General features: G+C 28.6%; 1 protein-coding gene across 1 annotated transcript; it reads right to left on the reverse strand.

The window, feature by feature from the left end:
* Positions 1-11,953: 11,953 nt before the first annotated feature.
* Positions 11,954-60,489, reverse strand: Usp1 (ubiquitin specific protease 1). Its single transcript, XM_075375526.1, has 10 exons — positions 60,370-60,489; positions 40,161-40,307; positions 27,929-28,173; positions 25,718-25,926; positions 24,022-24,305; positions 22,786-23,043; positions 18,933-19,113; positions 18,688-18,786; positions 15,671-15,871; positions 11,954-14,174 (listed from the first exon to the last, which is right to left on the reverse strand). The coding sequence occupies exons 2-10, from the start codon at positions 40,297-40,299 to the stop codon at positions 13,898-13,900; spliced, it is 1,893 nt and encodes a 630-aa protein (XP_075231641.1). The 5' UTR covers positions 40,300-40,307; positions 60,370-60,489; the 3' UTR covers positions 11,954-13,897.
* Positions 60,490-63,463: the final 2,974 nt, after the last annotated feature.

Consider the following 63,463-nt stretch of genomic DNA (forward strand, 5'->3'; position numbering starts at 1 on the left):
GCATAGTCATTGTACTGTTTGTATATATGGACGGTTATGTGCATTTTATCTGTTTAGTTTAATACGGTGATTTATTTTAATTACTGCATTAAAATGACTACAAAAGGACTGCATCTACAAGGGGCTGAAAAAATTGGAAATCAGGCGGCAGGAAGAAAATTTGACGTAGATGAAAGCTGCATTCGAGACTGGCGTAAGAAGAAACAACTTCTGGTGAAAGACAATGGTAATAAAAGGGCTTTTCGTAACTTAAAACCAAAATACACAGACATAGAAAAAAAATTGTATGACTGTTATGGGAAAAAGGAAATGCGGTTATGCTGTTACAACAGAAATGTGTCAATCATATGCTCGTGAAATCGCTAAATCATTGAATAAAGTTGATTTTAAAGCAAGCCGTGGATGGATAACACGATTTTTTGCACTAAGTGATTTGTCAATAAGACGAAAGACGACCATTTCTCAACAACTTCCAGACGCTTATGAACAAAAAATATTACATTTTCACAAATACATAAATCTTAGAAAAGATAAAGGCTATTTGCTTTCTCAAATAGGAAACGCTGATCAAACCTCCGTATATTTTGAAATGCCATTGACAATACCGTAAACAAAAAAGTGTTACGATTCGCACTGGTGGTAATGAAAAAAAAAGGTGTAGTGTTATGCTTTGCATTACTTCTTAGGATCAAAATTACCTCCGTACATTGTTTTTAAAAGAAAAACTCTTCTTACCGTACCGGTAAATGGAGTTGTTATCAGAGCACAGGAATCAGGTTGGATGGACGAAACCTTAATTTTAGATTGGATCAGGTGTGTATGGCAAAAGCGATCAGGAGATTTACTTAATAAAAAAAATACCGGTATGCTAGTAATAGATAGTTATCAGGGGCATATGACTGATAAAGTGAGACATTTTAAAAAAGGGTTTGACAGACCAAGTAATAATACCAGGCGGATTGACATCTCTACTGCAACCACTAGATGTTTGCATTAATAAACCGTTCAAATCTGCGTTAAAACTGTACAGTAAATGGATGGCTGATGAAAATTTCTTTCTCACGCCTACAGGAAGAATCAAACGCCCAAATTTGGATAAAAGATGCTTGGGAAGGTATTTCCACAAAATTAGTAGGGAAAAGTTTTAAAAAATGCGGAATATCTAATGAACTTGATGGTAGTGAAGACGATCACCTTTGGCAGAGCAACGTGGAGACTACCGATAACTCTTCTACAGCCATTGACAGTGATTAATTAAAAATAAAATCCCATATTAAAAAGTGTATTGAAATGATCCTTTTCAACATGATATTTTCTTTTTGTTTTACTGGCCTACTGATTATGAACTAAACTAGTACTTATGGTAATTAATTATTAATGTAATATTAATATTGTAATTTAAATGAACGAATTAGATTCTTTACTTTCTGAATATTTTCGTATTTTTTTTATCACATCTTGTTGCACTTGAATACTGGTATATACTCAATTTTTTCTTAGATTTTCGGTCTGGAAAATCGAGGTGCAGGGCTTATTCGGTGGTGGGGGGTCTTGAATAAATACGGTATACTTAACAAAAAATTAATAACTTTACCACAAACTTTTGTTTTGAACTGCATTTGTTCAAACCTTCAGTTTTACAATACATAACTCATTATTTAATTAATTTCAAAGCAACAATAGGCTCATGCTCAATTACTCTCTCTTTTTGATATGAATTCTGTAGCATGAGAATAATACAAGGATAAACTGGGATCTAAAGCAAGAATCTTCTGAATGAAAAGCAGAGATAATTATCACTCGGCAAAGTAATAGAACTTCTGCCATAATAATTTATAAGTGATAATAAAAAGCTTTAACTTTTATTATAAGAATAAACCTAATCTTTATGACATTTTACCTTTACACAGTGTCAGAAAAAAAGTTTAAGACCACCCTAACAAAACAACTAAAAAAAATTGAGTATTTTTAATTTTATATATAACAGATATTTTACAGATTAAAAATTCATCTTTCTGTAGTAAAAACTAAAAAAGTTAAATAGTTACATGTTTATTATTTTAGCCATTTGAAAAATAGTAATAATGCATATTTTATGACCAATAATAAAATTATATGTTCAAAAACATTAAAAGAAACCCAAAGCTGGATTTAGAAGTGCATTTTGATTGTTTTACCATGCCTTAATCCAAACCTCTTACAATACAGTAATAATTTACCTCAACAAAAACAGGTAGAATAAATCTTTTAACAATCATAAGAAAAATTTAAAAATACATAAAATATCTCGGTTCAATTTATAGAAAACTTTCACGTAAACATTTATAATAACTTTAAATTCAAGTTTTTAGCAAACATTTTTGGTTTCTAATAAACTTATTTTATGACCAACTTCTTAACAATAAGGGTGCGTAGTTGTCCTCGCACACATTCTCTATTCATAATTTGCCATACATTTATATACTCTATTTTGGATCATTCTCCTTGTTTTTTCAGTATATTCTAAATCCAATTATTAATTCAAAATCTGCATCTAGTTTTACACTTCCCACTAAATGTTTAATTAACATAGCTATTTGTGGTAAAATAATTCACAGTAAATCACACAATTTACCACAAAAATTTATATAACTATGTATAATAACGCTACAACCTGATGACATTAACATAAATTATATGAACTATTCTGTTTTAGTAATAAAATAAGAAGCATGACATCAATGCATCAACTTTGGTAAAAGAGTAAACTAAAAAAAGAGAATATTTTTATAATCAGTCATGAGGGAAGAATAAATTAACACTGAAAAAAAATATTCATGTTCTAATATGGATTTTTCAACAACTTTCATAATATAAAAATACTGTAAGATATCTTTTTATTATTATGATGTTCTAATAGTTTATATCAATTTAATTAAAAAGAAATCCCTTCTATATCGTAATTTATTTAAATATAATTCATTAAAAAAAAAAAATATTCAATTAACATTAACAAAAAAATTAACATTCGTACATATAATTCAGAATAAATTAAAAATTTTACAAACCAAATTAGCTGCAGATTAAATAATTCTAATCTTTATACACTTCTAATTTTTCAACTGGTGGGTGATAAAAATGTGATCATGCCTAAAATTCAATAAACATGATCTTCAAATATAAATATATAATATCTTTCAACATTCATGCCAAAAAAATAAATAAAAAAGGATCTGATTAAAATTTCAGGATTAGATAGACTATATAGTTAATAAAAATGTTATTTTAATATAATTGTTAATCTAATTTTTTAAATTGGCATCAAATCCTGAAACAGATTCTAAATGCAAGCTTGATTAAAACAAACTTAATTTTTATTCATAATTTTAATACTCAAAACAGTGTACTATTAAAGTAATACATCTATTGAAAACACTTTTCAACGGTCAAAAGGCAGATTAATGTGTGCCTCAATTACAAACTTCCTGATTTAAGATATGAACACAGTACACATAGGTCAACACAATGCTAGTAAGCCTGTGAAAATGAATTTATTAAGCTTTCTTTTTCCTTAAATTAAGAATTAGGCCTGACTTAATTCTATTTCTGAATATTCTTAAGTTTTTAAAATATCAGCAATAATTCATAAAATTAAAATTTGTAAGAAAAATAATTCTGTTAACATTAAAGTAAGGTTACCAGTAGAATTTTCAATTAAGAGTTAAAAAACAAACATACATCCATAATTCTACACATCTTAAAACAGGAAGATTATATATTTCCTTTAATGAACAAGAATTTACATTGGGGGCTTTCGAAGTAATTTTATAAAAATACATTATATAATGTTTGCGGTTAATATAAAAGTATAATAAAACTTCCTTTATTGTAAAGGTGGAACCTTTACAAGAACAAATCATTTTATGAGGGACTGTAACATAAATAGGAAAAGTTAGCAAGTTGCACAATCATCTGTTCATTGGGAGTTCATCTTTCAGAATAAATTTATTGTATAGTTAAAAAGATTCAATTAGATTATATTTATTTTTAAAAGCAATTAAGAAAATTTGGTAACTTAAAAACATATATCTCTTGTTTCCATCAACAGTGTAAACTGAGTGTTAGCATTAAGTAAAAAAGATTCGTTGAATGCCAAAAGTAGTCATAATTTTTTATTGTTAAGGCTATACATCTGTTCCATCAAGTTTGTTAATAATAAAAATCACTAATCACCTATATTTTATCTACTGATATTACTCAATGAATTTAACATATTTATCTACTCAAGCAATGAATGTAAAATATGTTTATTTAGGATTTAATATTTTTTTTTTACCATTATTCCTGAATGATTTAATATAACATACTTACTATGATATAAGATACTTTTGTTTAAGAGAATACTCCCAATACTTGGTCACTTTAATGCTGATGAAATATGAAGATTTTTTTAACAAGATTAGTCGTTTTTCTGATGTAATTAATAAACAAAACATTTGATATCTAATTGTAAACTGAACAACATTTTTATTAATACAAATAAATGTTTATACAATAATAAGTTACAGTGTTTCTAAAATTCTGGAGTTTGTATATTCTTCTGATAATCAGGATTTAGATAATTAAAATTTTAAAAAGGTATAAAAATATTTACTTTGAGGTGGGTTTTGATCATCATACTGAGTACACAAAGAAAAATCTTTTAATTATATCAGATCATTTAGCACATATTTTATTTTACATATGTCATATTAATACATGGAAGAATTTTGCAACTGTTTCTTGATTAAAAAACCAAACCATTTTATCTAACTCAGTCAAATTGTAATGAATTAATCAGATTATTATAAATAGTCAAATTATAATCCAATTCACAGAAAGTAAGCAGTATTGAACATAACATTCTAATAACAAACATGTAAACATTAATTATTGTATAGAAATAGATTTAATAATATCAATTATTACTGTTAACGATTGTAAAAGAATTGGTTTAATAATAATAATTCTTTTTTGTTAAAACTTTCATTACACTAAGCAATATTACAAAAACAAACTGTTAAGAGTCATGCTACATCATATTGTAGTAATAAAATTTTGAACATTTTGTTTATTACCTTCCCTTCATTGATAAAAATTAGATTTCAGAAATTATTAAATAACTATGTATGTATTTATGTATATGAATAATAATGTCTGTATTAGTGTAAAAAAACTAATTAATTATTAGTCCACATCTACACTGGCAAGCCATATGTATTATTTCAATTTAAACATTTTAAGTGTTTAAATTGAAAAAAATAGGCAATATTAGATAAAATTTTTACTTCTGCCCAAAGAGCACAAACTCCATTAAATATTCAATACTTCAAAACAATGTAAACTACGTCTATATATAATGTACTAGCATATCCCATCACAGCTTTGCCAGTAGTACTAGGAACGTTTGCCAAAAATCTCCAGCAAAGACAAAAGTTATGTCTACCATCAACTTATCATATGACCTTAGGTCTCTGAGAGTACGGTCAATTGCTTCAACATAGCTCGATGAATTGTGGTGCATTCATCCCATACAGTAAATTTTCTATCTTTGAAAATTTGACCAAGAGGACCATTTTTATATATAGAGCAAATTGACTCTTGTCCACATGACACATTTAATGACAATTTAAAATTTGAATGAGCAGTCTTACAACCACCAAGGAGCATTGCAGTGATGCCTGACTATGACTACGTTACACCGAGAGCCAAGCTATCTGTTGATCGAACACGCATAAGAAATAGATTAATAAAAGGGTTTTTCCCATTGCCTCCAAGAACATCTAAAAAACTTTTTTTCTGTTACTATGGGTATTGTAAGCAATGGAATTGTATGGCTGGTGACGATTTGGTACTAATTTAGAAAGGTTAATATTGTAGTACTCTTGAAGTTTATTGATACTAAAAGAATTTTGCAACATTCTGTCATAATAGGGGTTTTCATTATCTTGTTCATCAGAAATTGGTGTTGGTAAACTGAAATCACATAAATACTTTTCACCGAGACTTACAACCTTGTCTTTCATTTCAATAAGACCTCTATTGAAAAATATTTTGGAAGTGGCCTGCCAAAAGAAAGGAGCATGTGAATTTAGCAGCTAGCCACCTTGCAGTCCGAATGAGAAATGCAACATTGTAATGTATTATTTACTATTTACACGTTTTAATAAATAATTTTTCATCTTGATATAACCTATGACACTGGAATACATAATGAAACTACTATTAAAACTTGGTAGCGATTAATTTAGCGTTTCTTGAGATTTTTGCTAATATACAAAAACATTTCCTCTTTGTATAATAGAGATGTATGTTTATAATAGTTTTATTACACATTATGTTCTGTATTGTGTAATATTATTTAGAAAATATTTATTTGTTGAAATTTTATTTCTAATGTGCGGCTTACAAAACAGGTTTACCTATTAGCATAATGCATTGGCATTACAGGCCTACTAATCCAAGGTTATAGAAAATTTTAAAGTTTTAAATACAGCAATTTTTTTTTTAGTGAAAAATAGAACATGTTATTTTTCTATGAAGAATTGTAAACAATTACATACATTATAATGATCTAATATCAGCATTTAGTTTACATGTATCAGGAGATTCTAATAACTTAAAATCTTTATTAATAAATATCATAAAGAATATAAAAAAATATTTACTTATTCTATGTAAAATTTTTTCTATGTTCTATTTGGTTAAGTTTTTATAAGATAATATCAATTTTGATATTATATTAGTGTTAAAATCAGCAACTTGTAATATGGTACATTTTGGATAGGTATATTCTTTCTACACTATCTACTTTACTCTAATTTCTAAGTTTTCATAAAGGTTTTATAGAAATTACTGATCAATATTAACTGAAAATACTTTTTACCAGTTTTTTCCAACGTATTACTTAAGAAATGGTTTTACTATACTTCACTTTAAAAACAAAAATTAAAATTAACTATTTTTCTTATAGCTAGGTATCTGATCAATCACTTAAGAGGTCTTTTACCTGCCAATTGTCAACAAGAAAACTGGTATTCAATAGTATGTATACATGTTACATAATGTAAATTTTCTTTGAAAACTAATCTGAAATTCAAAAAAAATTATTTCAAAAGTATATACTAACATACTCATATAGTAACTGAATTATTACAAAAACCTTTAAATATTAATTTTTTTTTCTAAAACCGACATCACCTTCAGAAATCATATAACAAATGCAACAAAAAAAAAACAAATAAATAATATAAATTTAAACTTAACTTAAATAAAAATCAGTAAAATTATAATTTCTTTCTTAAAATTAGTTTTAAAAATATTTCCTGTAATATGCACATATGAAAAGTACATAATTTATGGTGATTATTGTTATTATTAAGACACATATTGTGTATAATAATTTGTGTTAAATTAAAAATTTATGTTAATCCACTATTTTGTAGATTGGAAAGAGTTCCTGTAAATTATACATTTTTTTAACTAACATGAATTTAAATTTAATTCTGCCATAAATGAAGTAAATGCCAAAGGTATTGAATTATGAATATGTATATCAAGGCTTGATATACATAATTCTTTTTTTAATTTTGTTTGTGCTTTGGCAAATAAAACGACAAAGATCCTTCATTTGGTAATAAAATTAAAGAAATAATGACATTATTTTATTATATTTTAATGAAGAAATCCAATTTTTTAAAAGAATAATAGTGTTTGTTATTCTATGAAAAAAGCAATAATTATTTAATCGTAAAATGAAATAAATCTATAAATAAAAAAAAATAAAAACTTATATAAAAGATATAAAGTAGTAATGACATTTAAGATTTTAAATTGTAAGAAGAACAATAATCATCTATCTATTCTTTATGACAGAATTTTTTCACGTCTTATATTATGATAAAATACATTATTTTCAAACTTATACTTTAATTTAATTTTTTTTAAATGTAATATAAACATAATAAATATTAATAATAAAATAAAACTTATAATACTGATCAAATCAAAATAAATAATAATGTTAAATTATTGTGTATTGCTCAGTGAATAAATATTACAAAGAATGTTATATATATATATATATATATATATGTATGTATATGCTTGCATGTAAGTCTTTTATTAACACTATGAATACTCATACAAATTCTATTATGAAGAATATTTAATTAAAGCATAAATCAGTTGGATACGAAGTAGAAACCCAATAATTCATACTTTTCAAGGTAAGATTACGAAAAATTAATTTTTTTTAATAATTAAGCAAATTATAAACTTTCATTTGAAATAAAAGAAACTAAAGTCAGGACTACAATTATTATAAAATAAAATGAAATATTCTTAAAAACGAAATTTAATTTATTATGAGAACTATTCTCAGTTAGAAGAACAGTTCATAACAAGAATTGTGGGCACACCATTATATCGCTTAAACACTTATTCTTAGGCACAACACATCCAAACATGTTTATTTTGATAGTATGAATTATCAAGGTTCTACTGTTTATTTTAATTTAATACATAATGTCATTAATTAATTAATTATTAAATAAATTTATCTTTATTTATGACAATAATTACAGTACAATTTCATTAATCTGAAATTATTAGGAAAAACACTTGATAAAGAAAAATAAGCCAAAGAGCGTAAAAATTATTAGTCCATATTACATTAATTATTTTAAATATGTTAATTCAAAATTTTAAAAGGAATATTTACTAAAGACATCACAAGAAACAGGAAAATTTAAAATGAAAATAAAAGTAATATTTACCAGTTAGTGAATATTAATATACTTAAATAGTTAGAAAAAAAAAAAAATAGATAGTAACTTAAAACAAGTTTCAATAAAAAAAGTTTGAATACAACAAAAATAAAGTACATACATTGATCACAATGATATTCCATTACATTTTTAGCATTGCAATTAGCAAGTAAATTCTGCTCTATAATTTTAAAATTCATTTTTTTACTGAAAACGTTTCCAGTTCCAGAAAACTGTAATTTTAATATAAAAAAAAATAATTTTTTTAAGTTGTTTTTATAGCCATCATCATCATTAATTTTACAACTTTAAAAAATTATATTTTTTTTATATTAAAATTACAGTTTTCTGGAACTGGAGACGTTTTCAGAAAAAAATGAATTTTAAAATTATAGAGCAGAATTTACTTGCTAATTACAATGCTAAAAATGTAATGGAATATCATTGTGATCAATGTATGTACTTTATTTTTGTTGTATTCAAATTTTTTTTATTTTTTAGTTTTATAGAAACTTGTTTTAAGTTACTATCTATTTTTTTTTTATTTTCTATCGATTTAAGTATATTAATATTCACTAACTGGTAAATATTACTTTTTATTCATCTTTGAATTATAATAATTATTAATATATATTATAATTATTCATTTTAAAAACCATTAACAGAACCTGAGAATGAAAACCTCAGGAGGATGCGAATGCAGTAGAAGGTTTTTAAAAAAATCCAAAAATATAAAATCATTATTAGTTCAAAACAATGAAAAAGAAACTATACTTGATGATGTACTTTGAATATTGCATAAAAAATACAGAATAAAATAAAGAAAAAAGTTTTCTATGCTAGATCTTGAATTAGACTGCTTAATTTACTGCTTAACTCACTCTAAAATTTTACCTTTAATGTGAAAGCTTAATTAAAAAATTACATCATCATAACTAGAATTCTTCTTTACATAAACGGTACATTCAATTGCAATATAATATTTTCAATTACAACAAATGTACATATCCAAGGTAAAATTAAAAATAAATTTCCTAGAGAAAGGGATGTAAACCAAATGATATAAATAAAACCAATGACTGGACACACTGTTTCTGGTTTGGTCACAAGAAAATGTTTATGATTTGCATGATACAAACTACAGAACTGGTGTAGAGGCTACGTATTTTATTATGGGTGTCACTAGATTTATGTTTATGATAAAATTTATAAGCTTTGATTATATTTGTTACAGGAATATTCAGGAAGAAAATTACTAACTAGTGATTAAATAAGTCTCAAAATGCGAAAAATCAGTTACAATTGTACATTTGATCAGTTAATATATTTTTGTAGTATGAGTATCACTGGTAGTGCATCACATGCTTGTGTACCTTGGCAATTTCCTTTATATTGTAATTACTCAGAGACTAGACTCTGGCAGCAATGTACTGTTCAGCTGTCTACTGTCCTGTCAGTGCAGTGCAATATTCTAATGACTTGGGGTAATGGTTCTCAAATCAAGTAATTTTTTCAATGTCATCTGATCTTAAATGGTATGTATACTGTTGTTTCCATAATGGGTATATGGAGATAATAGGTAGTGGTTCTCCTGTAGAGATTAGAATTGTTTAGTGATTTCCAAAAAGATAGGATTTTCTGATGGTATTTTGTACCATTATGAAATAGTCACAGTATAAAAAAAATAATGATGTATTTTATACACATCACCTATAAAATTAAACACTGGAAAGTTTTGCTTTTCCAAGTGATAAGCAGTTACATTTTCTAAATTTTTATTGAATATGCAAAAGTATTATTTTATTTTTGACTTATCTGATAACTTACTGGCATTATTCTGTAATTAAAACTATTAAAATTATAAGCGTCAAGCTTAATCATCTACAAAAAAAGTGGTTAGTTTTTAAATAATTATATCTTAATGCCCTAGATTTAAAAAATCTTATCTTAAATAAACAGTACATTAGTAAAACATATATATTGTGTGTGTGTATGTGTGTATATATATATATATATATTAATTTTTTTTTTTTTAAAGCAATTCTTTTAATAACCATACTCTTTTGTACTAAAACAATTAATTTATATTTAATAGATTAACCCTTAAGTACAGAACAATTGAAATAGGATGACTTACCTCACTTCACTACAACAGAAGTGCTTTTGCAAATTTGATTCGGAAAAAACACAAATTGATTCAGCTGCATACATTTTATATATATTTCAAAACCATCAAAAACTTGTAATCCATGACAACATATCGTCTATTCAATTATAATTTTATGTTAAAAATATTTTTAAACTAATTAATTTTTTTTTAATTTTTAAATTAAATTTAACTTATACTTTAAAACCACACAAAAATTTAAAACCTTTTATTTAAATTAAAAATTATAATCCCAACAAGAGAAAAACATAAAATACAAAAAATTTTTTAAATATAAAAAAGTTGTTTAAAATTACAAAGATCAATTAATTAAAATTAACTAAGTCCAAATTAAAATGTAAAAATGTAATTAAAACAAAGATAAAAATTACATAATTAAAGATTAAAACTTTCAATAAAACAAAAACTTAAGCAAAGCAAAATCATGTGTTAGCCATTTCACAGATTTCACTTTACTAGCTCTTTACTAATTTTCCTACTAACTTTACTAATTTTTATCTTTTTAATTGCATTTTTATATTTTAATTTTGACTTTGTTAATTTTAATTAATTGATCTTTGTAATTTAAAAATAATTTTTTTTATATTTTATGTTTTTATCTCTTGTTTGGATTATAATTACAAATTTTTAATTTAAATAAAAGGATTTAAATTTTTTTATTGTCTTCAAGTAAAAGTTAAATTTAATTTAAAAATTTAAAAAAAATTAATTAGTTTAAAAATATTTTATTAGCATAAAATTATAATTGAATGGGTGATATGTTGTCATGGATTACAAGTTTTTGATGGTTTATATATATAAATGTATGCAGCTGAAGATGCGAATCAAATTCGTGAAAGTACTTCCGTTATGTATTGAAATGAGGTAAGTCATCCTATTTCAATTGTTCTGTACTAAGGGTTGATCTATTAAATATAAATTAATATATATACATTAAATATAAATTAATATATATATATATATATATATACATATATATATATATATATACACACACACAGGGGACAAAAGCCAGTTTTCTTACAAAACGACTTATCAGTTAACTAAAAAACAATAAAAATATTTGCATAAAGATACAAAAAGTTTGTTATATCTTAATGAATCGCCTACTTTTAAAGAAACTTGCAAGATTATTTGGTCTTAACTCTGCTTAAATTTAAGTTATTTAACACTTCAAAAATAATATATCTCGTCACTGGTTGCACTGGTGAATAAAATTTTTCTGCTAAACATCATTTGGTAAAATATTTATAAAACCTGATTTCCAGAAAATGTTACTTCTGCATAATAATTTTTTGATACTTCAACATGTTTTCTTGGTTACTACTTTTTTTATTTTATGAGGACTTCAATCATGCATTGTATGAATACTCTTATTCCAGTTCTGTTTGTACAATTTTTAAACTACACTTAGCTACGTCAACTGTATTGACAAATTAGAAAAATTATTAAGCAAATGAAAATATATATATTTGTTTAAAATACAAAATAAAAAAAAAAAAAAATATATATATATATATACTGTTAATTTTTCTTAAAATTAACACTATTTTACTAACCTATTGATTAATTCACAATTCTGGCAAATTCAAAAATAATCAATGAGCCAATGCTTTTGCAGCTAAAAATGAATAGTTAAACAAATACAAAAATTATCATTTTGCAGTCTTATTTTTCAGTTAGTGTCTCCATCCCCAGTTGAGTTCAACTTCAAAAAAAATTACAGAACATGGTCCCAGTTAAACATCGGTTAATAAGCTTCTTTAAATAATTTCATGAATGCAAAGACAAAAAATAAAGTGTGACCTAAGTGAAACCAAGCATATAAACTGAATAAATTATACAACTGAAATGTTTCAGTAAAAACCGTACTGCTATATAATGAATTGAATAAATATATTTTACCAAAATCCAATTATATTGTGTTCACTGCTATGAGAATATTTCCCTTTTTTTAAATTACAATTATATGTTATTAGTTAGTTCTTTAAACTTTTTAATTTCTAAAGATTAAGTTTCTTTTTCATTTTTGTATGTGGCATAAATTGTTATACTTACCGCTAATAAATTCCAACATGATCCAGCAAGACAGTATCCAACAATTACACTTTTACTTCAATGGTTTACAGAACTGGTTTACTAAACATGGCTTCAGTCACTGGTGTTATACTTACTAAACCCACTTTAAATTTTAGGGTAATTACTCCTAGAGATGTTTTAAGTGTTGTGGAACACCAGATTGTACGGATTCCGCATCATTGTATGTAATAAAATCATCCTTTCATGTGTAAAATTATATTAAAACACTACATATTATAAATATTATTGTGAACTTTAATCTCTATAATTATTTCGAAGAGAAAAATACAAAATTAGAAAAATTATACTAAAAATAACATGATCGGTTAAATTTTTTGTTATGAATGAGAATGTAATTTTGGAATATATTAACTGTTCTTTTTTTTGTTTTTTGTCTAATTAAAATAAAACTTAGCATTTAAAATAATTTCAATGTCTTCCTAATAAAAAAATTTTTTTTTTAATAAAAACATTTTATATTTTTCAAAATTGTGGCTAGTTTCAGACTAATGAAGCTGTACTGCACTTCTTTAATCAAAACTTTCTTTTGAAACAAGACATTTGACATTATTTTTCTTAATACCTAAATTATTAACTATTTTCAACTGTTATCACACTAATTATATTTGTAAGATAAGTTTGTTAAGTAGAATATAATAAAAAAATAAATAACAAAAGAATTAAAATATAACAGGTAAATTCACAAAAAAGAGAAAAAAAGATATATATCTATATAAACAATGTAACAAAAAAGACAAAACAAAAATAACTATTATACAAAAGTGCATTGCTGTCCTTTGTTATTTTAATAATCTGTTGTAGATGTAAATTAAGAAAAAATTAATATATAAATATTTAAATTATTTTATTGAGGTGACCTAACATAAAACAAAAGATAAGGAGTAAGGGCTGAATTTTTTGAGTTTTTAACAGCAAGTATTTCTTCCAATTGTGACCTTGTGATGGTTCTGACTGTATCATCATCACACTCTAACCAATTTGATTCTGGCCCATAACAAGAAGCATCTTCATTACGTAGTTTAACACCACAACATTCAGCACTTCGACAAGACTGAACGAATGGTCTGCTGTCATTTAATACTCCAGTGCTTCCATTAGTTGATTTACTGCTTCTGAATAATCTTTGAAATATAAAAAAATCAAAAAACAAAATTAATCAAGGTTAACACTTTAAAGTTAAGTACAAGTGGGTCTAAAATTGAATTATATATACAATTCAAGATATCAAAATTAAATAAAATTAGATATCAAATTAGATAACAAAATTATCTTTTTTTCTCACAAGACAACAAATTTATAAATTAAACAAATTTTTTAATGTATTATTAAAAATAATATTTTATACATAAATGAGAAAAGTACTAAGAAAGTAAGTCATATTAAAATCTTGACCAGATGCCAATATACCTATAGGCCTCTCATTTGGCAAATTCTGTTCACTTAGTTATTGATTGTACCTTTATTAAATGTTACATTAAAAATTTTAAGTTCCATGTAAACCAAGGACAATGACAAAAATCCAAATTATTCACCACTTCATAAAATATTAACTTCTTTCCAGTCAGTATCATAGGTCAACTAATTAACCACTAGACCCACCACCAGGTTGGTCTGGTGGTGAACTTGTCATCACAAATCAGCAAATTTTGAAGTCAAGAGTTCTAAGGTTCAAAACCTAGTAAAGCCAGTTACTTTTATACAGATTTGAATACTAGATTATAGATTGGTGGTTGGGTTTCAATTAATCACAAATCTCAGGACTCGCTGACCTGAGACTGTACAAGACTACACTTTGTTTACATTCATTAATATCATCCTCTGAAGTAATATCTTATGGTGATTCCGGAAGCTAAAACGAAAAAGAAAGAAGTCAGGCAACTGATCAAAACTACAAATTGTTCTATCACTCTGCCATACCCTCTTCATAATTCTCTTCCTCCACTTCTACTTTAACATAAACTGTAACTTTCCCTAGATACAAACTAACCTGGAAAATCTTTTTCCAGGTTACCTTTTACCATTCACTTCCCAAATCTACATTTTTAATTTTGCTTTGTCTTCCCTCCATACTCTCAACACATCCAAATACGAACCTTGCTCTCCTGATCCCGTTTAACACATTTTTCAAACTGTAGGCTAACCCCGTTTAAAAATTTTTTCAAACTATAGGCTAACCATCAGATTACAACTGCTGAGATAATTTGTATAGTGTGTGGGGAAAATGCAAAGCCCGATTGGAATTTAAACCCAGGATCAATAAGATATTTCCGATTTTTTTACAATAAACTCACATAATAGTTAGTATACCTGGTCTTACATGCTCCTCTTGGTCTTTATGCACTCGACATTACGAGCAGTGCCATTTGTTAGCAGCAAAACGTAAAGATGTCAAAATAAAGCATTATCTGGCAAAAAAACCCAGAATTATCTTCAAGTTATTTGTTAGAAAAAGGAAAACTCTATTTTCAACATTGCATGAAACACTAACAATCAATTTTTTTACGAAAAAAAATAAACAAGTAATTCTAAGAACAATTCTTTCCAAATAAATTGATAATCAAATAAGTCACAAAAATAAATTTAACACAATTTAATTAATAAATATTCAATAACTTACTTAAATATGCTTCCACCTGTAATTTTTGCATCAGGATTGCTAACATGTTTACCACTAGCTCCACTAAGACTTGCTGTTTTCCTCTTGTCTCTAGTACAGTGTTCATAATCAGATGATGTATCACGACCTCTAACATAAGCTACATAATGACCTGATGCCATTGTTGCCCCTAAATGCATTATAACTCCAAACAATTCATACCTAGAAAATTAAAATAATTTCATAAAGTGTTAAGAAAAAAATGAATAATAATTACAATCTTTCACGACTTCTTCAGTGTCTCAGGAGTAAATATAACATTGTAATGAACATAAAAGACTTACAACCAACGTGAAAAATAGTAAACTCAGAGATTACTAGTTAAAAAATATTGTTCTTGGATGGTTAAGTATTAACTGTATTATTATTAGAAAGGTAATAATTATAGAAATAAATATGTAACCTAAAATTGACAATATTAGTCATATTTGGAATGTAAAATCAAAAATTACAACAAATTATTTTTAAGAGCGACAAATGATATGGTCAACAGCTACTAAAAAAACGTCAACTGGAAACAGTGAACTATATCCAATAATTTTACCTTTCTGTGAAGTAAAGGAACTGGATTCATTAAAAGTTTTTTCATTAGCAATTTTACTCCCAGACTGCTACATCCTGTGACATTTATACTGCAGAACCATCAATTGTTAGGGATACTGTTTACCTTGAGAATATCAAAATAAATCATTCTATTCCAAATTAATTTATACACAAGTTAAAATAAAAATAAATATTTTTCTGCAACATACAGAAAAATGAAGTAATAATAACAGGTTTCTATTACTAATAATAGAAATAGAGTAGAAATTTTTCTACTCAGTTAATGAAGGAAGTAAAAATAGGCACAAAATTATCAGATTAAAGAATTTTTGCTATTCATTTAAAACTTTCAGCCACACCTCAGCTGTGTATAAACAGATTTTAACAAATTACGAGACATTTATTTCACAATATAAGGCTTAACATTTTTTTTTTTTAATAAAACATGATTCGACAAACTAACATTTAATGATTAAACAATTTTAATGGCATCATTTTAGAATTTTAAACTTATTCTACAGATGTAGGGTACATGTGTAACACACAGTGCACAGCTGTATACATCTCCACAGGACACCTGTGCATATATATATATATATATATATATATATATATATATATGTATTGTGTGTGTGTAAATTTTATTTTTTCAAACATTTAAATCCACCAGATAACAGTTAAAAAAAGGTAACAACACTCGCCTATCTGTATTGTTTTCAGAGTTTTAATCCATCATCAGCAGACAAATTTTTTAAATTTCACAGTTATAAATTTAAAAAAAATCAAAAAAAAAAAAATCATTCATTACTATGTATCATATGTATTCATTACTAATATCATATGTAAAATTTCTTATATCTGCCATGGCAGATAATGAATCTTACCATGGAGCAAGATAGATACATCATTTTACCATGGTAGATACAAGAAGTTTTAACTATGACACTAGTATATATATATATATACACACAATTTTTTTTAAAAAATATTAACCATATTTTTAATTTGTAATTGTTATTCTTATGTTCTTACCTTTCATTTGAACTGTATCTGGAAGATTTAAACTTTTATTTTTAAAATAATACATATAAAATATCATCATATGTGCATATTAAAAGGTACATTTATAAAATCAGTTCTTACAAAAATAAATATATAAAATTAATAATAAAAAAAACTTACCATTTAATTTAACTGGTTTTTTTTTAGCGCATCAGCACTTCTAAAATAATATATCGGGTAGTATATTACCTTATCACTATATATAAAATCTGATAGTTATGATCAATTGAGTTAATTATTGGTGAGAGCTAGGCTGGTTATTATTAAAACAAATGTGTCAATTTAACTAATTCATATGTTCAAAATTTACCTGTTTCTTTATAATTTTATAAGTGTGTAGGTGTGTATTTAGATAATAAAAAGAACCCAGATTTAAAAAAGTATTTTTCTTGATGTTCAATTAATATATATTTCTAAAAATTTTGTATTCTCTTAAATGTTCTAATAATTCTTGTTTGAAGGACATTTTTATTATGTCATATGAACATATTATTAAATATTTTATATCTTCTTTCTTAAGTAAATAAGATCATAATTATACTGTTCTGGGATTCAAACATTTATTTATCTTTATTAACTTACTTCAAAAAAGTCAGTCTACAGAATACAAACAGTGAACAGAGATTTAATTTGGTTCCTTTAAAGCAATACTTGTCTTCATGCTGTTCATTTTAACAATGGCTATTCATAGTCAACTTAAGCAGGCCCTTCTTCATTGTTTCATATTACTTGCTATGGTGATTTATAATTTATTTTGATCAGTGAAGTAAAGGGGAGCACGAAATTAAACAATAGTGACAAGATTGAATCTGCACAGAGCCAATGTAAGAAGACTTGTTTGGCTTGGACTATGATTCCACAGAGACAGAATGAATACATCAGCTGCAATGAAAGAGGTTGGTTAACATTAAAAAGCAATAAGTAATATCTAACTGGCCTGTGGACGAATATGACTAGGCATATGTAACATGCAATATCACACACTAATTTACATTCTACTTTATGCTATGTTCAAAGCAGTTAGAAACATAAACATTATCTACAAAAAAAATTTTTTTCATTAAAAGTAGCAACAATCTGTTAAGACAAGTTATCCTTTAATTATCCGATCATTAAATTAAATTTCAGTACAATTAAATAAATATGGCTTATGCTAAATTCAAACTAAGTTAAAATATTCAATCTACTCTAAAACTAACCAGTGCCTGATTCTTGCACTAATGCACCAATAAACAATCAGACAATCTGCCTGTTTATTTGAATATAAATGGAGATTACATTGGAACTCCTCAAATTCTAACAAAATTAATGACTAATTTAAAATAAATAATCAATTATAATAATAGATTAAAGTAATAAAATTAATCACTTACCTATGTGGACTATGATTTTCAGACTGTATACATTCTTCACAAAAACATGAAAGTGTCAATGGAGTTGGCATATGATCTATCACTTTGGAAACAACAGAACTGAAATCAAATAACAATACACAGAATAATAACCTAAAATTACTCATTTTTCAATTTATTTTATTTATTTCTTTACACAGTTTTACTAAGACATTTACAAAAATATATATATATATATATTTTAAGTAAGAATGAATAATACCAACCCGTAACTGGAAGAAAACCTTTTGAGTTGCAATGTAAGCAACCTTGGTAAAGATTCATAACGTACTGAACGTTTTGCTTCATTATATCTTAGGCACTGTTCGCACCAATATTTATTAGTTTCATGTAGGTACTCCTCCGTAACAACAGCTTCTCTATACACTCGGCTTACATCTTGTTCTCCTGTAAATTCATTAAAAAAACCATCAAAACTACAACCACAATACACCTAACAATACATTTTACAAACAATATTCCATCTCTTCTACTTTGTTAATAAATCCATAGCTAAGGACATACAGATAAAAATATTATTTAATCCAAAAATATTTCTATTTACCAACCTAATTATGGAGTACAATTCACAAGAAATTTTACTTACATATTTTTTTTTTTTTTTTTTTAACAAAAGATACATTAGAAACTAATTATTTTAGGGAAAAACGAATTTAAAAAGTTAATATTACAACTAAATATTTTTATACTTTTTTGCACATAAGCCACAATCAATTTTATTTTCTGTTGGCAGAAAATGAGTTAAAAAATCAACTACAAATTTTTTTTTTACATTAATAATAAATTTCAGTTACGAATAAGGTAACCAACCACCAAAAGGTAATTAAGTAAAAATAAATCAGTCAATAGTAATAGAAAAAATAGTTAATTGAAGCATCCTAACTTTTAAACTTATGCTTCTTTTGGTAAAAATTTTAATAATGTAATGCAAGAAAATATGCACAGTCAAAGCAAAGTTTAGTACACATCTTTTATAGATTACATAATTAACATTAAAAGTTGCTAACAGTCGAAGTAATATTTCTCCAGAGTGAACTGTTTCTAACTGTTAATTATTCCGTATAACATTAATTACAGAAATTACATATTTTCTGTCAACATTAAAATATTTCTTAAATTATTAAAAATTATATTCAAGTCACTTTTAAATTGTTCTAGAGGTCCTTTCAAAGCTTATTACGCAGCTTCTTCTTTGATAGAAATACTGGTACACAATTTGATACTGGTAACAAACCATCTTAAAATAGTTAAAATGTAGTTGAATATTCAGCCTGCATTGTTTTTGTTAAATTTAATACATTTTTAAATTTAGATCTAAACCAAGCATTCATTTGTTACTCAATTTTTATATGCTGTACATTAAGTGTGCAAACTGAATAATGTCTTTGTATGTGTGCCCAATTATTATGTTTATAAAAACTGACTCCATTCTGGTTTGTTGTGCGTATGTACTTAGTACTAGTGGATAAATGTGCAGATCCAGTTTATCTCCTGACGCAGTATTTACTGCAATCAGAAAAATTATATGTAAAATTTGTCAGTGTGTGTTTTTTTTTAGTTTGTATGCATTTTCTTAATTATTCTGAAAGGGTAAGAGTAAGTAAGTAAGTAATCTTCCCTAAAAATGTTGGCAATTATAATGTTTATCAGTTCTATCCATAGATGTTTTTATCAATTTGTTCTCCTTCCTACTTAGTATTGTTTAATAAGTGTGGATGGGCAGCGATTAGCCTGAATGACATACTTTATTGTATTGAATTCTTCAGAGTATTTGTTGGTTTCTACTGAAGAGGGATGCAGAAAATTAAATTCAAAAGGAGCACTGGAAGAACAATTTTCAACCAATTTTTCATGTTCATAATTTTTAGATGTTCATATTTCATTATGCTATGCAACAAATAAAACCATTTGCATTCATTTTTCCCACACATAGCGAGTCACCTTTTAAACATAAAATCTAAAACTGTCAGGTTGTCATTCTGAGTGAAGTCATACCACGTGAAGATGTTTACAATTTTCTTAATTAGCTTGATCTGTAAGTTTTGTAACAAAGATAATTTTGACTTATTCTTATTTATTTGTTTACTCAAAATCCAAATGTGACTTCAAAATTTGAAGGACTTCATTTTTTTTAACTGTCATTCTCAAAAACTGAAAGTTGTTAAAAATGATTTATTTTCTCTATTAAGACTAAACACTTAATAACATTTGTTATTGTAAATGTTTATATTAATAATGAAATATGAATATATTCAAAAATGGCTCTGAGTGATAATTTGGAGAAATGACCAGTGTGACCAATATGGCATTACATCATAGAATGAAATCAGTACTAATTATTATGACTCATTCCTTCTATGAAAAATGATTTATCACAGTAATATTATACAATTAACAATCTTTATTAATGACATCATAATTGATAGTCATCTCATTCACTATTTTTAGTCTGGAATAATCCAGACTAGAGAATCAACTTCGTTGTGGCTTTCTTCCAAATGTAATCATCAGTTTGATCTTTTTTTTATTTTTACTTTTTCTGAAATAGACATGTATATGTATTGTACTTACTGTGCTTCATACATACTAATCAAAGTAAAGTAAGGTTAGTAATTTATATAAAAATATATGGTGAATTAAATTTTAAATTTCAAAGAAGAAATATTACTCCTGTTAAAAATTCATATGTATTCTATACTGGATGTAAAATAGGATATTAGGACATGTCTTGTTTGGGCCTCTCACATCTGATGAAATTCTTGTGTGACTTTACTGAGCAGCTGTGGAAAGTCCAGAATATACACCTTTTGCTGTTCCTGTGGTATGGAGAACCTCTCTATTATTTATTTTTTTATCACAAATATCAAAGGCAAAACAAATCAATTTTAGATTTGTTATACAAGTCTTAAAATTTCAGTAATATGCGCCAAAAATGTATGTTCAGTATTTCTGTGCCAAAAACATGGGGTTTTAAAGAAAATATTGAGAATGAAGAAGGCTATGGTAACTTAGAAAGTAATAAAGAAGAGTATTCAGATTTCCAAGACGAGAGCTCTGAACCATACAAAATTACTCAAATACAACTCAATGATCTAGTTTGTGATCTTATTTGTGTAAAATGTAGTCAAGAGTTACGGCTTCAAGGTTAAAAATAACATTAAAATGAGTTTTTCCACATTAGGCAGTAAGAATTTTAATATATATTCTCCTTACCAGGTAATATAGAGTGTACTTCGATGCAGGGGACCAGAAAATGTTCGAACCCCTGTTTGGGGGAAAAATTTCCCCCAAACACAATTTTTTTGGTCAGAAATTTCCCCAAAACTAAGGTGAGGGTTTATAACATTTTACCGACCAGTTTATTGTATGCGATGAGTTATAAAAAGTGTACCCTCTTACCTATAGCTGTATAATTCTTTACAAAAGAAAAAAAAGCAGGTTTTCTTTAAATGTTACTAAATAAAATTCTGCCATTCATTCAATTGGTTTGCAGATTTCAAATCAGCATAAAGAATTCTACAAGACACATCTTATTGAATGCATGTAACAAAAAGTTTTTTTTTTTGTAAACCAGTATTATTATGTGATGTTGCTTTAACATTGGACAAGGGAGTAGATTTTTTAAAATTATTACATTTGAGTCAAGTTTTATATAATTTGATTTTAAAAAAACCTATAGATGTAAATAATCATTATACATGTAAATAGAATTGCACTGGGTAGTCTTGCTGCATAAATTAACAGTAACTATAAAATTTTGTTTAGAATAGTAAATAGTTTACTATAAACACACCAGCTACCTAACCTACTTGTTATTCCTAATTGTAGATTCGCAAAGAAAAAAACACACACACACATATACATTAAATTGATTTTATTTAAATAACCCTGAAAAACAAATGAATTCAAGCTGGTACTATGTATTTATACACACAAGTCACTTATGTGTATAATAGTGATTGTTTAACAATGTTGTGAGCAAATGCAATTTGGATAGGCAATTAGAATTACGGAATCTAATAAAGCAATTGATAGAAAAAAAAATTTAATGCAGCTTACCAGGTGAACCAATATTATTATTGTTATTCATAGCCGAACTGTTAATGGGTACACAAATATCACAGAATGTTTCTTTACGCTCAGTGACTTGTTCACATTCTACACAAGTAGTACGTAACAATGAAACCCCTTCAAAATCTTCTGCAATAAAATTATGACCAACAGCTGGCTGCTGTTCCTTATCTACTTGATCTTCTGCAACGCTTTCTATCACTCCATTACTTTCAGTCTCTGTAGTACCATTAATCATATTCATATCTGAAACAATCAAAGCTAAATAATTTAACAAAATGTGGGGAAAATCATTAATTATAAAAATAAAGTAAGAATACAATTTCAAAATAAACTATTACAACAAATACAAAATCGGTAAGTGGGGGAGATACATGAACATAACTGATGGCAAGAATTTCCACTTACAAACTGTTCCCTGCTGTATAATATTCTATTTATAGAAAAACCTATAAATGGACCCTACAGAAAGTAAGATCAAACAAAACAGTAGCTAATGTAATGTAAGGTAAAACTATACTTCAGTTGAATTTAGGCAATTGATGTTTTAAATACAGTTGTCTGTAATGGAAACTGGTACTTATGTCAATTTTAATGTTCAAAGACACTTTATCGAAACATGATAAATAACTTTTTTACACAGTAACCGTTCAACATATTTCAACTAAATTCTAAATATTTCTCATAAATTCTAAGTACAATTAAAAATATTCATCCTTACATAAAAACATTATAAGAAAAGAAAACTGTAATGAGGCTTACTAGATGAATCATTACTATTATTCATAGCCCAACTGTTAATGAGTTCATAAATATCATAGAATGTTTCATTATTCTCAGTGACAATACACATTCTAACAAGAAATATCCAAAAATTAAGACACTTTCAAAATCTCCAACAATAATATCACAATCACAGCTGATTGTTGTTCTTTCCCTACTTCAAGTTAACATTTTTCAATTTCGAGTTAAATGGAAATTTACCTTCTCTTGTTAATTAGTTTCTAAAATCAATCTTCTTCTTTCAGTGCACTGTTGCCATGTTGAACAATTTTACAGATTTTATTAAGAAAAGATGGAATCTTACGAAAACAACATCCTTCATAGTTCTGTTTACTAAACACTATAAATATATTTTAAAAGCTAATATTAAATAAGAAAAAAATTATATTTTCTGAAACATGTAAGAAATAGGTAAAAATATTAAATTAAAAATACTCTTACCATTGCTAATATGTTTTTTCTTAATGCCATTATTAACTTTTTCGATGCGCACTCTGCTTAATTTAAGTGATTTCCGCACTTGACAAGACCATGATTGTTTGGATGGTGGAGGCCTTGGCGGTGGTGCAGCATTAGCTGCTACAGTGCTGCTGCTACGCTGACGTTCACTAGTTGCTACAACTTTACTCAACTGACTACATGTTTCCCTAATATTATCCAACAAACAAACTAACAACTCATGTGCATCATGCTGCTGGTTACCCTCAAATATTGGATTAACATCTCTGAAAAATATACACGACACCATTCAGAATATTATTCAGCTCAACATTTAAAATGAAGTATTTATTTACTTTCAATAACAGCTAATATATTAAAAAGCCCTACATTCAATGGATCAAAACTATTTTGTAAATTAATTATTCAAGTTCACTTTTAAAAACGTCATATTAATCTAATTAATTTTTATAATGCCCTACTTTCACATAAAACATGCTGGGATGGATAAAAGTCCCAAAAAATCCTATCAGCACATAAATGAAAACACCAACAACAATTTTACCTCTCTGCATGCACTATGTCTGTCTGTCTCTCTCTGTTTTTTATAACAAATTTTACTAAGGTTTCAGAACAAACTTGACTCAAATTGTCAAAGATAAATAATTAATCTTTGAATCATTGTAATCTATTGCCTCTATACTATTTGAATATTGGTTATACAAAATAGTGATTTTGTATTACCAATATCAATATTCAATATACTGCATGCAATTTTTTTCTCCAAATCCAAATGCATATTAACTGAAAATTTCACTGTTATTAATTTAACAGCTAGGGTAAGTTCAAAGAGAATTTTTAACAGTTTTAATCAATATTTTGTTTTTTATAAATTATCTTTTATGAGGCATGAAACAGAATAATTAATAACAGTTTCTATAATGATTGTTAGATGCCACAAACTGTTATAAGTACCCTAATAAGATATTTAAAAAACAAAATATTAATTTGCATTTGTCTGTGACTGTGACTGCAGCAAACATCACATGAAGCAAAAGAAGTAGGACAAGTATGAAGTGAAGTAATTTCACATAACCTTCTTCACTAAGGTAAATATACTATTACACATTAGCATGCCAAGCACTAAAATGTAAGTGATTCAGCCTTGCCACCATTATTCTATTCAGCACAGAGTTAGGTTTATAGTAAACAGTATTCCTTTCAATTAATACTTTTTGAGCTTTAGGCACTTTAAATATGTGCACTTTAAGCATGCACAAAAAAAACTGTTAGAAATACACAATACAAGCATCTGTATCCAGTACCCATTGCAGCTTACTGGATTTGGCTATGAAGATCAAATCCCATTCCCTCTTAAGCTACTTCTTTCTCTTCACTCTTCCATTGACTCAACTTCCTCTTCTCAGATCATTAAACCATCTATATACGATAAGGTTCATATGATCATAGGTTATCATACGATAAAGTTCATCTACAAATACTTACGTCACCACTTCTATGACTAAATCATGCTAGTTCCTTACATCAGACAATTAAGAGCAATACAAAATAATTCAGTATATGCAATGCCTCTCTATTGAATGAAATCCTTCTACCAATCAAATTACCAAAAAATTAAAAAAAAAAAAATTACAACAAAATAATTAGTTATATTTATAACATTAAATAAGACAATTACCGTAGGGCATGAAGAAACACTTCCGGCTGGAAGGCCTCCATATGGTCTTTCTGTTCAGCATTGTGTAATGATTCATACAAATCATGTAACCTTTCAGTAGCTAATTGTATTTTAGCGTTAGTGGTATCACCACCAAGAGATAATAAATCTTTACTGCTCCAACTTTTACTACTGCTGCCGATACCGCGACCCAAAGAAGATGATTTAGTCTACAAAACAAAATAGCATTCCTAAAACATCAAGTAACCAAACAAAATTATAATTATAGAATTAAATTATTAATAGAAACATTTAATTTTCACCATAACAATGTTTTATTGTTCTTGTAGGCTGAAAACTTGGGGAGGTTAATCAGCTTATGAACAGAAGAAAATTACTGAAGATTTACTACAGTAACCAAGTTGATGTCAACTCTCAAATGAATATTTCCCTGAAAATATTTTTCTGATTAGACAATTTTTTTTTCATATTTTGAGTTTAAGTGGGAGTAATTGAGCAGGATCTTAATGACTTGAGTGCTATTCCCATTTCAACCAGCTATAGGATGCTTAAATCAAGATAGGTATAAAACAAATCACTACATAAAGTTATTTATTCTATCTTCCATTACTTTCTTAAATGAAAACATATAACTTCTATGAATAATTCAATTTAACTTCTAACGTAATTAAAATCAACTTGTTTATCCTCATCCCTAAAAATTTAATCAAATAAAATTAATCATCTCGCATTAGACTTTTAAAACAATAATCCCCTGGTTGGGCTCCTTTTTCAAGTACCAAATGGGAAATAGAATACCTTAATGGGTTCCTCGCCCCACAAAACTACACAAAATACCAAACACATAGTAGCTTTGTACATCTAACCAAATCACATAAAAGACCCTGAAAAATAAATTGAAGAGAATAAGGCACATCTGTGGATAGTGAGAAAATGACAAGATCTACCAGTAGATGTAACAAGAAATGGGGCAAATTATCATAACTAGAATTCATTGGAAAATAAAGCAAGTATTAAAAGGAGGTAAATTGGTTTGCTTGGCATTTCTCCCACCACCACCACCACCCCATTCGGTCATCCTAAAGCATAAGACTGAATGTATGTGCTACAAACGACTACTGAGCCTCGAAAGAGTTTAGCGACCAGTGTCCTAAATATCACCAATCAAATTCCAAATTTTATCAATAAATAATCTACGATTAAACTGATGAGCTTAATCACGGTTGCACTGCTTACGGAGATTTTTAAAGTAATCTATAGGATTATTTTTATGGATGTGTTGCTTTACTTGGCACTTCTCCCGCCACTACCCCATTCGAATGCCCTAAAGCATAAGACCGAATGTCTGTGCCACAAACGGCTACTGAGCCTCGAACAGTTTACCAACCAGTATCCTAACATAGCTCCTAGAGCTTACCTAATAGCGTGAGTGGACTAAACGTGGTGCCATGCACCATCGACTTACGTGACCCAACTACTCACTTGTCATATATTTACTAAAATGGGAAGGCGCACCCCGTCAACTACTACAAATATATGACATCCATAAATTAAAATTTACTTAGTCTACACAGCAATTCACTGCCACGCCTAGGTCACTGAATGTCAGCAAGTACCTGTCCACCATATTAAAGCGCTTGAAGCTTTAATTGGCTGCTGGTTAGCCATATATATCTCCACGTTATAAAAGAAGATAAAACAAAATAGGAAAGGAAGGCATCTTTACCCCAGATAAGGGAAGCAAACTGACCATTCTGAATCTATTATCCTGAAAAACATGCTGCAACAAACTATTTTTCCAATAAATAATTACGAAAAGAAAACCAAGTTTTGGAAACAAAACATCCATTCCAAGAACTTGTAACATGTAGAACTATCAAACAGAAATATTAAAGATTTTGCTAGATCTTCAATGGAGGGAATACAACCATTACGTCCTTATATTATTACAATGTTTCATTAAGTTCTGGCAAGAAAGATATTAATAAATAATTGAACAAAAATTCAACAACAGAATTCTGTTCTAGTGTACCCTGATTTTTTTCGTCTTTTTATAAAACTTGTATTATCAATTAAACCAACGTTATGTTTTATGTGTCAACATTAAGTTTAGTCATAAGGAAAAATTTAACATTTTAATTAAAAAAAAATACAAATTTATTCTATAATAATTTGTCACTAATTAACAAATACATTAAACCAAAAACTCACTTTCATTTGTATATGTCGTCCACTATAATGTTTCAGATCTTCAGTTAGATGGTGTAAATTATGTAGGAAGAAAGGAGCAAAACGTAGCGTATAGAGAACACTATTAAGGAAACAAGTATTACCAAGATTACAAAGAGTCGCTACAGGACTCTGACTTTCACTACCAGGTGATTCATCTGGTGAGCAACTCTTTAAACTATGGTGATGCAATGTATCTGGCAATCCATAACCGTTCATCATCACGCCTAGAACAAAACAAAATTCGAAAAAAGAGTAAATTAAAAAAATAATAAAATGGCGATTAATGTTTGATGCAGTAATAAAATTAAAAATTTGATCAGTTAGATGTTGATGAAGAATAGATGTACAGATATGCCAATCTATTCTATATACTAGGTGTGAATGTCAAACGACTTCTCTCTTTATTTCTTCAAATTAACTACATTTTTTCTTCTGAAAATTATAAATTTATGTTTTACATCTAAAATCTATATTTTTTGGTATATTAACTGTTTTAATATATATATTGTTGCCGAATGGCTTCGACGGCATGTGGCACTTACTAACCTTATGGTAGCCCTGAGAAGGGCTGTGTCATATCAAATTGCTTTGACAGCTTACAATTCATAACCTTGTGGTGGTACTGAAAAGGGCTGTTAATTGTTAGCTCTGAGAAGAGCTGTTGGGTCCAGAAGCTGGTCTCGGGCGAAGATGGGAAGTTGCGGCTCATCCATTGAAGTCAGACCGGGCTTCCCCTCAGCGGCAGTTGAGTCCCCAAAAACATCATACGGCAGTGGTGACCTCCAGAGCCCACAGTGTCGGGTCGGCATCTCGTTCTTCGCCAGCGCAGCTGATGCGGTTCTCCCCGAGCGATTTCACGCTGAGCCGGCTACTACTGCTGAGTCCGCCAGCCAGGGCGATTGAAGCCCAGCTAGCTAGAGTGGGAAAGTAGCTTCCAGCGACCTTCCCACATCCAGTCCGCATCCAGCGACTCCCTCAGCGGGCGGGCCGGCCAGGCCATCTGCTCCGGCGGGGATGTCGGCATCCGCCGGAAGGTCCCTTTTGAGGCGGCCAGGGAACTTCTTCTATCTTCTTGGTCTTCTCCAGGTGGTGGTCGATGGTGAATTGAAAATTCACTCTCGTGCACGCTCTTTTATTGCAGCCTGAAAGTGGTGAGGCCGCACAGTCATCTGCGCGGCAGTAATGATGCTATATCAGTGCGTACACATACTGTACGCCAGATCACATCTGAGTTGACAACGTTGCTCATAATTAGTATCGCTCCTTTTTGTAATGCACAACAAAAACTCGTTTAACAAAAAGTTTGGTTACGGCTCACGTGGCAACAAAAAACTAAAAATATTAATACCTAATATAAATCAGCTGTTCATATAACCATATGTTTATTAGTAACTTTAGTGTTGCCACTTTGGCTACCAAAAAAACTAGTCTCATTGCTTTATTTATAGACCTCTTATATGTCACCAACCCATTTTTCACTATAAGAAAATGTTTTCCTATAAACTATTCACTTAAAACTATTTGATTCATGTGATTTTTCTGCCATATCTCAATAATCTACCATTTCCCTGTTTCTTATACAAACTTTCAAACACTTTTGGTGAATTCTGTAATCTTACACATTTTGCTGCTTCTTTTCCATGGTGGAATAATTAGCTGTGCTATATTCAAACATGCAATGAAAGTTATAACATGATGCCAAAATCAGTCAGTCACACAAGCCTAGTTAAAATGTCACTAATTTTTATCATGAATAATTAATACAATTAAATGAAATCGTATAAAATAACATTTCATACAGTTCTTTAATAGTGTGTGCATTATATAATAAACTTCCACAAATTAAAAATCATTAGTGCATTATTGAGTTAGAACTAAAGTTCGTTAGTACAGAAGAATAATAATATCTTTTTCATAAGGTTCTGCTTTTAAGTTTTAATCTGTAATTGATGATATAACTTATTTAAGTAGATAAAATATTGCTAGGATATGATTATTTTTTCTTATTTTGTTTTCCTAATAAGTCTCATATCAATACCATATTTCTTTGTTGTTTTAATATTTTTCATTTTTTATAAAAAGTTATAGCTACCAACCTGCCAGCCGACCATCAGCTTTAATGGTCATGCTCTTAAGAAGAATGAGTTTGCGTCTAATGTAAAAAAGGGAATGAACAAATGAATATTTTTTCAAGCTAGTTACTGAGTTACGTCGTTTCTGCTTCTAATCTACATTTTTGGTTTTCTCCGTTAAAAATACAGTTCGCTTTATCTTTATTATTGTTATTATTACTGAACAATTTATTTTTGTTACAATTCAAAGTATAAAGCTACAATATCACTCGCATTGCAACTAGTGTAGTTTTCCATATAAAATAATAGAAACATAAATTTGAGTGATGTGATAGCTATACAGCATCTGTTACTCATATCTGGGCTATAAAACATTTTCCTTAGAGAATGGTAAAACATTAACTTTAGGAAAATGCCTATATATTGTATTTATGGTTTTATGTTAGCACTTATACGCTGAAAGAAAAATTATTCTCTAAAAATAAATTCTTATAATAGTATGAATAAAAACATCTTTAGATTATATAACTATGTGAAAGCTAAGCAGCCATTAAGGAGTAATTCCATTACACTTAAAAACTTTTCAATTAACACTAATCCTACCCATAAAATGATATCAAAAGGAAATTTCATCAATAAATAAAAATAGGTTTTACGTAATAATAAAATGTAATATAAAAATAATACTAATACTTTAATAATAATAATACTTTAGAGATTATCTCTAAAATAAAGACCATTCGCTGTAAAAAGAAATTATTCTAAAAACTTTATAAATATTGTAGCAAGACCGGTATAGCAAGCCTAAATAACGGATTCCTACAAATTGTTATGAAAGTAAAAATTAATATAATGATTAGGGAATCCAGAAAAGGACAAAAAAAGGAGAACCCTTTTTGTAAAGAATAGATCTGTTTTACAATTGTCTTTTGTTATACTAACCCTTAACACACAATGCACACCTGTTGTACAGTGAGAAGAGACCAGGCTTGGAATTATGGGAACAAAGCCTTGGTTGACTCTTCTCACACTTTGACTTGGGTCCGATCCTACAGGTAGAGGCTAACAGTATAAGTAGCCCAGTAAGATCATCTAAAAGTTCAGTTCCACGAAAATCCGCGAACAAGTCTGCGGGGCGTTACAGCATTGATCCCGCAAGGGTAGTCCAATGAAAAGTGTGGCTGCAAGTTGTGTGAGTACAGCAGAGTTCCGCGACTCAGTCTGCGAGGCATTATGATGTCGGTCCCATAAGGGCAGTTCAGCGAGGAGAGGCTGCGAGTCGTGTGGAGTTATAATGCAATAGACTTCATTCATAGAATGTTAAGTCAGACAAAAAAAATGGATTTTCAAGTGAATTTTATAAGATTGTTTGTTAATAATGTAAGACTAGTGGGTTAAAAAGGGTTAATCAGAAGGAGCTAAGTTCGGACAATATGGTGGGTGATCGTAAATTTCCCATCCAAATGTTCTCAGCGAAACATGTCAGACCCGCAACATGTGGATGTACATTATCGTGCAGCAGAACGATGTTGTCGGTCAGCTACCCACATCGCCGACTTTGAATAGTGCATCGTAACTTACGTAAAGTTTTGCAGTCTACATTTATAGTCGTTCCACGTGGCATGAAATCAATCACCAGTATGCCGAACCATCCCAAAAGACTGTGGCCATCAGTTTGGATCCACATGACTGTGGCTTGATCTTTGTTGGTGTGGTTGGTGATTGAGGATGACCATTTACTTGACTGCTGTTTTCTCTCTCTGTCATGTAATACGAAACCCATGTTTCATCGCCGGTAACAATTGAATTAAGGAACTCATCACCTTTCTCTGTGTAGCACATCAAAAATTCCGAAACAGACACAATTTGAATTTTTTTGTAACATTCAGTTAAGATGTGCGGCATCCAACGTGCACAAACCTTTCTGAAGCCTAAATGGTCATGAACAATGCAACCAATAACAGCTCTTGAAACATCAGGAAAAAGACAATTCAGGTCGGAAATCGTTGAGCGACAATCTTTTCTAATTTCATCATTGACGCATTTCAACAAGTCTTCAGTGATTATCGAGGGCCTTCCTGAACAATCTACATCGTGCACATTAATTCTGCTATTTCTAATCCTTTCACATCATTTTCGGACATTTCTTTCATTCATTACATTATCATTGTACACAGCAACCAACAGCCTATGAATTTCAGCCAGCTTAATGGTTTAAAAACCGTATGACTCCACATATTTTACAGTCGGCAGCAACATCGATTTTCCTATTAATTTTTTAACATAATAACTCACACATAATCAAAGATACTACAGACAAACTTGCAGACAAGAATGCAGTGTGTGCATTACTAGTGTGAACATGAACACACAGGTTCACCAACCTTAAGGAGAAATTTCCCAGCAGCCTTTAATTTAGATATTCCTTGTATATTACAAGTTATGAGAAAAAATGTTACATTACAATTCAAGAAATTACAAAATAATATTTATAGAATTTATTATGTAGAATAATAAATCAAACAACAGAATATATTACTTTACGATGGTAGAACAGCTAAGTTTCTAAACGGGACAGCTAAGGAAAGTTGGTATTACTACAGTATACAACCACATATTAAAGGACACTAAGGATTCTCTCTATAGGGGCTCTTAACCACCTATAACTGTGAGATATTGGTTTAACGAATTTAAACGAAGCCATACATCTGTTTTTGATGAGGAGCGCCCAGGTTGCCCAGCAAACATGGCTACTGAGGAAATCGATGAAAAGGTCATGACATGATTCTTGCTGATCACCGAACCAAAGTACACGAAGTAGTAGAAGCCGTAGCTATGTCGTATGGAACAGTAATAAACACTTTACATGTTAAGAATGAGAAAGCTGTCTGTATGATGGGTGCCGCAGTTGCTCAATTCGGACAACTGGATATGGCTGTCAACTAAGAAACAATGTTTGAACCTCTAACTGAAATCCATAGGAGTTTTTACATCAAGTTGTCACTGTTGATGAAACCTGGCTCCATTACTGTACACCAGAGACCAAAGGACAATCAAAAGAATGGGATTTTCCAAGCGAATCTGCTCCAAAGAAGGCCAAGGAACATGAAGGCCGTCAGCCAGAAGGAACATGGCTACGATTTTCTAGCATGTGAAGTGAATAAACCTCGTAGACTTTCTGGAAAAAGGATGCACAATCACACAGGGCAGTACTACAGTGATTTATAGGTTTGATTCAAGGAGAAATTGAAACAGATACTTGACAAAAAAAGTGCTGCTTCATCATCACAACACACCAGCTCACTATCTGGAATCGTCACAGCCAAATTGCATAAATTGCAATACAAATTGCTTCCACATCCACCATACTTGCCTAACCTGGTTCTCTGTGACTTCTTTCTGTTCCCCAACATGAAAACGTGGCTCACAGGGAAAAAATTGGGCTTAAAAGAAGAGGTCATCGTCAAGACAAAAGCCTATTTTGAAGAATTTGACAAATCGTAATTTTTAGTGTTAAAAAATGGCTGGGACTTTGGGAAAAGTGTATTCTCCTAAAAGGAGATCATGCTGAAAAATAAAAAAAACGTTTTTCTGAAAAAATTGCATCTTCATTACTAACACGGTTACATATTGATTCACAAAATTTAAAAAATACTAAATCAAAGTTAAAAATAAAGGAAAAAGATTTAAATAAGTAATTATAGTTTTATTAAAGAAAAAAAAGTTTAAATTAATTGGCTGCATAATTTCAGATTTTTTCTTAGTTCCACTATTAAAATCAACCAAAGTATAACCCATATTTAAAAAAAATGTATTTTCACAATTTCCCACCTACAGGTTGTTCAACTTTTTCTAACTATCTATTTTAATGATTTAAAAATATTTTAAATCTGTACATCTTAACTATTGAGTTGTATCTTTTAATGTGTTCTAAATGTTTAAATTCATTTTAAAAAGATTATTAAATTACAGTAAATTTTTGTAAAAATGATGATGTTTAGGTTTTTTTTGAGGAAAGAAAACACACCATGATTTTTCCTAGTTAAATAACTATTCCTAAGGTATTATTAAAAAAATGTTTTTCTATTTCCTTCAAGAGATATTTGATTTAAGACTTAAGATTTTTATACCCCCACACCTCAAAATGAGGATTATATAGAAATATCATAACTTACAATGATACACTTCACTATAATGTCATTACATTTGAGAGTTTTATCATGTTATTGAGATTCCTTGATAAAATTCAACACAGTAAATATATCCAAAAGTGCTAGTTATATTTAGTGTTAAAAGACAACTTAGTTTATAATGTATATGCAATTCATAATATTTAATTTTAGTTTTAGCACTAAAACATTGTTTTTAAAGCAACCAAATAAAATCAGAATTACTGGTTCTGCAAGGTCATTCACAGTAGACTGAACACATTTTCACCACGATCACTGATTTGATGTAGCATCAACATATGCAACAGTTCTCTGCTTCAAGGCTTTTCAATAAAATCCTGCTTAATATCAGGCAAACAATGTTATCATACAACAGTATTATGGCACACCTTTTCTGCATTATCATCTGATAGAAAAATTGGATGAGTTTTACTGGCAGTAATTAGTTCACTATGAAATTTCATTTTCTTTCTTAATCAGTTTTGTGTAATCATGGAAGCACTTCTTTATAAATTCATTCTGTAAATTGTATTGCTTTGGTTTTTTTAAGAGGGTATGAGTGTTTGTTAACCAGGTCTTGATATGAAGATTATTTGATTGCCTGACTGTCAATCTGATGGTAAAATTGTAATGGGAGGGGGGAACAATTTCTGTTATCCTTCAGCACCCACCTCTACATAGCCATTCTGATATTAAATTGTTTTGAATAGTATGATGAACATTTTTATAGCCTGTATATTTAGCAATATTCATTTGAACTACAATTTTTTCTTTTATTTACATTGATAATAAAAATATATAATTTCAAAGTGAGTGCTCAAACAGAAAGTCCAGATTATTTGGAAACAAGAGATAAACTGATGTAAACAGACTAAAAATCAACTTGCATTGTATTTATACTGTTACAATTACATGAATAACTAGTACAACTTTACTGGTAAAGTTGTTGACCATAACGCAAGAAAACATATACTATGTGACTGTTTTAGAAGCACGCAACAAAATTCAATAATTTTTCTTTTAACACTCGTTAGATTATAACAACTTCTCTTTATTTTGACCAATCATTTACTTTACTGTTTTCACCAAACTAATCTATGCTAATTATAACATAAAAAGCTTCAATATATTCTACACAATAACCAAAACATTTTAAGATTAAAAAGATATGTATCTTAAAAGATATGTTGTTTGATACAAATCAAACATTATGAATTGAGTACACAACTCGTAACATATTTTGTTTTTTTTTTGCAATGTAGAATACAACTCTGCATTTTCCCTTAAATTTATGATGTTGCATTCTTTTTAAGGTATGACGGTTAAAAAATAAATTTTGAAAAATTTTAAATAAAAACTATATATGAAAGGCGATGGAACGACATTCTTTTCCTGGTGTGGTATTAACTGAGGAAAGTCTTTTAACTGAGGGAAAAAAATCATCACCATGTTACTTTTTCTGCATCATTAGAAAAAACCATACCAGCATTTTTGCAAAAAATTACTGTAATTTGAATATTCTTGTAAACTGAATTTTAATTGGCTGGAACACATTAACAGATGCAATTAAAAATAAATAAAGTAAAATTTAAAATATTTTTGGATCATCAAAATATATTTATTTATTAAAATGTTATAATAAATATTCAAAACAAATGCAATTCATAAAAAAATGACCATTTTGAAATTCTGGACACCACATAGATGGAAAATTTGAAAAAAAAACAAAAATTTAATAAGTATGGATTATACTTTCTTGAATGTAAATTTTGATAACAGAGATATCAAAATAAAAAAGTGAGTAGTTACACAAAACCATCTTAAAAATTGTACGCGTAAACTGATGCCTTTTATGAAGGCATAAAACAGTAGCTTATACAGAAATTCAAAACAAGTTATGATTCATAATTTTGACTAGTTAGAAAGTAAGAGGTAAAAAACAATATGTTAATTCATTTATTATATATTAACTAAATTTCTACTTAAAAATTTTTCATTTGAAATTCTGATAAGACTGACATCATCATGAGAAAAACAATAATTAACCACTAAAAATAAAGTTACTTGTCCATAGCGTTTTTAAATATATTAACTCTTACACAACAGATCATAAACTGGCATACCAGTTATAAATTTTATGTACAGATAAAAAAATAAGTAAACAAAAAAACGTAGTTTTTCAATTATCTTGAAAAATCATTTAGATCTAGAATTAAAAATGAACAAGCTAAATTAAATAAATAATCTATAAAAGTAGAATGTGAGAAATGAAATTCTGGTTTGTAGCATGTTTTACTCGATGGCTATTGTTTTAAAAGTAAATTATTTCTTCAACGATAAATTTATATAAAATATTTGCATTTAAAATTTTACTTCTAAAAATTATAGATATGTACATTTTTTAACCCAATTTACAAGAAATTCACTTAAAAGAATTTGGTTTACGAGATAATGGTTGTGTGCCACTATTTGGGTTTTTTATCTGGAAATGAAACTAATTTATTAAATAAGAGAAGACAGTAAGTAGTAATCAAGTATGTTTATATAATTTTTATCTATTCATTATTACTAATGATAAAAAAAAACCCTTTTAGCCTTTAATCCAACTTACATAAGTTAAACTTTTGATACAAGCATATTTTTGTTTTAACTACTTACGATTGTTCTGAAGTATTTTCTATCCCCCTTGCACAAAAAATATTCAAGCCCTTATGAAGAAAATTTCATAAACCTGGTTGTTGAATGAAACTAAAATTTTTTTACATTTTGTTAATTATTTCTTTTTTTACAATAAAACTGGTGAACAAGAGTGTTACTGTTTTCATATATTTCTGCTTACTATACAGATTACTACTATAAAATAAAGATGTGATAAATTAGTATAACAATTTTCAACACTCCTGAGATTTGCCTAGTTGATCTTTTTTTTTCTTTCTTTTTTAACAGTACTCATGCAAATATTATTTGAGATAGTATAACATCTGTGTAACCTCAAAAATATACAGTAACTTATCAAATTTTTTATGTTATCATCATCATTTACATATACAATTTTTTTCACACATGTTCAAAACATACTAAAAATAAATACAAATAGGTTTGTTTTGAATTACTGTTAACTAGCACAATAGGAAAATTATTTATTTGTTATGCAAAATTAGTTATCTAATTTCAGCAGCTTTGTCAAGATTACATGTTTTGCTTATGTTTTAACAACATTGTGAGCACTGAAAGAGAACAGAACTGATAGAACCTGAACATTCATAGAAAGCTTAGGTAAAAATATTTAGGGTATGGAATTAGCACAGGTTTTGGAAATAAATTTAATTGAAAAAACAGTAGCAACAATTAAGATATTGTTTTATAACAGGGAAAAAAGTTACATTACTGACTTTTTGGTAAAAGGATTTGTGGGATCATTAGGTTGAAGATCAAGTCTATATACGATGTCTGTGTTGAGTTAACAGTTATTACCACACAGTGATTTTTTAGTCCTGTTACCCAATTGTTAATGTCTGGTAATTTTTTTCTAAGAAAGGGAAATTTTGTTTTGTGACACAATGTTGATAGCGCTACTCAACCAGTATAGATACAGCAGTGTGAGTTGATTCTCCTTGAGCTGTGTAAACTTTTGTGTCGTTTCCGGTCGTGTTATGAACAGAATGTCTTTTACCATAGAACGAGTATTCATTCTTGAACAATATTTTGCTACAAAATCATATGCGAGTGTAAAAGAATCATCTCATATTAAATTTGTTGGTGTTCTTCCGGCAGAAAAAATGTCAATTTCTAGGCTAGCAAACCAATTTCGAGAGACAGGTAGTGTTTGCAACAGAAAACGTATGGTCGACCAACTCGCTTGACAGATGACGTTTTAGAGAATGTGAAAACAAGATTGCTCAATTCTCCACAGAAAAGTTTACAAAAACTTTCCACGCAAGTCGGTTTGTCATATTCGAGTGTTCAGAAAGCGGCAAAAAAATTGAAATTGTATCCGTATCGCGTACGATTAGTCCAAGAGCTTCAGCCTCCAGATTTAAACAAGCGATTGCAATATTGCCGTTGGTTTAGGTCTCTCATAAATGATAACAGAATCAAATTTTTAAACACAGTGTTCTTTAGTGATGAAGCTCGGATCCATCTCGATGGTTATGTGAACAGTCAAAACTGTCGAATTTGGGCGGTTGAAAATCCTAATGCTTTACAAGACAAATCTTTGCATCCTGAAAAAATTGGTATGTGGTGTATGATATCTCGTCATCGTATAGTCGGACCCATATTCTTTGAACAGACAGTAAATGGTGAACTATATAGGAATATTGTGCGCCAACAATGTCCCTCCTGGAACCTCAAGAACGGTATTGCTGGTTTCAGCAAGATGGCGCTACATGCTACACGTCTCGAGAAACCATCGATTTTCTGTAAGAGTTCTTTGATGATCGAATAATAAGCAAGGGCTTATGGCCTCCAAAGTCCTCAGACCTCACATCTCCTGACTACTTTTTGTGGGACTATATTAAGTGCGAGGCCTTCAAAAACAATCCTCACACTATTGATGAACTTGAAGTCAATATTACTGACTTAATCATGAATATTTCCAATGCAACTCTTAAAAAGGTTTCTGCTAATATGCTGAAATAGTCCGTACATGTATAACCGCAAGGGGTGGTCATTTTGAGCATATTCTTTAACAATTATGAAGTAATAGCTTTTTATTAAATCTCTTTTGTAAGTAACAAATACATTTTTATTCCACCTAAATTTCCCTTTCTTAAATTACATTTAAAATTGGGTAACAGGACTAAAAAATTACTCTGTAGAAATTACCTCAATAACTGCATTAAAAATAAAAATTAGTTGGGTCCCACTTCTACATTCAGTATATTTAGTTTTTTTATAATTTAAAATATTGCTTCTACCAGTACTGCACTCAATGAATTCTGAAAACTTAACATATTTGTAACATTTTTTGGAAAATGTTACAAATATGTTGTGTACTGTAATTATTTACATGTTACGTAAATGCATTTAATTTAACTTTGTTAATTTTTAATTTAAACAATTTTTTAATAAAGAAGACAAGCAAATAAATAATAACCCATAAATTTTGTCAAGATATGATCCAAGAAATACAACTAGTAACAATCACCCATATTTATAGACTAGTAATCCAGAGTTAAGCGACAATGTTCTTCAGATTCTAACAATACACATTTATTATCTGTAAATAATGTGTGTTAGTCATGAATGAAAAAACAAGTTAATGAATAAAATGAGAACAACTTAAATAAAAGAAATAAAAAATAATCACAAAAATAAAGAAAGAACAGCAATTAATTTATCTGGAGAAAATATTTTACAATAATCAAAGACTGATAGGTTCACAGGTAAAGAAAATTATGTTCAGAGTACGTAGAAAATGTTAAATAACATTAACAGCAATATGAAAATTAATTTATCTTCATCCTACGCTGTACTAACTGGCATTTTTACATCACTCATTATTCATTACCCATACACATAAATGTATAAGCAAAATACTAATATGGCTTACACAAATCATTCATTTAAATTCAGCCTGGGAAATGCAACTACCCATAATATACATACATAAATAGATTACACCTGGCATTTCTCCAATTATCAGTTTTTATCTATATTGCTATTAAAATTCTTGGAAGAAACATTTGCTTAAATTTACAAAAACCTTTCTTTCAAGTCATTCCAAAATTTTTTGGGGTTTAATATTGTTTAATATTTGTTATAGCAATTTTTTTTCTTTTGAAAATGTATTGTAAATGACTTATTATTTAAAAAAATATATTTTACAACGGATAGGGCCAAGTCATCAATATTCTTATTAAAAATTACACAGATATAGTGAAAAAATATTTATTCTCGGTCACAAAACAAAATTTCAATTCAATCTTATAAATACAGAAAGATTACTAATTTCATAAAGTTACGAACCAACTTCTAGTGGTGTTGCCATGTGCTGAGAAGTGCTTCTGGATACATCGACCACTGATATTGGTCGGCTGTTGTTTGATGAACACAACCGAACCCGCTTCCTTGGAGGCTCATCGGTCCCCTCCAAAAGCACTGTCATCTTCCAACCTGAAAATAGAAATAAGTTATTACTTAAACGTTGATCCAACATTTTCCAGAATAATTTTAAAAACTGTATTCAACTAAAACACCTACTAGTATCACAGTTATTTAAATTATAATTTTATTTGTAAGTCCTGAATGAACCCAATTAACTGAACTTTCTTTATCCAGACTTAATGAATGAAAATAAGAAATATAACTGTCCCTCAACTGAATAAACATATTATAGTTATAAGGTAGCGATTCAAAACAAAAAGATGTTAATTTGCTTTACTCTATTTATCCCAACTTTGTCTAAAATTCATTTAAATAACATCCATGGTATATAGAGCATTTATGATGGTTACTGTATAAAAGTAATCATCTATTTCATCAAGACAGGTAAAATAGAATTAAGGTATTACTTATAAAACGCTAAATGTCCACTGTATATATTAAGTCTGGGATGTTAATATTATATTACATTTTATTAATGTTACAAACAATATACTCAGTTCAATGACAAAAGACAACACTTTATAGAAACTTTCCATAAGCCTGACTAGCGCAGGGTTAAACTTATTCTTCTTGAAAATGGATATCCAATTTTCAGGCGAAACTTAGTTTCTTTTTCAGAGATACATAGAACAATTTGGTTTTGACATCTAACTGATGTAAATGAAGATTACGATGGTAAAGCAATTTACTCAAAAGCATTAATAACTATAATATAAACTGTAAGCAGCATTTTTTATCTTTGTTTATTTGACTGATTGGATGTTATTCTTCATTCTCTTCAATTTATAAACAGTATTTTACTCTTGTCAGTAGTTCACAAGTTAATTGGCTTGTCAGGTCAGGTGCTGACAAATAAGACTGTTCAATTTTAAATGATAAACTATTAAATACTCAAGTAATTTTTTAAAACTCAAATTTTTTTAATGAAAGCTGAATAAGCAAATACAACTGAATACGAGTTCTTCAATATTAAGATAACATGGTATTAAGGGACGAACAGCTTCCTTAAAATGTTTACTGCTGAGGTTAATTCATTAATTTATACAATGATAACCAATAAAAAGAACTTGTATTCATAATAAAATGTTTAAAAAAATAATTAATATATATATATATCGGTTACTCTGGTCTTTTTTTAAATCTTTTACTGATTGGTAATGGACATAACTCCATTTAAACTATTAAATTAGAATTAATCGAAAGAAAATAAATATTTAGTACAATTTATAATCCAACAAAAAAAAAATTAAATATGATGGTTCACTTCAGTGGCTTCCCCTTACTGTTATATGAAGCACACCTGAGAAGTGTTCATTTCAAAAGAATGGATTTTATAATTGGAAAAACAAAGATTTTAAATAATAATTCATACATCAGTTTCAGAAAAAATAAAAGAATCATGTACTGATCTGTAGGTGTTTAAATAATAAAATTACCACTAAAAATCTCATTTACTTTAATTGATGGACTAATTTAGTTACAATAATTGTAATCATTCTTATGATGACAATGACATCTTGGTGAAGAATAATAGTTTAACTCTTGTGCTAAAATTTGATCAGGCCCAATCAAAGAGAAGCCAGAAAGTTACATACAATTATTAACTTTTATTATATTTAATTGTAATAAAAGTAGTAATTAAGCAGTTCAAACTGAGAGGATACGAACAATAGTCAAGTGAAAATAATGGATTTTAGATGAATTAATGAATGGGAAGGTAGACAAGTTTCAGTTGAATAAATAAATATACAGATAAACAGTTCATTCTTTTATCTATCGTAGCCCATACAACATGATTTCGATACAATGCAACAATACATCATAATGATAGTACTCCACATTACAGTAATGAAAAAATAATAAAACCACACAATCACACGAAACAAATTACAAATGCAATAAAGTGCACACATCATCATATCAAGGTTATATGAGAAATTATTTGTGCAACATCTCTATATAAACAAAAAAAAAAGGTAAATTATTTTAAATTTGTTTATTTATAACCACACATCATTTTAAACAAAGTGCAATCAGTTTAAAATTGTTATCATCATGAATTAACATTTTTATTTTCAATGCCATTCATATATACATACAATAACAAACACAATATTAAAATTATTTTAAATAAATATCCATTTTATTTAGCAAACCAGCTGTATACAACTACATTTAGGTTTATCTAAAGGTCCAGTAATTAACAGGTGTCATTTTATCTGTTTCCAGATAAACAGTCTTAATTTACCTATATTTAAATAAATTAAAAACCCTACTTAAATCTTAAGATAAAGTTTATTTCAACTAGCAAGTGATCTACTTTAACTCAGTAGAGTTAAAAAGAAACTGTTCAACTTAATTAGGGAAAACCTATGATAATAATCTTGATTTTAAAGAAGCACAATCAAAGCAATTAAAAACTTAATCAAATCAAACTTTTCTTAATGATAAATTGAGCAAACTCGTAATTTTTATAAAAAAGGTTGTAAAAGTGACTGAAACAAATCACTTAAGATAAAAAGTCAAATAAATATAAATTGAATAATTATGTATACTCTTTTCCAAACACCACTGTAAATAACAATGATAATATTAATCATTTGGCATATCTACTCAAACCGTATATCCATGCAGGTTAATAATGGGGTTTCCCCATGGAAATGGAGTTCCACTTTCTGGATATGTAACAAGAGACATGATCCCAATTCTTTTACAATTTAAAAAAAGAAAATTTAAAATGCAAGCTACATTACATACAAAAATTACTGATGAGTATGAATTATTTATAGACATAACAATTACATATAGTTTTAATCCAAATTGTACTATATGATAGAAAGATTTTCCAAAAGCTCTAACAAAATAAAACAATAAGAAATTAACACAGTGAAGTTTATTAGTAAAAAAAAAAATAAGTATAGCAGGAGTAAAAGACCATTAAATTGCAGCATATAAAGAACAAAACAAGAACACAATTGGTTAGCATTGCTTTTAATATTTTCAGGGGAAAAATAAAGAAAGTAAAAGAGAAATCTAAGACTGAAGAAACAACCCACCACTATTTTATAAGTACAATTTTACATTAGTGATGACCAACATATATGCAATTTACCACCTGTTCTTATTATACAACTGACACCATTTACACATATTTACATAATTGGTAGCAGCATCCTTAAACACTGTGACAAGTTAATGATAGATATCAGCAAAGAAACTGTTTAAAACATTTAAAGAAGCCAAACTGCGTCAAAAGGACATTGCAATTACAATGTATGAATAAAGCAATTAGTGATTTTCTTGCTTCTTCACAAACTGCTATATAAATTAAAACACACAAAGCAGACATTGAAGTAAAAGTGATGACAACCATGAGTAAAGTCAGATCACTTACCTGTACCAAGGTGGCTGGGTAAGGGGTTTTTATTTTTAAAATAGTTCCCATAATAAATAAATTATTGATAAATAGAGTATTTTCATAATCCAATATCCCTATTTAAACGCCAAAGAGAGAGCTATTTGATTATAGAAAAGAGATTACAAACTGCCAATAAAAAATATTTTAGTTAAAATTTTACTTTACAACATGAAAAATAATAACTTGTAAGCTGTCGCCAGACATTAATAAATATTTACAATTAATCTTAAAATCTCTTCTCTAAGAAAATTATTAAATTAAATTAAAAAACTGTACTTCAGGATATAAGACAAATGAATCTTGACTAGTGTTTTCACAATCTGCCTGATACTCATTAATAATTTCAAAATACAAAACAATATTTTACCAACATTCAGACGGAACAGTACTCGAGTATGATACCACTCGCATACTTTAATGCAATTATTACAGATGGTAGATCACCAAAACCAACGATTTGCCTCGATATTCTGGCTTTAAACTTGTGTAAGAAGGAATCAATAAATAGGTTATGGGTAAAAAATTTCTAAAACTGACATTAGGTGCAGCACAATCCAGCTAATTTAGAAGCTGTTGCCGGCCTTCGTGGTGCAGTAGTAGCATCTCAGCCTTTCATTTAGAGCTCCCAAGTTCAAATCCCAGTGGTATTTTCACACACTAGAAAAATTGTGATTCATCTCATCCTCTCTGAAGCAATACCTAACGGTGGTCCCAGAAGTTAAAAAAATTAAGAAGCTGTTAATAAATGCATGAAGGTGCAGCTCAGTTTTTGTGGGCAAAAGGAGTTTCTACAAAAGATATTCATAAAGAAGCATTTCCCATCTTTAGAAAGAAATATTTGTTATGTAAAGTGACACATTGTGGGTCAATATATTTTCTCAAGGACTGTCAAATTGTTGATGAAGACAGACCTGGTTATGTTCAGATTGAAATCAAAATTAAGTAAGGCAATAACAATAACAGCATAGTAACTTTAATAGGGTCTTCTTACAGTTAGCACACTCCATTAAGCAAAATCATCAGAATTTCTGAAAGGCGCGTTCACAACTAACAAAATGAAAACGAATAGTTCTATGCTACAAACATATCTCTCTATACACTAATCAAGAAGCCATGTTAACAGGATGGTTACTGGTGATAAATCACCGATTGAAATCAAAGTATGATTTGATGCAAAGGAAACATCATTTAAACAAAATAAAAGTTCAAAGTTATACTTCTAACTGATAATATTATGCTTACAGTGTTTTGAAATTCCCAAGAAATGATTCTTGTTAATTTTCAGAAAAGAGGTAAAATGTAAATGTTGAATCAAACTGTTAAGTACTGTTGATGTTTAAGCTGGAATTTGAAGAAAATTTGCAGGGATATAGACTACAGTATAACAATCACAATAATGTCACACCTAAAACTACTTACTAATTCAGGGGAAAATAAACTGGATTGGCAACAGTTGCCTCACAGCCCCATGCAACTTTTATCTGTCTGATTAACTAAAAATTGACATGGGTGACAAGAGATTCAAACACGATGATGAAGAACATAGAAATAATATGGGCAGAAACCCAAACATTTTTAAAACAGATTTTGGGGTACTGATAAAGTAATGGGAGATGAATCCATTAAAATTAGTTGAAACTGCAATAAACTGAACCTCTGAACTGTTGATGTGGATGCATTCACTATAAGTGATTTCACAAGCAACTATCAATTCTAAATTAAATTTGTATGATGGGTACAATAATATAATTATACATAATTATATAATAAACAAACTTATTCTTTTAAATTACAATCAAGACTCTGTAAGTAAAATCCAGGACGTTGTACTTCTAATAAAATATAAAATACTTTTATATACATAAACATAAATATATTTTTTTATTTAATAGAATTTACTACTCTTACACAAGAATAATCAGAATAAAAATAAAATAAGTAAAGAGAGAAACTAAAAAAAAGCTATGAAAGATCAATCCATTTGTAACTACTTTTACCAATTTCTAATTAAGGGAACATTAATAATGTACCATAGAATTCATAACAAATGTTTTTAAAAGCTGTTTTCCTGTTTACAAATAATTTAACATTAAATTACTATTGCATTATTACAAAATTAATAAAGTGATGTGTGTAATTGTGTATTTATCTTAAGTATTTTCATCTTCACAGTGAACAATCACATAATTATGGTGTACATCCTTATACGCTTAAATGAACAAGTAAAAAAAACAAAACATAATATTAAAACACAGCATAAAAATAATATCACTATTATACTTTAACAAAAAAAAGGCCTTGTAAATTTAAAAAAAGAAGTAGAAAAAGTTAAATGTATTCATTCATTATAAAACTTCAAAGTTGTAAGTTTCCTAACATTAAACCATACATCTGAAAATGACATAGTCATTTTATTCTCAGCAATAGTTGGCAAACCATTCCCGGCTTAGAACAGAAAATGAGAGCTGAAGATGTTTTTTAATGTCTTTGATAATTGCCAAATATACTTTTGCATAACAGCATGAGAAGCCCAATGCAAGAGTGATTCCTCCACAATGCTATTCTAATTCAGGTGCTTTCGATAAGAAAAACTGAGACAGGCAAATTTAATCAGTAACTTTAATTTCAAGATGTAATTCAAGTTTTATCACTTGCACAATATCATTAAGTTGAAGCAAATTTCCAAATTAATAACTTCATGAACTTCAGACAAATTTTAAAATTAGTGTTGAAAAGCAGAATTGTGAGAATCTTAAAAGATGTTGAGAATTTCTTCTAACAGACAAACATCATTTTTAAATTTGCATTTATTAATTCCATTAGCAAGTTCTAACAAAGCAATGGTCATTGGTCAACTTCTACATTTTTTAAATTATGAAAGGTTTTCAAATAAAATCACAGCCACCTTCTTGTAAATATGTTATTTGTAACAATGTGAAGGAACACAACATTAAATAGGAAAAAAATGAAGAGCGATAATTAAGTTGAGTAATCAGTTCAAAACTGCTGTATACACATTTATGAAACACTAGACAGGGCCACTGTCACAGTACAGCGGGAACCATTGGGATCGATCCCAACTATTTAATAATGGTCATGGAGTGTTTGATCAGTGAGCGCACTAATTAAAAATGAAACTACATACTGTTTGCAACATGGAAAAAAAGTAAATCAATAAATACTAAGATATTTATATAGATTAATAGAAAAATATTAGATCTATAGAATCTGTAGATCTATTAGATACTATAGAAAATATTAGATAAATACAAGTAATAATAATAAAATATTTTTTTTATAAAAAAAAACTCATTTATATAATACTGTTCCAATAGTTACTAATTGACTGCTTTAACAAGAGTGGGAAAAACATTATTACAAACAAGTAATTCAACATGAACACATGTTTTCTAACTACTACTAATTAAATGAAGCATCTTGATTATTCCTTGTGACATTAATTAAAATGTTTACTTAATAGGTCTTATTATTAATATAAGACCCATTTTATTCTTATTAATTATACAATATGATTATTAATGTTTCTATTAATTTTTCTTTAAATGTGATAGCATAGCAAACAAAAAGTAATACATCTTAAATAGCCACAGTTTAATCCAATGAAGTAATACTTAAGTCCAGACCTCTAAAGAAATGCCAACATTTTAACCCAACAGCAAAAACACTTAACACATAAGTTCAGACTCTTAGAAAACCCACTTAAATTGTCAAAATAAGAATACTGTGCACAAATAAAATGTTATTTTAAATATAATAGAAATTATAAATATACATTTATATAAGATAAACATATATTACATATATCTTTTCACAAAACTATGTCATTCAAAATTATTTACTATAACTTTAATAACAAAAGAAATGATTAATAACCACATCAGACAGAATTACCATTACTTACATTAACAGAAATTTTTTTATAAAAATAACTGGAGGATAAGAGAATATAATGCTAGGTGGTTCCAAAATACTCTGTTTTGTACCTATTACGTGCATACTGATCTATTCCATAAAAGAATCTTAATGGGCAATTGCAATAATACACTGACAGAAATTTATTGTTTTGTAGGGTTGTGGAAATCCAGATAAACAGATCCCTTAATTTCTGAAGAGTCAACCTAATTACCCCATTTAATTTGCTGAAAATAAGCAATTGATGGATTGTACAACAAACAAGTATATTTAATGCTCTCATTTACATGTACTACCAATTGCACTACATTTTTACTAAGTTTAATTGTACTAAGTTTTTTTACTTCTTAATGTAACTCAATATGATAACCATTTACAGTACTGTGGATGTCAAACCAATAATCCACTTAATTCCACATTCTGGCAAGCATGTCTGCAGGAATTGCTTCCACGACTGCTGTTATTTGTTAATGCAGGTGGTTAAGTGACTAAATTTTTTCTTGGTATCCAATGTCTTTTATGTAGCCCCAGAAGAAAAAATCCATCAGCATTAAATTGGAACTTTGTAGTGACCACGTGATGGAAGCTTCTCTGACTCTGCAGCCTTCTGGGAACCTGTCATTAAACAAAGTCCGCACAATTTCTGCATGTTGTGGAGGGGCTCTATCCTGTTAGAAAATTAGGTTCTCTATATTTTCAATCTGCAGAAACATAAATTCTCTTATATTCTGAATATTATGTCTGTAATAGTCTGAACAAGGAAAAATTGTCTAAAAATTTGATTATGCATACCACACCAGATATTCACTTTCAGACAGTTGCAGGCGGATTTCACAGATTCATATTAACCCCACACTACAATTTCAGCGATTCAAGACTCCACAAACATGAAATGTTGCTACATCAGAAAATAAAATACGCTGCAGGTAGAATAGTTTTCATCATCAGTAATGAAGTTAACATAATTGAAACAAATTGAACTTTTTATGACTTATCATTAGGTTTTAATTTCATACAGAAGCTGCAGTTTATAAAGACAACGTTTCAATCACTTGTTAACATCATGGACAGTGCTTTTAGGAAGTTTAGTTAAACAAAACAGTTTAATTTAGTTACAAACTTAACATTTTGAGTTTTGTTGGAAAGGAAGTTGAATTCTTTTTGTTTTAAACACATGTTTTAAGTTACCTGGTGAGTATACTTTCAAAACAATTCTGATTTCCAAAAACTATTCACACTAGTTATATATGCTAGTTATTTGCCGAATTTCTATTATAAGTTCATATATAATTTTGTAATAAGACTGTCACTCATTTTGTTTCTCAGAACCAGTATGTAAACATACACACACAGATACACAGAGTGAAAGGGGGGAGAATGCCTTCTCCTGTGGTGACATCGTGTTCTGAAGCCCATGCTCATACTGTCAAACAGCTGCTATCTGACAGAGAATGTGTAAACTAAAACTTAATTTTTGTCACTTAAAATTATGCAAAAACGACTATCGAGTGCTGCAAAATAAAAACTATATTCTTTCAAACATCGAGTACTTTTTATTTACAGGTATACAGAGAGGATTCTTCATGAACATCCATTGTATCATGTTGCCTAATCAGATAAGTGAACCATTTTTACAATATTTTAACACAGTCAAAGAAAACTTCATTCCAAGTAGAAATAAATTTTAAGCTATTCCCATAACTTCTTTTAGTTATTACTTCATTAACTAAAAATTAATCAAAATATTTTACTTTACATGTCTCTGCTACAATACTACTCAGTCTTGTTATACAGAACATTTTTTATTTATTATTTAAACAAGCAGGTTTTTGTACTTTTTATGTCTATTTGAATATTTTTTAATAGACATAGATTCTTTCACCAAAGCTTATAAATGTTAAGAATTGTAGGATAATGATAACCATATGGAATGGTTTTAATTTTTCTAAATATGACAGCCATCTGGACAGCCATTAATATCTACTGACAACAATCACTTTGAAACAATGCATAGTAATATCACAGTTGTCAACAGAGTCTGACAAATATTCTAATCATGTATATGGTACAATTTGTCAGTGCTGCAAGCCAAAAATCAACAAATTATTGAGAGTTGGAATCTTTGAATCAGTGAAATGATAGAATAATTTTTTTTTTTTTAAATCGTAACAGGTAATGAGATGTGTATACAGTTATGGCACAAAAATAATAACTGTGATCATTATAGAGGTGGGGGAAAAACTCACGAATAAGTTACATCACCATCAATCAAGATCATGTTGGTTGTTTACATTCCTGTTGTTTATCAGGAGTATTTTTGCAAGATCTAGAGACAACAATGTATATATAAGAAGTTACATAAAAACATATCTTACACCTCTATGGTTAATACAGCATAAATGAATGTGAATGTTAATTCTTAATGAGTATGTGTATGTTTGTATAAATTTAGTATACAAAACCAATGTTGCTATACACACACACACACATACATATATATATATATATATATATATATATATATATATATATATATATATATATATATATATATACACACACACACACACACAGCAACAGTATAGGCTATCCCTATTCATAGGATCCACTGAGCATCCCTTGACTAGACACTCTTATGCAGATAAAACAGATAGCACTTAGCTAAAGTGATATAAGAAGGTGAATACTCAGTTTATTTGGCATTCAGGGTAAATGAAACAGGCCTGTACTGAAAATATATGCCAACCACATGTATCTAAACGAAGCAAAATTGTGCACCTAATTTTAACCCACCAACATACTCGAAAAACAATTAAAATAAAAAAAAAATTTTTTTTACAAAATGTAGAAAAATGCAGTGTAATAGTCTGGTCGCCTGAGGTACCTTTATTGTGTAACTGTACAATAAAATGACGGATTTTCCTGTAATCAAATCTGTAATTATATAGCTGTGTGATGCCAAGGACTAATTGTGATTGGCAATTTATGAACTATCTGGGAATAAATTGGGTCACTGTAGGGTAATGCCTACTCGGTTGATGTTCTAACTCTTGAGAGATAGGAACAGTATGTTGCTAGGAAGTTGGGCGAGTTGACTTCCAAAAAGATTTGGGATATCGAGCAACATGGTTATGATATATGGGAGGTTAGGTAGGATGAGACTATTGTGGGCAATATACGCAGGATTTCTTCTCAGACATTAGATGTTTGCAGGGCAACTCATGTGTTTCCCCTAACAAGTACATAACTCAGTTTCTTTCCAGAGCCTTCAGGGATAGACTGGCTGGGTTCAGCCCGGTGGATTCGGGTCTGTGCCTGCGATATAGAGTGCAAAGAACAATGCCTTCCATGTGTTGTTCGAGTGCACCAAATACGATCTGGAGCACACCGCAGTAATTTGTCGACTAGATACCCTCATAGTAACACTTGACATCAGTCAAAACTGGAAGGACTACGCTGAATGGTTAGTAGATGCAGAATTTCTGCACTATTTAGCTGGGGAATGGATTGCAGAAGGAATCTAGGGTGCTGCTTGGTCTTGTTCCTGCGTACTTCGTATTGCTATGATGACTTGTTTGTGTTGTTTTTATTTTGTTAGTGTTATATCACTTTGGTTGTTTTGTTATTAGTTTTATTTTCATGTTTTTGTTTTAGTGTTTTTCCGCATTTGTGTCACATGAGAACTCGTTTTACTTTTCGGGTAGGTAGGTGATTCAGTTCCTTCGACGACTATTAGTTTTCTGTCTTGCTTGGGACTAGAGATGTTTAGAGATATGTTTTGTTATTTTTAGTAATAGTTACACCAATGGAAATGTCACTTGAGGCATTCAAATCAGTGGCATCCTGGGCCAAGATGAGTGAGATATGTCATATGCTGAGGTTTAAAAGATGACTTTGGTCATACAGCCCATCAGGGCTAGGTATGGAGGGGGTGGTTGGACAGTGTCATCCCCTACGGATACGGATCAGGTTCTAGTGAGAGCCTTTGAAGTTAAAAAAAAACTTGCCAAAACTATGGCACAATACATTTTCTTGAGGTATACCATTTAAGAATCTTTCAGGAATGAAATGAATACCAGTTATTTTTTTTAACTTCCTCAGAAACACGTTTTTTTGTAATTTTTACAAATATAACACAATTTTCCGCAAAAATTATTATAATAAGTGTAAATGGCGCCTTTGGCATCTTTATGTTCTAAGCAGATGATAAAAAAAATAACAAAAATATTTATGAATTTTGTATATTTACTCATTACTACAATGATTACAAAAAAATACCAGAAAACAGCAACAATAAAAGTAAAAATCAACTGCAACAGAAAGACAGGTTTTTTCTTTTTATTTCTATATGAATACTATTTTAAATTGCATTAAAATATTTTTTAAAAATGCTTTCATCAGTGTAAATTCCAACATACGAGGGTAAATCAAATATAAACGGGATTTTTGTTCCTGAGCGTCTAAGGGTCCGCGCTTCGAGAATGGTTGGGTGGGGTTGAGCCGGCCATTCCACACTCCCAAACAATTCGTCAGTGATGTCGGAGCAACTGGTACACCCCTCCAAGGCGCAACGCATAATTATACATTTTCTTGCTCATGAAGGAGTTCAAGCGACGGAAATTTTCCGCAGATTAACTGCACACAGCTCGGGGACCAAACACTGTCAAAGATTCGTGGGTTTGCCTGGCACAAACAGTTGAAGGAAAGACGAGAACAAGAGGAAAATCAGAAACACAATCCCCATCCTCGGACCAGCATTACAGACGAAAAAATTCGCGCAGTTCGAGACATTCTTGAAGACGATCGACGGGTGAGAGTATCCGAAATTGCAGAACTGGTCGGAATATGTTATGTTATGGGATCTACCAAGTGTTCATCACAAACGATCAACAGTTCCGTTAAGTTTATGCCAAATCGGTCCCTCGCCTTTTGACAGCTTGAAACGTTTGGAGGTCTGTCAAAGGCTTACAGCAAGGTTTGCGAATGAAAGTGATGCATCTTTTAATTCGGATCGTCACCTCCGAAACGTGGGTCCACCACTACTATCCCCAGTCGAAACAAGCCAGTACGGAGTGGTGAAGGAAAGCGGAGGCAGCCCCAGTGAAAGCCAAGATACGACTGTCAGTTGGCAAAGTTCTTTCAACTGTTTTTTCCACCGGCGAGGCATTTTTCTCACTGATTTTTTACATGAGCGACGCACAATCAATACTGCGAGCTGTTGAACGAGGTGAGGGCTGCATATCGCCGCAAAAGATGAGACCAATCGCTTCGAGAGGCCATCCTCCTCCACGACAACGCCACCACGCTCCATATTGCAGCTCTAACGGTCTCATAACTAGAAGAAATGCACTGGACTCTTGATCATCCTCCCTACAGCCCGAACCTATCGCACTGCGATTTTCATTTGTTTGGGCCGCTTAAAGAAGCTCTAGGAGGGCAACGATTTGAAATGACGAGGGCGTGGAAGGATTCGTGCGCAATTGGCTCCTGGCGCAAACACCTTCATTCTACGATGCTGCGATATAAAAACCTTCCTTCTCGCTGGGAGAAATTTATTTCTAAGGTAGGAAACTATGTAGTAAAATAAAACTTAAAAAAAAAATAAAAATCACGTTTATATTTGATTTACCCTCGTACATGAAATCAATACACCACAATACAACAGCAATTGCAGGTAAGCAGTACATAAATGAAAAGCAACCTTTGGAAGTGGTCAAAAGTAAATGCAAACATTTCACTTTGGCTAACTAAACTATATACTAACATATAGCAAAATGAGGTAAGAACAATCTGTAGCATTTAAATAATTAGCATATCTCACATCTAACACTATTTTGAACTGCAGATCACAAGAAATATATTATATTCTTATGTTTGTTGGGTGCTGCAAGAATAATAGTTATACTTTTTTTTGACAAAAACAAAATAAAAACTTACAACTAAAATATTAAACTTAAAACATACAACTACTATCACAGCTAACATATTAAAAAAGTAATAACTACTGTAACATAAAAAATTAAAAATAAATAATATTTAAAAAACAACTCCTATAACTAAAATAAAAATAAAACAAGTTTGACAAACTCAAAGAGGAGTGTAAAAGCCTCCCTCTCGGGTAACAGAAAAAAACTGATGTGGACACCACATTACTTCCTTGTACGCCTATAAATTACATATATTTTTTATATATATATTTCTATTTTTTATTACTTTTTTTTTGTTATTGAATTATTATTTATTGTAATTTTTTTAAATCAGAGACTAATTATTTAATATATTTAATTAAAAAAAAAAAAAGAAGGAATTAAAGTCTGATTCTCGCCGATGTGCTTTCCCCTTATAAGATCCAAATATTTCATTAATACAAATTTTATTTGGCTACAACTCTGAAACTAATAAAAATAAGGCCCACTTATGATACATCGTTGAAAAGCTCTCAACGAGGACTTATTACTGCAGTTAAGAAAAAGTCCAAAATCCAATGTTTTTTTGGACGTTTTTGGTCAAGTCGATTGCAATAAAACGGAGAGGTGCACATCTTACAAAAGTCTTAAATCTAAAATTTCAACATTCTACGGCTAATCGTTTTTGAGTTATGCGAGATACGTACGTACAGACGTCACGCCGTAACTAGTCAAAATGGATTCAGGGATGGTCAAAATTGATATTTCCGTTGAGTTCTGAAAACCGAAATTTTTCGCGATTACAATAATACTTCCTTGTACTAAGTACAAGGAAGTAAAAATAAAAATTTTAAATGAAATTCATAACAGTAAAAAAATAAAACAACACTATTAAAAAGTATGTAAAATACTAACAGAAGTGGATAAATAGGTATATATTGTCCTTCGTATAAGCCAAATTGCATCTTCATTTAATATCCTTTAAAAAAAAGAAAACTTCAATTCATTTTAACTTCTGCAATAACTAATAATAAAACTTGTTTCAATTCATTTTAACTTCAATGTAACACATTAAAACTTTACTCAAATCCTAAAAGCTAGAATCTCCCAATGAAATTTAACTTATTCTTCTTCAGAATGCACAGAGTAAGAGGTCTAGCTTTGCTTGAATCTTAAAAGTCAAACCCTATCACAAGACAGGTAAGAGAGTCTCCAAATTTTTGTCATATACAATCCCAACAAAGGAACAACACTACTGACTATTAGAAGGTAACACTAATAGATATAGCAACAGTTAACTCAACTAAATGGTACTATTATATCAGACAGAATGGATAAGTAGGGTGAAAGAAAAAGGATTATGAAAAAAGGAATTTTTATTCACATAAAACTTCTATATACTGAAAATTTTTTTAAAATTCACAGGAATATTTTTTTTTAGAAATTCTTGCATTTTTTACATTGCAGTTTAAAAATCACTAACTTCATAACTAGAACAATTACAAGAATAATTTAAAATTCCACGTTTTTTCAGAGTAAGATCAATAATTAACTTTTTGTTTAGTCTCTGGAATCACCATAAGATATTGCTTCAGAGGAATGGTATGAATAGCTAGTTATTTTTGTATTTTCTTAAAAAAAAAAAGATTCCCATATTTTTCAACTCTGAATACTACATTAAATATAAAACGGTTTTTTATTAATTTTTAACTGTTAATAATGGATAAATTATTGTACATTAAAAAAAAAAAAAAAATCTGATTTGACACCACATGACTTCCTTGTATGCCTATTAAAATCCATATACACATTTTTTGCTGCACTTCAATTAAACTTATTTCATTTGAAAGTGAGATACGATCCTCAATTATTTAGTAATGTGGACAGTTACACAATTGCTAAATTATTAGTTATTATTGAATTATTATTTATTTTAAAACTTTTTTTACAATCAGAAGTTAATAATTATTAATAAATCAATATATTTAAATTAAAAAAAAAAGAAAAAAAGATATAAAGTCTGATTCAAACCAGCTTCTTTATAAGATCCAAATATTTCACTTTGGAACCATTGAAAATAAGTACCACTAATGTGTGATACATTGTTGAAAAGCTCTCGATGAGGACTTATTACTGTAGTTAAGGAAAAATCCAAAATTCAAATTTTTGGGGATTTATAAGAGATACGTACCTACGTACATATAGACATCATGCCAAAACTAGTCAAAATGGATTCTGGGATCGTCAAAATAAATATTTCCTGAAATCTGAAAACCGAAATTTTTCATGATCACAATACTTCCTTTAGTTTATACAAGAAAGTAATAAATACATACTGTCATCAGAATAGCAATTAACTTGAGAGATTAAAAATCATTCTAACTAATAATTAACATTACGAGCTAGTAAAACTAAAAAAAATGAGACTCTCCAAAAAAAGTAAATGACTTATTTAATTATTTTTATATTTCTAAATTGTAGATATCAATGAATCGGTTTTTGTGTTAGTTATAAATTTATTACACATATTTTTAGTTTTTTACTGTTTAAATTTGGAAGCCAACCTGGCAGAAAATTTTACTTTTGTCACAAGTGAATGTAAGACAAGGGTAAAAAAAAATGTTAGTAAAGAGTATTATAAGTAACTAAATAATATTTTAAATTACTAAAATTTTTAATATTTATTTTTTTTTAAATCTTGTAAAAATAAATTTACATTATTATTATTACTATTATGTGGTTCATTTCTAAATGAATACACCAAGATTAAATCACTCCTTACAAGTAGAAGACAATTGTAGTAAGAAACTGTATAGAAACTGTATATATTCTCACTGCAGTCTTTCCTATTGTCTTAGCAATTACATTTTGTGCAAAACTGTTGTCTTCTTATCACACCATAAACTGATAACCAAAAATTATCATAATCACACACCTTTAATGGCGTCCATATACAGTCATCCATAATGCAAAGATTGCAACAATTTGTTATCATAACATCTCTACAAATCAGGAGAACTGTCAGTTTTTTTTTAATAGCGAAATAAAAAAATTGCAAGCACGCAAGTAATAAATCAGCAGAAAACAAGAACTGTCTCATACCAGTCATGTGACAAAACAAGAAATGAAAACCTGTATTGATATTAGCTTTCTTGACATTGAAGCTATTAAGCAATAAAAACAACAAACTACAAAATTTTATATTAACAACAGCAGATAGTTAAAATGTAGAATAACAATCAGTTTCCTGGCAGACGAGAAAGGACATCCCTGATATTTTTATTGCTAATAATCACAAAAAGCATAGGGAACTTTAAAATGCTAGATTATATTAAAAAAATGAGAATTTGTAAGAAAAAACTTTGTAACTCACTGAAGGTTAAAAACATTATAGAAATTGATAAAGCCAATTAAAAATTTGCGAAGTAATACATTTGTAATAGCCGTAGCTTTTTACATTTATAAAGTAAAAAGTATTACATTTATAAGGAAATAATTTATCAAAAGATTAATGATTACTGATCGAGAGCCAGCAAAACTGATTAATGCAAACTCAAAAATAAAATACATACAAGTATAATCTAAAAACTATCAGACAATATGACTACATTGTTAGAAAGTGTACTGTAACAGTATAATGTACCATAAAGTCATACAACCCGAAACAGATGATCCAATATTTGTAAGTTTGTTGTTACAAATGGCAAAACAATATTTTGCTGAGACTGTAGACAAAGTTGAAATGTATAAATCACGTGACTTGTCATCCCTCCATCTGTGTCGGTAGTTTCACAGCAAAGAAAAAAGCACACCTTTTTCACAATCCCAGCTTATATTTTTGGTGCAACATTATTTAATTGCTCGTCATTTGAAAGCCAGAAGTTTTATTTTTATGGCCAGTTTTCCCTATAATGTAGTGCTAAATAAATTGGCTATTTTTAATTTATCTAGATTCTATGAAGCAGGAAATTTGGCTGAACATAGTGGTTATCCATCAGTAATGGATGATGACAGTTTATACAACATTCTAATTACTTTTTACATTCTTCAGGAAAGCCACTCAGAAAACCTTCTTAACAGGCTGGGCTTTGATCAAGGTTGTTCACAAGGCTAAAAAAAATAAACTCACTTTACCAGAATTTCATTTGCGTAGTGCAAGAACTTGTAGAAACTGACTTGAACAGATAACTTCATTGAATACAGTAGGTGGTTCACCTAACTGGTGTGAATCTTTTGGACGTTTTTTATTTAAATGAAGTATAATTTCATCTTTCTACATATATTAACAGCTAAAATATCAGAGAACGGAGTTCTGAGAGTCTTCACATTTATCATGAAAGGTATTCTCAAAAAAAATGATGATTTCAAAACCGCTGTTAAACATGAATTGTATGCAAGGAGCACAGATATAATCTGATAATTAAAAAAAAAAATCATTGATTATTACATTAAACCAGTAGATATTTAGGGCTGCACCACTGGCCTACCATAGGCATATTTTGATTGGAAAAGACAGGGATTTATTTTTAACCAAATATAAAAAATGGATTATACATTCTGACAATCTTGCATGTTTGCAAACACACACATACTCACTCACACTCTCTCTCTCTCTCTCTTTCTCTAAATGTTGTTTGTAGCATATAAGTCTAGAATGGCTTCCTTAATTTGAAAAAGAATCGAGATGATTTTTCTTATTTAACAAAATCAAATTAAGATTAATTTAGATTTATTAGGCAGGCATGGTAAACTGAAAAAAAAAACAAAATTGTAAATGTTAACTAAATGTCATTTCTTCTTTCCCTTTTCTTTGTTTTGCGGAGTCACAGTGGTTAATGCTACTTAAATCGAGACATTTTTGAAGTTGATCAAGAGGGGGAATGAAATTAAAGTGTTTTATATCAAAACATATAATAAATAAATTTATAGAAAAATTTATTTTAAAAAATTATAAAGAAAATCAACTTAAACATATTTGAAAATTTAATAAATTTCAATAATATCTAACTGTAATTTAAATTAAATCTCTGGAAATTCTATTAAAAAAAAAAATAAAATAAAAAACTGTCGGAAAGAGAAGAGTAAAAAATCACACATTATATGAAGTACAGTAACAAAAAATAATATGGTTACAGAAAACACTAATATATATATAGTAATAATATATAATAGTAATAATATAATATATATATATATATATATAATATAATATATATATATATATATATAATATAATATATATATATATATAGTAATAATATATATATATATATAGTAATAATATAATATAGTTGAAAAATGTTATTTACTTTTTAATTTCAAAAATTTCTTTCAATTTTCTGAATAACAATGGATAGATGCTTATTTGAGAACACTAAAAAAAAATTAAATAAATTTGTAAAAACCCTTATATTTGCTGTTTCTTTAATTGACAAATAAAACAATCTTAAGTTAAATTTTCTTATTAATTTCAACTAAAATAACAATTCAATATAAAAAAATGACAATTGTTTCTTATCAAGAAGGGGCAGTACACTGAAATATTTTTGAAATACTATTGTTTGAATCAGGGCCAAGATCTAATCCTGCAAATTCCATCAATAACAGACAACCATGCAGCAAGTATTGATATTAAATTAAATTTTAAAAAAACTCTCATATTACAAAAAACAGTAACAAAATAAAGTAATACAGAAAACACTCATATTACAACAATTCAAAAATTCCATTTACTTTTTAATTTTAAAAACTTCAACCCTTATAAAGCAGATTTAACAAAAATACTTTTAGATTATTTAACTGTTTTAATATTATTATTCCCTGTTGTTTAATAATGTTACACAAAATTTAATTTCTGAGAAGAGAACAAATTAATGAAAAGAGCAATAAATGAAAAGTTCAGAGCTAACATTTACTAAAATAATCAGTACTAGTTTACAATCTTATGAGTAAGAAATTAAATTTAAGAGTAAGATTCATTAACAAAATATTGATTAAGTAGAAAACAAAAATTAACTCTTTTGTGCATGCAAATACTAACATTTCTTTTTAAATAAATTTGCTTACACTTACGTATCAATATGAAGCACATTAAAAAAATAAATGTTTAATAACAAAATCAAAACAATCAGTATTAATTTTTATAAAAATTGTATTTGTATATTAATACAACAAACGAATAGTAGCAATTTTTTCATCAGCTTCCTGAAAATCATTAGGAAAACTTAAATAGTTTTTAATCGCGCGATAAATATCAAATAATTATTTCAATCAAATTATTTTAAAAATTCAAATTTTATCATCTTTACTTTAAAAATTAGCAAACATTGTCTAATTCGTTGGCCTTCAATAAGACAGTTAGTTACATGCAATGCCAAAAATTAAATTGGTTCAGTAATTAGTTTATAAAGTAATTTATTTAACACTAAAATGGCTAATAAAAAGATGCGATAGAGAAGTCGGTAACGACAATACAAGTTGTCAATATTTAAAAAAACAAGCAATAAAACATTACTTTTCGTCGATGTAGTTTTAGGATGTCATAAGGTTATGACTTCGATATAAGTATACTTTACTATATAACAGTGGCTAAAAAGAAGTTAGCTTTCACAAAAAAATACTACTAATTCATCAAGAGATAAAAAAGTTGTAGAAGGGTAAATAAAATTAGTTAGGTTACAAAATGTTTTAATGAACCGACTTAAAGACTAATGCTGAAGTTTAGCCGCAGGGAGTAGCCAAAACTTGACCTTTTTAAGCCTTAAAAAGCAATAAACATTAATTCACAATAAATAGCGTAGTTTAAAATACTTACAATATATCTGTATACGAATTCATGGAAATCCGATACGTGAAAATACTTCAATTTATAAAACAAAACTGCACGCTAAATAATTTTAACCGGGCAAACGTCCGTCTAATCAGCCATTTTATTAGAACCTGTTTGTCACTGCTTTCTAGATTACATGTACTTCTTTTTCAGGAAACAATCCTTTAATGTGGAAACAACTACATACCATTTACCATAAACAGTTAAGGATTACTTTTGAATTCTTAATATGGAAATAAACCGAAATATTTTTATTTGGTTAGCATTTTGTATTTGAAATAATACTTTTTTTATCAGTTTTAAGACGTTTTATATACATTATATTGCAATTATGGCAGCCATTGTTTGCACGGGCGTTTAATTTTAAATATTAAAAGTCGTTATGTTTAAGTAGTTGTTTTTTATAACTGCCGAGGGTTTCGTTTGCGAATGCTATTGCTATTTTTTTTTTTTTTTTTAGATAATGTTTATTTACACGAGTATCATTTTTAGTAACCATTAATTTTTTGGGTTCATACATGTTAGCAATACTTATCTTTATTTTGTAACATCTATAACTACAAAATTCACAGCTTCAACAAAATTTGGGCCACTACAAATCTACTATTATTTATTTATCGTATCATTCTATTTCTGTGAATAATCATTATTATAAAAAAGAGGCTGGAAATAGAAAACAATGTAAGGATTTTTGAGTGCAGTGTGCTAATTGTCACTGAAGTATTTACAACTGCATGTGATACAGTTTAGTATTTTTTATAAATAAAAATATTTTGCTGCTAGGATGTAATTTACTATATTATGAGTAATTTTTATAAATGTTTCTAAAGAAAATCACCAAATCCAAAAGTAGCATTTTAGTTCCTTGTATGAAGTAAAGGAAGTATTGTGATCACAATTAATTTTGATTTTCAGATTTCAATGGAAATATCCATTTTAACTAGTTTCAGCATGACATTTGCCTGTACGTATGTATCTAGTATAACAAAAATGATTAGCCGAATGATGTTGAAATTTTGGTTTTAAAACTGTTGTAACATACAGTTGTGCACCTCCCCTTTTGATTGCAATCGACTGGACCAAAAGTGTCCAGAAAAGCCCAAACTAAAAAAAATTTGGATTTTGCACTTTTCTTAACTGCAGTAATAAGCCCTCACATTAAGAGCTTTTCAACAACATATCATAAGTAGTACTTATTTTGCTTTCAGATAATTTTTTAAGCTGACTTCTTCCTCAGTAAAGTTGTTGATGAGACTTCTGTATTTTTAAGTATTTTTACATTTCATCATCTGATCAACAAATTATCAACCAACTATAGTGTACTAAATGGAATTTTATGAACTAATGCAACGGGATTACATTACTTTGGAATGATCTCAACACTTTAAATACAAACTTAAAAAAGAAAACAAATTGGTTTAATACATTAACATAAATCATAATATTAACACAAGCCAAAAGTGAAAATATATTTCACGTACAATAATAAATTCTAATTAGTAGATTAACCCTTTACTAGTCTCTAATTGAAATTTATTTTCAACACTGAATGCATACTGATTTAAGACAGTGCAGATAAAATATTACACTGTGAACACGTTCTTTATTACTATGCTATACCATACATTCTTTAAGCAAGACATTACCATGCATCCTAACCTGTTTAATGCAGAGTAAGAATATAACAAGCTCAAAACAAATAAGCTTGTCACATTTACAGTGGAAGGCTGACAAAACAAATAAGCTTGTCACATTTACAGTGGAAGGCTGACATCTTAACGAGCCTTTGCAACAATAATATGAAGTTTTTTTTTTTTCGGTTGCACTTGTTAAATAGGTATGCACCTTCACTTACAGATATGTTGTAAAAAAGTAGTGAGATGTTAAAACTCTCCGAAGTTATGAAAAATGCAAAATGCTGCTGTAATTAATCAATCAATTAATTGTTAAATTTTCATTGTACAAGGCTATTGAATTGCTTTCATAACCACAAGCAAAATCATGCAAGAACTGACTACTAAATTAAATTCATTTTCAATAGTTGCATTAAATATTAATTCAGGTTAATTGAACAATCATTTGAATTAGATATTTTAATTTATCATACAATATAAATGTAAATAATTTATTTTGACCAATGTAGAAAATCCATGCATAGGAGAAGCTCACTTTATGTAAGTCATGGTCCTTGAATTTGTTTTGTGTTTAAATTCTGGTATGTAATGATTTGTTGTTTTTTTGTTCTAAAGGCAACAATGAATACAAATTTTTGTTGAGCTATTTTTCTTAATGTGATAATTTTTTTAAATATCTTTTCTTTAGTTTATATAAAAGCATGTTAATGACAGCTGTTTGTACGTACTATGTATTGCAGAGTTGAATTCTGCTATGTAGTCTTCAAACAAATATGGATAAGTTGATTGGCTCATAAACTATATTACTAAAATCAGATAGTTTAAATGAAGTTGATTAGTTTAGGATTAATGAATGAGAATGTCTAGTGATAGTTTTCTGTATATTTTGAAAATGTACTTTGTTGGTTGCTTTTTATGACAGTGAGTTCAAGAAGATTAATTTGTTTATTGTGCTTGTTTTCAGATGTAAAGTGAAATTTGCTTATATATGTTAACAATTTTTTATATAGTCTTATGTTTCCTTGGTATAATATGATAAGTGTCATTAATATATCTGTAAAAGTTATCATTTTCTGAGCTAACTGTTATTAGCAAGTAAGTATATTTGTTTTTAAGTGTTGCAGAAAGGTCATGCTTTTTCATTTAAGTGGTGAAGCAGTTGAAAATAATCTTCATAAACACATTATACATTTAATTAACATTAAACTATTTTACGTTATAAATTTTTATTAATTTCATGCAAGACTAAATCTAGTCTATTTGTAACTTTGTATATGGAAATTTAGATAAAAAGATTTTAAAATTTTGCAGACACAAAGAAAAAAAATCAAGAGTAATTACAGAAGCACAACCATGATCATTAGTCATGATTGCTAAGAAAATATTTGAGATCTTCATCAAATCTTCAAATTTACTTAACGAATGTGTTCTTTTTAAAATTAAAC

The sequence above is a fragment of the Lycorma delicatula genome, chromosome 9 (genome assembly GCF_047948215.1).
Source record: "Lycorma delicatula isolate Av1 chromosome 9, ASM4794821v1, whole genome shotgun sequence".
NCBI lineage: Eukaryota > Metazoa > Arthropoda > Insecta > Hemiptera > Fulgoridae > Lycorma > Lycorma delicatula.

Coding starts and splice junctions, on each gene's coding strand:
- Usp1 (XM_075375526.1), bottom strand. CDS start 40,299: ATGACAGTGCTTTTGGAGGGGACCGATGAGCCTCCAAGGAAGCGGGTT. Junction 28,174..40,160: donor GGCAACACCACTAGAAGTTG/GTTCGTAACTTT, acceptor GTTTTGTTCTAG/GCGTGATGATGAACGGTTAT. Junction 23,044..24,021: donor GAAAAAACATATTAGCAATG/GTAAGAGTATTT, acceptor TGATTGTTTCAG/ATATGAATATGATTAATGGT.